General features: G+C 47.4%; 1 pseudogene; it reads right to left on the minus strand.

Moving 5' to 3' along the window:
* Positions 1–12,103: 12,103 nt before the first annotated feature.
* Positions 12,104–47,877, minus strand: LOC123067445 (cytochrome P450 709B2-like; annotated as a pseudogene).
* Positions 47,878–72,089: the final 24,212 nt, after the last annotated feature.

Raw genomic sequence — 72,089 nt, forward strand, 5'->3', positions numbered from 1 at the left:
TGTCAGGTCTGGTTCATCTGGGTGATGGGCTAGAGTGAAATGATTATGTCGGTAATAAGAGTGGTGTGGTGAACACGATTTGGTAAAGGTATCGATGAGAGGCCATGTAGGAGTACATGGTGGGTTGTTTCATTGAAGCCGACCTTAAGCACTGAGATCTGTATATGTGATTTAAGATACAGCTACTACCATGCATTGGGCCCTGAAATATGACCCCGCTCGACTTCTTATTCACCCTAGCTCTCTGTCCAGGAGTTGCAAGTAGTTTCTGGTGTTTGTAGCCTACTGGAGGCCGTGGACAGCGCTGACCGTAGGGGTGGGCTGTGATGCGGTAGGTACGTGGCACGGTGTACCGAATACCCGTTAGGTATCTCGGGAACCCTGTTCACATCGTTCGGGGCCGTATGGGAAACCTCGGCCGGACTCCCTGCGGATGGAACCTGGATAGGCGATAAACCTGGACTAGAGGCTTAAGTGTTTAGGTAGGTCGTGGTCTACACCCACGTCGGCTTTCACTTGAAGTCTGCCGAGCACATGTCGTGTGCAGACGCTAAGTGGTGGAAACATGTATGAAGAAGTACACCCCTGCAGGGTTAACATGATCTATTCGAATAGCCGCGTCCGTGGTAAAGGACTACTTGGTTGCCTATACAGTTCATAGACAAGTAAATGGAAAACTACTAAAAGCCTCAAGATAAGTGTGAGTGCCGAGGATGGCTCTTCCATAGGAAGACGGAGGTGGATCCTCGGTAGTGTATTGAAGTGGTGAGTAGTGGACTCGTGTGCGCAAAACCATTTCAAGTTGGAGTATCGTAGGATAGCCTAGCCAAGAGTCAAAGCTGGCTTGCTGCAATAACTCCACCAACCCTTCTTGATACTATGCATGTATGTAGGATCTGATGTAAGTCTTGTTGAGTACCTTTGTACTCATGTTGCTATAATCTACATTTTTACAGAAGACGCTGCAACCCCTTCTGATGGGTTCTATGTAGACGTTGACATCAACGAGTAGGCTAAAGACCCAGGTGGTGACCCTGAGCTTGTGAAGGACCACGTAGTATAGCTAGGCTTTCCAAGCCTCTTTTATTTTACTAGTTGTCTGTACTCAGACAAGTTACTTCCGCTGCTGGTTTGTATGACTGTATGACTTGTATGTGGGGTCGTGAGACCCGTACCTTTGTGTATGTTATGTATGGCTCACTGAGCCTTAAATAAAGTACTTGTGTCGTAGAGTCATGTTGTGATGCTTCGTTGTATTTGCACATATCGAGCATATTGTGTGTATGATTGAAATGCTTGGTATGTGTGGGATCTGACTATCTAGTTGTTTATCTTTAGTAGCCTCTCTTACCGGGAAATGTCTCCTAGTGTTACCGCTGAGCCATGGTAGCTTGCTACTGCTCTGGAACACTTAGGCTGGCCGGCATGTGTCCTTCTTCGTTCCTGTGTCTGTCCCTTCGGGGAAATGTCACGCTTTGAGTACCGGAGTCCTGTTAGCCCGCTACAGCCCGGTTTACCGGAGTCCTGCTAGCCCAGTGCTACAGCCCGGACCCACTTGCTGATGACCGACACGTTCGAAGCTGGGTCATGGATGCCTGTCCCTGTAAGTCTGTGCCACTTTGGGTTTACGACTAGTCATGTCAGCCCGGGCTCCTTATCATATGGATGCTAGCGACACTATCATATACGTGAGCCAAAAGGCGCAAACGGTCCCGGGAAAAGGTAAGACGACACCCGTGGGGATACCGTGCGTGAGGCCGCAAAGTGATATGAGGTGTTACCGGCTAGATCGATGTGACATTGAGTCGGGGTCCTGACAGCGTTGGCATCAGAGCCGGACTGCCTGTAGGTTCTCCAAGCCAAACTGGTCGATGTTGAGTCTAGAAATTCTTTAGTTATATGTAGGGGAATTGTTTGTGGGTTGGAACGTAAGGCTCTTTTTACTCCTTATACCTTATGACATTCTGATCTGAGTCAGTCCATTCTTCCACCGGGGGTTAAGGAATTAGGATCTATTCTCTCTATCAGGATCACGTGTTACTAATCAGTAGTACCTTATAAGTTTGATGGTTACAAGCCTAGTTCAGTTCTACTACCACATTATGTTGCCAGAATGGTTTCAGAACTTTGATATGGTGATGTTGAGTGTGTACGAAATCCTTTGTCAAATGTCTCAAAATCCTTTTTGAGCATTTACAGCTGTTATGCTGCCGAAATTTTGCTAGAAATTCTAATGCTCTTGCATTATGATTGTGCTTTCAGATGGCCACTCGCGACCTCAATCAAGTGGTTCGCCTGACTCGATGCCTAGATGTACCCGGCCATACTACTAAGTTGGTCAGGGTAATGACTGAGGCTGGATATCGCTGGTATCCCGAGTACACGGTCGAAGAGCAATTCCGAGATTTTAATAAAAGCCAGTATCTCTGCACTGTCAGGATATTTCCATCTTATCCTGGATCCACCGAGCCTCTTCACTGTTCCTATGGACTCGGGGTTACTATTGAGATGGCTGTGCAGGACGCCGCCTACTCTATGATGACCATTATGCGAGTCAGATCTGGTTTATTTCGGGACTCTGATTTCCGGTATATGCCAGGATCACTTCCGGGAGCACAAGGGTATCTCCAGGCTATGGAGGTGACTTCTACGAGGACTACTACGGATCGGTCTGAGTTAGTGGTAGTATCACTAGTTCGCACTAGCTGTGTCGTCTATCGTCCCGCGTGACTCGTGGGATATGACTTAGTTTGTACTCTTCCGGAGGTGTAGAAAAATAATGTATTGGAGCTTGGAATGCCTCCGATGAGATGTAATCCTTTTTCACCGTAATAGTACTTTGTTTGGTCTTGTACTAAACCCTGTATGGTGTGTATGACGATGGAATAAAAGAAGCAGTTTCTGTATCTACCATGTCATACGGATGATCATCTTGCATTCCGACTTATTCCTTACATTATGTATCCTATGTCGGAATTTTACCATCCTGACTAAATCATTGTCTTGGTTACCTAGGATGGTCAACACGCGCGCTAACCCTGCTTCCCAAGAGCAGGCCGAAGGCAGTGAAGCCAGGGATGCAAATCTGCCTCATCCCCCTTCACTAGCCGAGGTTATGATGGAAGCTGAGAGAAACAAGCGGGAGACAAACCGTTTGTTGGAGCGTATTGAACAGAATACAGCACACCATCAGAGGGCTAACGTGGTGTCACTCAGTGATTTTATCAAATTGCATCCATGCACGTTCCACCACTCCGTCGAGCCTCTCGACGCTGATGACTGGCTTTGCAGTATCTCTCACAAACTGCGTTCCGCGCTGGTAGCGGAGGCTGACAAGGTCACCTTTGCTGCATATCATCTTGAAGGCCCCGCCAGTCTATGGTGGGAGAATTATGGAGCTATGTGCCCAGCGGGCCATGTCACTACTTGGGCTGAGTTCAGCGAGGCTTTCCGTGAACATCACATTCTGGAGGGTCTCATGGACCGTAAACGTGAAGAATTTTGCAGTTTCACCCAAGGCCGACTTTCTGTGGATGTCTATAGCAGGGAGTTTGGTAATCTCGCCCGATATGCAACTGAGGAAGTTTCTACTGACGCCAAGAAGCAAGCAAGGTTCCGTAAGGGCCTTAGTCCTGAGCTTCGCCGCGACCTCCGTCTGCATGAGTGCACATCTTTTCAGAAACTTGTCAACAAAGCCATCAGTGCTGAAACTGGTCAGACTGACTATGACGCAACACGCAAGCATGGCCGTGACATGGGTTCCTCATCCGGTGCTGGTCCTCAGAAGCGCCGCATGTGGGTGCCCAACACCGCCCTGCCACCCAGGTTCACACCGAGGCCATCTTTCCAGGTGCCTCGCCCTGTTCAACAGTCTGCACCGGCCAAGCCCTATGGGGGTCCAACCAACAATGCTCCTCCACGTACCAGTTCCGTGACTTGTTTCAAATGTGGGGAATCTGGTCACTATATGCGTGAGTGTCCCCAGACCAACCCCAACCAGTCTGCTAAAGCTGTTGGCCGTGGCAAGCCGATAGGAAAAATATCCCACGCCAAGCCGGTCACCGCTTCACGTGGCCATGTCAACTGTATCTCTGCCGAAGAAGCTCAAGAGGATCCCAACGTCGTTCTCGGTACGCTTCTTGTTAATTGCCACCCGGCATCTGTTCTTTTCGATACAGGAGCCTCTCATTCTTTTATATCTGAAAACTATGCTCGCTTGCATAACGTCGCATTCGGTGATATGCCAACCTCTATGGTAATTCAAACTCCGGGATCCAAATGGAAAACCTCTAGAGTAAGCCATGGAAATGAAATCCAAGTCGACAGACTTGTTTTTCTCGCATCTTTGATAGCCCTTAAATCTTCAGATATTAATATCATTTTGGGTATGGACTGGATGTCAGCTCATCAAGCCAAAATTGATTGCTTCTCTAGGACTGTTCAACTCACCCATCCTTCGGGGAAGATAGTCAATGTCTTGACCCGAATAGCCAAGCGACAATTATATTCTCTTAATGCCAGCCCCTTGCCAGACCTTGAGGACGTGCCGGTAGTCTGTGACTTCCCGGATGTCTTTCCAGAGGAATTGCCAGGTGTTCCACCTGACAGGGATGTTGAGTTCGTAATAGACCTCATTCCAGGAACCGTTCCGATTGCTAGAAGACCCTATAAGATGGCACCACTAGAACTAGCCGAGCTTAAGAAACAACTCGATGAATCCTTGAAAAAGGGTTTCATCCGCCCTAGTTCATCTCCGTGGGCTTGCCCCATCCTATTCGTCAAGAAGAAGGATGGTACGGACCGGATGGTTGTAGATTACCGACCTGTCAATTTGGTCACAATCAAGAACAAATATCCACTTCCCAGGATCAACGATCTGTATGATCAGCTCGCTGGATCCTCAGTCTTCTCCAAGATGGATTTGAGGTTGGGCTACCATCAAATCAAAATCAGAAACGGGGACATTCCGAAAACGGCCTTTGTTACTCGTTATGGCCAATACGAGTACACCGTCATGTCCTTCGGTTTAACCAACGCTCCAGCCACCTTTTCTCGGTTAATGAACTCAATCTTCATGGAGTATTTGGATAAATTCGTCGTAGTTTATCTCGATGATATACTCATCTACTCCAAGAACGAGGAAGAACATGCCGAACATTTAAGGCTAGTGTTGAAGAAACTTCGAGAGCATCGCCTTTATGCCAAATTTTCAAAATGTGAATTCTGGTTGTCAGAAGTGACCTATCTGGGTCATGTAATATCTGGTAAAGGTATTGCTGTTAACCCTGAGCGAGTTCAAGCCGTCCTTAATTGGACTCCGCCTGAATCGGTCAAGCAAGTTCAGAGTTTTCTAGGCTTAGCGAGCTATTGTCGTCGCTTTGTCGAGAAACTTCTCCAAGGTTGCTAAACCTCTAACCAAACTTCTCAAGAAAGATAAGAAGTTCGAATGGACTCCACAATGTGAGCACAGCTTTCAGGAACTGAAAAGACGCCTGACCTCTGCTCCCGTGCTGGTACCGCCAGACTTCTCCAAGGACTTTGTTATCTACTGCGACGCCTCGCGACAAGGACTAGGTTGCATTCTTATGCAAGATCGACACGTAATTTCTTACGCTTCACGGCAATTGCACCCACATGAGGAGAATTATCCTACTCATGTTCTAGAGCTTGCAGCCGTAGTCTATGCACTTAAGACCTGGCGACATTACCTCCTCGGTAATCGTTGCGAAATATTCACTGATCACCAAAGCCTGAAGTACATTTTCACCCAACCGGATTTGAATCTCAGGCAGAGACGTTGGGTTGAATTGATCACAGACTTCGACTTAGGAATAACCTACACCCCAGGGAAAGCCAACGTCATGGCTGATGCGCTAAGTCGTAAATCTTATTGTAACAACCTGATGTTACAACAAAGTCAACCGCTTCTCCATGAGGAATTTCGGAAGCTTAACCTTCACATTGTTCCTCAAGGTTTTCTTTCCACCTTGGTAGCAAAACCTACTCTCACAGATCAAATCATCGCTGCCCAAAAGCGAGATAAGGGAATATCTAAAATCAAAGAGAACATTGCTAGCGGAGGTGCTAGTTGTTTCTCCACTAATGATCATGGTGTTGTGTACTTTGAGAACCGTCTAGTGGTTCCCAAGAACCAGCATCTACGGCAGTTGATCCTTAAGGAGGCTCATGAATCTCCTCTCACCATTCATCCCGGTAGCACTAAAATGTATCAGGACCTACGCCAGAGGTTCTGGTGGACTAGGATGAAAAGAGAAATTGCTCAGTATATTGCTAATTGCGACGTCTGTCGTCATGTAAAAGCAGAGCACCAACGGCCTGCTGGCACCCTTCAACCCTTAGCTATTCCTGAATGGAAATGGGATAAAATTGGTATGGATTTCATTACCGGTTTTCCCAGGACCAAGAGAGGGAATAATGCTATTTTCGTCGTGGTCGATCGTCTTTCCAAAGTAGCCCATTTCTTACCTGTTCGTGAGAGTATAACCACTAGTCAGCTGGCAGATTTGTACATCTCCCGAATAGTGTCTCTCCATGGTGTTCCTTTGGAAATTAACTCGGATCGAGGAAGTCTTTTCACCTCTCGATTTTGGGAAAGTTTCCAAAATGCTATGGGAACCCGTCTCTCCTTTAGCACCGCTTTCCACCCTCAGTCAAGTGGTCAAGTGGAATGCGTCAACCAGATTCTAGAAGACATGCTTCGAGCCTCTGTTATCTCTTTCGGAATGGACTGGGAGAAGTGTCTTCCATTTGCCGAATTCGCTTACAACAACAGCTATCAATCTAGCTTGGGTAAAGCCCCTTTTGAAGTTCTCTATGGACGACGATGTCGAACACCCCTTAACTGGTCAGAGACCGGGGAAAGACAATTCTTTGGCCCGGATATGATTCAGGAAGCAGAAGAACAAGTTCGTATCGTTCGTGAAAAGTTGAAAACAGCCCAATCTCGTCAAAAGAGTCAATATGACCGAAAACATAGGGCTATGACTTTCGAAGTTGACGAGAAGGCTTATCTTCGGGTCACCCCTCTGAAGGGAACCCATCGTTTCGGTATCAAAGGCAAATTGGCTCCTCGTTACATTGGACCTTTTCGCATTCTCGCCAAACGAGGAGAAGTTGCCTACCAGTTGGAACTACCTCCGCACCTCTCCAGAGTTCACGATGTCTTCCATGTTTCTCAACTCAGGCGTTGCTTCTCGGATCCTATCCGTGGAGTGGACCACGAAACGCTTGATCTCCAAGATGATCTTACATATCGAGAGTACCCCATTCGTATCCTCGATCAGGCCGAACGTACCACGCGACGTCATAATATCAAGTTTCTCAAGGTTCAATGGTCGCACCATTCTGAGGATGAAGCAACTTGGGAAAGGGAGGATCGTCTTCGACTTGAATATCCCGCCTTCTTCCTGGAGGAACCCAAATCTCGGGACGAGATTCTTTTGAGTGGGGGTGAGTTGTCACACCCTAGCTAGTCATGCATTAGAGTGTTGCATCATGTTTACTCTTTCATCAGAAACTTGAAATGGGGATGACAGAACCCCCAGTCCCCTCTGAAACCAACTAGGGTTACTAAAATAATTTTCAATGAACCTGAAATGCCCTTCTAAAATGCCCATCATTTTGCCTTGGTTCAGAACCTCTGCCAAAAGTGGTGCACATTTTTCTAGGCCATCCTAGGGTTTTTGAATTAAATCATAGATATTTGAATTTGGGCATTTAAAATAATATAAAATATTTAAATGCTCAAATATCTCCAAACTAAAATGTTTCATGTTGGAAATAATCCAACTATGGGCCAGGAATAGTTTGGTGATTTTTGAAGTTGCCTAGGTATTTTATTAAATTCAACAAAGTTGCAGATATATTAAATAAAACAGAAACAGAAAAAAAGGGGAAAACTTACCTGTCGCCCACCAGCCAGCCCACCTGGCCGGCCCAGCCCGGCCACCGCTCCAGCGAGCTGCTTGGCTTGCCAGGCAGGCAGCCAAGGTGCTCGGCGGCGGCACCGCAGCTCGCCACGCAGCTGCTCGCCGCCTCGCCGCCTCCCTCGCCCGGCTAACGCCGTGAACCGGCCTCCCTCTCTCCCCCGAACCCCCCAGACACCCCCTCTCCTCTCCAGCTCCTCCCCCTCGCACGCCCCAGCCATGGCCGACGCCATCGCCGCCACCCCCTCGCCGTAGCCACGCCCTCCGTCCACCCCACGCCGTGCCACCGTGTCCAGGAGCTTCGCCGCCGTCCACTTCATCGAGCTAGCCGAGCCCCGTGTGCTCGAGCGGCCCGAGACCACCGCACCGACCTCGCCCGAGCTCGCCGTCGCCGGAGATCCCTTTCAACGCCGTCGCTGCCTCAGCTCGTCCCCGACCCCGCCGGTGGCCTCTACGGGAGCGCTGTGAGCCTAGCTACTCCTCCGACCTTCTCTCTCTCATTCCCGAGCCGTGTAGCCACCGCACGAGGATCACACGCCCGCACCGTCGCGGACCTCGTCGCCGACGTGCTTCCGGCCACACTCCGGCCACAAGATGGTGTCCATCTTGCTCACCGAGTCCCACAGCACCTAGCTAGCCACTCCACGAGCCTCACCGACCCCTCTAGCGCCAAGTTCATCCTCGACCGAACCCCGGTGGCCGCCAAAGTCGTCGCCGGCGCCAACTCCGGCCACCCCGACCCCAACGGACTCCGCCAAGAGCTGCGGGTTGTCCTCAGCTCCACTCCGGTGGTCTCCGCGGTCCATTTGGTGGCCGAAATGGCCAAAACCACTCCCGCCGCCGCGTCGGGCTCGCCGGCGGCTAAACGCCGGCAGCCGACTTTGACTTTGACCACGGGTGGGCCCTGGTTGACTTCCCTGAGTCAATGACAGGTGGGGCCCAGCCCTGCTAATTATACAGGATTAGTTTTAATTAAATCTTAATTAAAATAATCACCCTGACATGCGGGACCCACTGTCAGGTTTGACCCAGACCTGTTCCGTTGACCTGCTGACGTCACACTGACGTCAGGCTGACGCAGTAATTGATTTTCTGGATTTAAATTTAATCAGGAAATTCCAGAATATTATTTAAACTTCAAAAATTCATAACTTTTATTCTGTAACTCCAAATTGGACAAATTATATATGAAAAATGATCAGAAAAATCCAATCTATCCATCTGTACTATTTTCATGCATGATCAAACAAGTTAAATTGATGTTTTAAGCAGAACAAGGAAAAGCACTTTAAAAGGCCATGTTTGAGTTTGAAATTTGAATCTTTGATTCAAATTTGTTCAAACCCTTCTGGTTTTAGTTGCATTAGCCCAACACACTCATATTGCCATGTTCCATGCATGCATCATATTGTCGCATATTGTTTGGTGATGTTTGTGCATCGCTGTCCTTTACGACAGGTTCTGCCTCCGAGGAGTACCGTGATTACCCTAACGAAGAACCGTATCAGTGCATCGAACCATCAGGCAAGCAACCAACCATTTGATCATATCGATACAATCCCATGTTCTTGCTCCTGCTCTCTTTTACTGCATTAAGACAACGCGTTTCAAACTGCTGTGTGCTACGGTAGTTGAACCCTTTTCCTCTGCATGACCTGTCATTGCCACAGTAACTAGATGAAACCCACTAGCATGTGTAGGAGTTGATTGAGCCATATGTATGTGTTGTTCCTACCTTGCTATGCCTGCTATGCTTAGAGTCGTGTCAGGTCTGGTTCATCTGGGTGATGGGCTAGAGTGAAATGCTTATGTCGGTAATGAGAGTGGTGTGGTGAACACGATTTGGTAAAGGTATCGATGAGAGGCCATGTAGGAGTACATGGTGGGTTGTTTCATTGAAGCCGACCTTAAGCACTGAGATCTGTATGTGTGATTTAAGAATCAGCTACTACCATGCATTGGGCCCGAAACCAATGGACCCTCTCGGCTTCTTATTCACCCTAGTTCTCCGTCCAGGAGTTGCAAGTAGTTTCTGGTGTTTGTAGCCTACTGGAGGCCGTGGACAGCGCTGACCGTAGGGGTGGGCTGTGATGCAGTAGGTACGTGGCCGGGTGTACCGAATACCCGTTAGGTATCTCGGGAACCCTGTTCACATCGTTCGGGGCCGTATGGGAAACCTCGGCCGGACTCCCTGCGGATGGAACCTGAATAGGCGATAAACCTGGACTAGAGGCTTAAGTGTTTAGGTAGGTCGTGGTCTACACCCACGTCGGCTTTCGCTTGAAGTCTGCCGAGCACATGTCGTGTGCAGACGCTAAGTGGTGAAAACATGTATGAAGAAGTACACCCCTGCAGGGTTAACATGATCTATTCGAATAGCCGCGTCCGCGGTAAAGGACTACTTGGTTGCCTATACAGTTCATAGACAAGTAAATGGAAAACTACTAAAAGCCTCAAGATAAGTGTGAGTGCCGAGGATGGCTCTTCCGTAGGAAGACGGAGGTGGATCCTCGGTAGTGTATTGAAGTGGTGAGTAGTGGACTCGTGTGCGCAAAACCATTTCAAGTTGGAGTATCGTAGGATAGCCTAGCCAAGAGTCAAAGCTGGCTTGCTGCAATAACTCCACCAACCCTTCTTGATACTATGCATGTATGTAGGATCTGATGTAAGTCTTGCTGAGTACCTTTGTACTCATGTTGCTATAATCTACATTTTTACAGAAGACGCTGCAACCCCTTCTGATGGGTTCTATGTAAACGTTGACATCAACGAGTAGGCTAAAGACCCAGGTGGTGACCCTGAGCTTGTGAAGGACCACGTAGTATAGCTAGGCTTTCCAAGCCTCTTTTATTTTACTAGTTGTCTGTACTCAGACAAGTTACTTCCGCTGCTGGTTTGTATGACTGTATGACTTGTATGTGGGGTCGTGAGACCCGTACCTTTGTGTATGTTATGTATGGCTCACTGAGCCTTAAATAAAGTACTTGTGTCGTAGAGTCATGTTGTGATGCTTCGTTGTATTTGCACATATCGAGCATATTGTGTGTATGATTGAAATGCTTGGTATGTGTGGGATCTGACTATCTAGTTGTTTATCTTTAGTAGCCTCTCTTACCGGGAAATGTCTCCTAGTGTTACCGCTGAGCCATGGTAGCTTGCTACTGCTCTGGAACACTTAGGCTGGCCGGCATGTGTCCTTCTTCGTTCCTGTGTCTGTCCCTTCGGGGAAATGTCACGCTTTGAGTACCGGAGTCCTGTTAGCCCGCTACAGCCCGGTTTACCAGAGTCCTGCTAGCCCAGTGCTACAGCCCGGACTCACTTGCTGATGACCGACACGTTCGAAGCTGGGTCATGGATGCCTGTCCCTGTAAGTCTGTGCCACTTTGGGTTTACGACTAGTCATGTCAGCCCGGGCTCCTTATCATATGGATGCTAGCGACACTATCATATACGTGAGCCAAAAGGCGCAAACGGTCCCGGGAAAAGGTAAGACGACACCCGTGGGGATACCGTGCGTGAGGCCGCAAAGTGATATGAGGTGTTACCGGCTAGATCGATGTGACATCGAGTCGGGGTCCTGAAAAAAACAATGTACCGAGTCTAATTGATGTGGCCATGCAATCAGACTGATTTTGCAACCAGAATAGCAGAATAACTGAATAGGCATCCAGAATAGAAGAATTATTGGGGACAATGTAATACAACCATACTCCCTCCGTCCGAAATATGTCTAGATACATCCTCTTTTATCCACTTTGATGACAAGTATTTCCGGACGGAGGGCTTCTTAATTAATTGACGAGGCAACTCCAATTCGGAAAAAAGGCAGACATAAACATAACCGTACAACGACACAAATATACAACAAATTTGGAAGACGACGTTTGGATATACACCACGTGATACGAGAACATATGTACTACTCCCTCCGTCCGAAAATATTTGTCGCGAAAATGGATATAAATGGATGCATCTAAAACTAAAATACATCTAGATACATCCATTCCTCGGACAAGTATTCCCGGGCGGAGGGAGTACTATCTTGGAGCAACAACACCGGCGAATGAATCGGGACATGAGTCACATAACCTTTACATTTATACGGAGTAGGACTCAAACATGCACAAACCAAATTGGCGGGCTTGGTTCATCGAGCTCTAGTACGTTCCTAGATCACGCACGCATCCGGCTAGTTTCCTGACGATGAGAGGGAGGCCGTACCTGGGCCGCAGCGTGAGAAAGCTGCTGGGCTTGTGCACGTACCGAGGAGAGAGTGAGAAGGAAAACCTCTTGACTTCGGCGCCTCACGTGACTGACCTATCGCTAGCACTGCGAAACCTACCCTAGCCGCCAATGGCGACTAGGGTTTACCTACTCTGCCGGCGTCCAGCCGGCGCTGAGTCTTCCCTACCGTCCTCTTCTTCTACCCATCACCTCTGATCGCTCTGGACCCTCGGGCTGACCAGGGGGATAGCTTGCCTATCTTCCCGGCCTTGGGGTTGGGGGCTCGACGAGGAGGGTAGATTGGTTCTACCAGCAGTGGTGGCTGATGCTTTTTCGGCCATGGACATGTTGATGGGCAATGAGCAGGTTGTCCCTGCCGCTCACAAGGATCTGCACGATGGTGTATATCTACAGCTAGTTCTGTTGCTGCACCCCCACCCCTGGCTATCTTTGTCACACCACGAGAGAGGAAGAAGCTCAAGAAAGGAGCAAGTGCAGGAATAGAAGATGGTTCTGATGGGCATAGTGAGAGTACAATCCAGAGTTTGGTGGCCTCCCAGGTGGAGAGCCGCCGTGCCTAATGTATACCTTGTGTTGGAACTGTCGGGGGCTTGGCGACCCCGTGACAGTTCGAGAATTGTGCAACCTCGCGCGGGAATGTGCGCCGACGATCCTTTGTTTTGTGGAAACGCAAATTGCAAAGTATCGGGTGGCACTACAAGAAATATGCTATCTTGTGACCTCCACTATTGGTCACTGAAAGGTCACTGTTTTCAATTTGTGACCTTTTTGTGACCAAAATCAGAAGGTCAAAAGTTGAGGGTCGTAAACTGACTATAACGACCTTTCTTCTGGAATGGTCGTAGACGTTTATGACCAAAAAAAAGGTCGTAGATTTTACGACCAATTATTTTGGTCACTAGCAATCCGACCACAACACGTCAGATCTACCGTGGCAAGCTGACGTGGCATAATTACGACCAAATGAAAAGGTCGTAAAATAGAATCAGCCCGGTCCATTTCAGCCGTCTACATGGGCCAAGCCCAATAATTCGGCCTAATTTTATTTCTATCTTTATTTTGCTTATGTGTATGGGCCTGGCCCAATAATTTGGCCTTTTATTTTCTGGGAATGGAGCCTTTTTCTGATGAATTTTTTTTATAGTCCACTATTTTTTTGGGCCACAACCTTTTTGGTCTAGTTCGAATTTGGGCCTTGGCCTTTTTATTTTCTGCTATGCAGCCTTTTATAAAAAAAATTCTTACATTCATTTCCTTTTTTAGGCCCAAGCCTTTTTGGTCTAATTCTTGTTTGGGCCTTGGCCTTTTTAGAGCCCAAGTTCTCATTTTGCATAACTTCACATAAAATAAACAATAAACAGAAAGGCCCAGGTGCACAAGTGATCCACAAGCCCAGGTGCACAAGTGATCCACATAACTTCACAGAAAATAAACAATAACTCCACAACTTCACAAGTGATCCATAACTTCACAGGTTCACAAGATCACATAACTTCACAGGTAGCAATGCAACAAAATGCTCAAAGACAAACTTCACAGGTTCAAACTAGGTTCACAGCCATCAAACTAGATAGCAATGCTCAAGTTCAAAATGCTCAAACTACCATCAAAGCAGCACAGCCATCAAACTGCCTTAGCTCCAAAGAGAGCCATCAAGTGGGCTAACTTCTCTTCCTGTTCTTGAGACTTCTTGCGCAGCTGCTCAAGTTCCTTGTCACATGCAGCTTCAGATTCTTCTGCCTTCATATTGATTGCCGCCAATTCTTCTTGCACCAGGTCAGCTTGAAGCTCGGACCTCTGCAGCTTCTGCTCAAGGTCACGAACATGAGCAAATACTTCAGCAGTTGCTTTGCGGGAGTTGTTCCTAGATGGCTGGAGCCCAACATTCGTGAGGAATGTGCTTTGCTTGACAGATTTCAACAGCACTTCTTCGACAATTTGAACAGTAGACTTTGGCTCTTCACCTTCTGGTACCGGCGCGTCCTTCATTTCTTCCATCTCAAGCTAGCATATGGAGGAAAATGATAGGCATTAGTGGAGAAACCAAACCAGCACACAAATGGATTATTTGAAGTAACCAAACCAGCAAACAAAATCTATACAAGAAGATGATGACTAGTGACCTGGAGACATGCAATTGGAACAATATGATCGCTTCATTAAGCCTAGAATGGTGGTTCTATATAAGATGGCTTCCTGACTAACATTCAGATCAAATTTCATCATGTCATAAAAAATGCAAAAAATAGCATCAAAGTTGTTCTAATATGTTCATTAAGCCTAGCATGGAACTATAAGCATGGAACTATCAAACAACATCAAAGCATGTGAACTGGCTCCGAATCAAACAACATCAAATCATCAAAGCATCAAAGTTGGCATGGACAAAGCTGGCATCAAAGCTGGCATGAATCAAACAGGGCATGGACAAAGCATGGAGTGACTTACTATAGCAGTCTTGACTGGCTCCGAAAACCCGTGCTTCTTGCTGTTGTGGGTGGCCTTAAACAAGTCAATCGCAGACAGCTGCTCACCCTTACGCTCTTCTTTCTGAAATGTTTTTCAACAAAAATCAAAATGTTATTCAGCAAGAATCAGAAATGTTATCCAATGAGGATCAAACAGTAAGGTCTCTAGAGAAAAGTTCTCACAGTGGCAAAAATGTGTGCTGTGCCTCGAACCAGTTCTGTGATTGTACACGACTTTTTCTCGATTCATCTTGTTCGACACACAGGTTTCCTACAAAAAAGCATACTGTCAACATGATCTAGCACTAGCATATCATGTGTAGAACATAAAGCATCAATCAAAGCAGAGACAAACCTTGTGTCTTGGGGTAGATCAGGTACCGGAGACTTGATGCTGACTTTATTTGCGGCTACGGTATCAAAATACTTCTTCTTGATCTGATGGCGTTTGTTCTTTGAATTTTTCTGCAGAATATCTTTGCACGCGGTCTTGATGGTTTCCGAGTCCGTGTTCATCTCAAAATTTGCCTACCAAGACAACAAACAAGGTAGGAACAATATTAGTGATCATGCATAGGTGTAACAGAAAATAGATAGCACATTAACTATGAAACAAGTAGCTTACAACAACTTTCCCAATGTAGTTCTCCAATGGACTAGCATTTTTTGTATAGCTTGAAGTGAGGAAGAACCGGAAGATGGTTTCTTGCAACGAGTCCACACTCAGAAGCAAGCTTTGCTGATTGCAGAGGCTTCTCTGGACGCTTCAGCCCTTCGGCAATTTGGATAGGCACCTTGCTACCAAGCGACTTGGTGATCCTCTCTAGCCCTTTGCCCTTTCTAGGTCTAGTCTTGGTAGTCATTGCATCTGAAAATGAAATTGGACTCATAAATTAGAATAGAAATCGACAAATGTAGGAATTGACAAAAGCATACATGATCATTCCATTTGGAAAATGCACTAGTAAAAGATAGCATTGCAAAGGTCAACTTGCCTGATTGAAGCACAAGATGTTGTTCTTCTTCATTGATGACACCATTCCTGTCAATAGAAGGTGCAATAGGGCTGAGGTCTGTGTGGACAGTGCCTGCTTCATCAATGCAGATGGTTCCTCCTTCATCTAGGCAGACAGTGCCACTTCCATTCATGCTGAGAGTGGTTCCTTCATCCATGGGAGGCAACTCATCACCCATTTGCATCGAGGTCTCAGAGTCCATGTGCAGCAGACTTTCCTGATGGTCCATCGCAGTCGCCATCTTTACTTTCTGCCTTGTGACTCTATCAAGGGCAGGTTCATCAGGTTCTAGGATCCTCTTTTTTTGTCCTGGAGCTGGGGCCATCACCCTTCCTGGAGGCATTGCAGCAGATGTTTCTGAGCTCTTCTTCTTCTTGCTGACTGTCTTCTTAACATCAGGCCTCTTCGTCCTCGATTCCTTCAGTGCCTCGTATAAACAGCACGGAAAAAAGCATTAGATCACAAGAGAAATATGTGATCACAAGGAATAACATAGCATAAGAGAACCCCAGCCCTCCAAGCAAGACAGAGTTTGCACCTTAACAGTCTTGCTCACTACAACATCATCCACTTCCTCTCCATCAATAACTTCATCCTCCTTAGGATTGTACTCTGGGTCATCATTGATAACTCCACTACCTTCTTGAACCTCATCACTTCTACCTTCTCGTACATCATTTGTTTTCCTAAGCATCGACGCTATTGCACCGATGCCAAGGGACTGGAACAGCCGATTGTTCCTCATGATATTTCTAGCCCTAACCTTCTCGTACTCGGTGAGAGACTCTTCTTTGCATGATAAAGGAAACGTAACTATTAGGTGAATGTTTGGAATGCATGGATAGACAGCCAAACATATCTTATGAAATTTTATTATCATTTAATCCTAGTTATTCAGGTAAGGAAGACTAACAGCACACAGGCACAATTAAGCCAGCTTATTTAGATTGCAGCAATGCATTTCACTTAGCATATTAAGACACAGATTTTATGAAACTGACAGTATAACCACAAGGAGCAAGTTGCATACCAACGGTTGGCCTCACGTTTGACCTTGTCATCCTTGCCATGGATGATCTTGAGGTGGTTCTTGCAAAATAGAATAAACAACAATCAGATACAACAGGGATAAAGTAAAATGATGCACTTGTATCAATAAAGGAAAGCATTTGGACCAACATGCACATACACTGATGTACTGTTATTAATTAAGCAAACATGTAAGTGCACTAAACAAGCATGCATGTACAGTGGAAATATATGTACACTAAACAAGCAAGCAAGCAAAGTGCTACTGATAGAAACAAGCAAGCAATGATGGAAATTGAAAAGAAGCAAGCAAATACTATTGATACAAACCCTAATTAATAAGCAAGCAAGTAGCTTCTTCTCCATGTGCTACTGATACAAGCAAGTACTGCTGATGGAAACCCTAATTAAGCATGTATGCTTGCAAGCAACATGTATGTTAGCAAGCAAGCAACATGAACTAGTGAATTGGTGTCATGTACACATGCTTAGATAGTCTGACAGCAAGCAAGCAACATGAACTAGTGAATTAGTAAAGCATGAAACAACAGTACTTGCAGAAGTACAAAAGCAGATGAAAAAATTATTCTCAACTACTCAATAAAGTTCCAGGTCTTTGCAACAACAACAAAAAAAGGCGAGAGGGCCACACGGGACGGCCTCTATGCTGATAAAGAAATGCTCATCTGAATCATGCAATTCCACTATAGCTTGGTGACTGAACACAGCACCATCTACTTACTGTATGCGGCTTACATCATGACAACATTCACTTGGCCATACATCTCATCAGAGAGATACGGCATGAACATCAGGTTCAGAAACATCAGTGACACAGCGCCCCACTCACAAGAGAACATCCGTATTGCAAGTTTAGTATTTTTGCTAGTTGGTAGGCCACATTTGATGATGTGACACGGAGGTCTCCCATTTTTTTGATTTTTTTTTGAATTTTTTATGGTGTTTTCAAAAACCGGCCAATTTCGTCGTGGCGGCCGTCCATGGCTAGGGTTTGAGGCGTGCCAATCTGTTGTCAATTCTATGATGAAATGCCTACCTTGTAGCCGCTTCACGAAAAAACACATGTCTTTAGCATTCAAAAAATGAAAAATAGTTTTTGAATTTTTTACAATGTTTTCAAAAACCGTCAGATTTCGTCACGGCGGTGGCGGTCATCCGTGGCTAGGGTTTGAGTCATGTTTTTAGCATTCAAAAAATGAAACTTATATTGTTTCATACATGAGCATGCACAAAACCCCATAATTTTATCTTTCATCCATGAGCATGCATAAAAAATTCCAATTCCCATCAATTACCAAACTAAATATTCATTTTTAAGAAATTGACATGTTTAGATGACACTGTCATACAACATCCATGAGCATGCACAAAATTAAACCTGACATACTTAACATTGACATGTTCAGATTACACTAACAAGCTTAAACCCAACATGCTTAACATTGCCACTTCATTTTCTTAACATCTTCACTCCTCCTTCTTCTCCTTCATCAACCTGATGCGCTCAGAGTGGCGAATCCCAACGCGGATGTACTCCTCTACCACAATTGGCATGGTCCTGTCACCCAGCTGTGGAATCGTCGGTGCCACTACCATCACGAGGTCATCGCCAGGCACCACCATCATGAGGTCAGCGTCAGGCACCACAATCGCGAGGTCGTCGTCAGCCACCACCATAGCAAGGTCGTCGTCAGCCACCACCATAGCAGGGTCGTCGTCAGCCACCACCATAGCAAGGTCGTCGTCAGCCACCACCATAGCAAGGTCGTCATCCCCGCTCTGCTCCTCTTCTTGCCCACTCTGCTCCTCGTCATCCCCGCTCTGCTCCTCGTCATCCCCGCTGCTGCTCCCATTGCCTGGCCAAATGCAACAAAGTGTGAACATGGTGTTGTCGTCGTGCTGGTAGAGGAAGCCAAAAGGATAGGAAGAAGAGAGGCAGAGAGCTTACTGGCATCATCGTCGTGCTGGTAGTACATGCGGCACATGGTGTTGTCGAACATCTTCACAGTGAACATGGCGTCGCTGTCGTAGCGGAAGACAAGGAAGTACCCGAGCTGTAGCTCATGGGCGCGGGCGAAATGCTCCCAGCCGGGCCCTAGGTACATGTGGCCTTCACCATCGAACACCACCGACACGTCCCACAGCCTGTGAAGCCCGCTGTCGGCCTCCCGCAGCTACACTTTGTGGGGCTCACGGCCAGCGAGCATCTTCGCAAACTTGTGAGGCAGCCTCTACAGCGAGGGTCAAGCAGTGGTTAATTGTGGCAATCAAGCACTAGACAGCAGAGTGATGATAAAGAAATGAGTGATGATAAACATACCTGCCTACTGCAAGATTTCTCAATTACGATCACGAAGAACTCGAAACCTTCCAAGCCAGCCATCTCACTTCTCTGAAAAGCAACATCAATAGCATAGTAAACTAACACTGCAACAACAACATCATCAGGTGACCACCAACATCAACAACACTAAAATCTACTATAAATTGACCAAAACACAGCAATATAAATTGACCAGAACCATATCTATTATAAATGGACCAATAGTGTATAGCTACATAGCAGGAAATACTTCATGCAAGAAAATTATAGCAGGAAATACTTCATGCATCATCAAGAGATTATGATCATTTCTGACATTGGCCTTTCTCAACCTTTTGAGCTACCATAATCACATTACATGATGCACACATATGCAAACTTGACAGCATAATGCTCATACAAGTGTCTCATACAAGTGTCTCATACTTGCTGCCTTATCTAATTCTCATACAAGTGTCTCATAATTACATTTCTGACACTGCCTGATAATGCTCATACAAGTGTCTCATACTTGCTGCCTTATCTAATTCCTTAACTGAATCCTTAACTGAATACTTGACAGCATAATCCTTAACTAAATCAATTCCCACAAATCAAACCCTAATCTAATCCAACCCTAATATAATCTAATGCAGTCCCAATCAAACCCTAACCAAATCAAACCCTAATCCAATCCTTATCTAATCTAATCCAATCTAGGCGACGGCAGGAACCCTAATCTAACCAGCAGCAGAAAACTAATCCAACCAGGAAGGAGAGAGAGCGGAAGCATTCATACCTTGGGAGAGAGAGGAAGGAGTCGGCGGTGGTGGGAGAGGAAGGAGTAGGTAGCGGTGGGAGAGGAAGGAGCCGGTGGCGGTGGGGAGGCCGGCGGTGGGAGAGGAAGGAGCCGGCGGCGGTGGGCAGCGCCGTCGATGGAGAGGAGGAGCAGGTCGAGTGGTTAGGAGAAGTGGGGAAAAGAGAGGGAGCGGGTCCACTTATCAGAGAAGTGGGGAAAAGAGAGGGAGCGGGTCGACTGGGTTGATATATTAAAAAGGGTGGGCAAAACATGTGAAATAACAGCCTCTTCCTAGCCCAGTGGTCGAAACACAGTGAAATAAGCGCCAGGTCGTGGGTTCGAGCCCCCGCACGTGCAATTTTTTTGGCCGCGCGCATATTTTGGGTAGCTTGGGTACAATGGCAAAATGGCCCACTTGTCAGCGAGTGGGTCAAGTGGCCCACTTGTCAGTGAGGTGCGTGCTTGATACTTGACTAGTTTGATATATTTAAAAGGGTTGGCATAGAGTGGAAGACCAGTAATCTCTTCCTAGCCCAGTGGTAGTAACATAGTGAAATAAGCGCACGGTCGTGGGTTCGAGTCCCCGCAGGTGCATATTTTTTGCTCACTGAAGCAAAATTCAGTTAAACATTCAGTTCTGACCAAAATTCAGTTAAAAAATAGCATCTTCAGCTCCATGCCATCAGAACACAACATCTCAATTCAGTTCAAAAAAACTTCATGAAACATAACATCTCAATTCAGTTCAAAATAGCAAGCATAGCAGCTACAAAAACTACATTTTGCTCCATATTACAAAAACTACATTTTGCTGCTGGAATCTTAAAACATCATTTTGCTCCATATTGCTACAGCCATCAGGATCACCATTTTTCTACAACCATCAGGATAACATCATTTTTCTCCTAGAATCTTCAAGCATTTTTCTACCTGGAGAGAAGATTGATCACATCAGGTCACATAGATACCAAAACAAAGAACATGAAGTAATAGTATTTACCTTTGCCAGTCCATTCGCTACTCATCATCGTCGATACGAAAACAAGGAACTCTATGCACACTCCTGTTTTCCTCATCATCACTACAATATTGCAGCATAGTATGATCAGTCCGGTTTTCCTCATCCTCGCTCTCATGTTCATCCGCTACCACCTTTCTTCTTTTCTTGATGCCTTCAACTGTTGCAGCACCAACGATCACACGTTCCCGGTCCCTTCGCACTCTGCTTTGCACCGGAACTTCCATAGAGTCATCATCAGCTTGCAACGGAACTTTCGTAGAGTGATCATCTTGGTATGTTAGTCCACCATCACCGGGGCCCTTTTCCACTTCTGTTTCAGTCACACTCCACAAGTGTCTGTGCTCAAAGTTTTGCACAACTCGCCATTTTCCGTGCAAAAGAGTGTCTGTCAAATAAAACACCATTGTTGCTTGTGTTGTTAGAATAAAGGGATCACTCTTATACCAGCACCTTGCAGTGTTGATGCTTTTGAAGTGGCCATCATATTTGACAAAAGAGTCTCTCTTCTTCTTGCTACCAAGCTCAAACCAGTCATAGCGAAATAAGACAACCGAGCGATGGATGCCACCACTAGAGTTGTACTGCAACTCTACGATGCTTCTCAACTGACCATAGAAGTCAATGATCTCACGATCATGTGACCCCTCAGTGACGATTCCACTATTCTGTGTCTTCCTTTTTTCCTCGCGGTCAACAGTGTGGTACCAGACACCGTCAGCAATGCATGCTGAATACACTCTCACTCGCTTATCCGGTAAGCATGCCAAAGCAAATAGATCATCACTGACCTTCTTCTCCTCATGCAACTTTCCAATCTGCACAAATAAACCATTTAGCAAACAATGGTATTTAACAATTGGTGAATAACACAGAGAACATAAAACATGTGGCTAAAGATCTCACATGATTCTTAAACCACTTAGCAAACCCCTTGGCAACCCTTTTATCAACATGGATATTGCTTTGTTCCTGATTTAACTCTTCCTTGCGTTTCCTGCAATGCCAACAAAACATGTGAATTAAAACATTAGGCTGGTGCCAACCCAAGCAAAAAAATATATATAATGAGTGCACAAGATATAACGTACTCATTATATGGTAGATCCTCGGCGCAATTGCTGAGCACAAACCAAACCATCTTGTCATACTCATCACCAGCCTCCAAGTATTGTGAGTCTCCAAGAAAGTTCACACCATGGTTGAAAACAGAGACATCACCACTTTGCGAATCAGACCGCTCTCTATTTCTGCCCGGCCGGTTCCATCTTGTTTCCACATCGCCAAAGTATCTAGAGCAAAACATCAAGCACTCGTCAACGACATAAGCTTCAGCAATCGAACCTTCAGGTCTTGCCGTGTTTCGCACATAACGCTTACAAGTAAGCAGCCTTCTTTCGATTGGGTACATTCAACCGTATTGCACAGGGCCTCTAAGCATTGCCTCTTTTGGTAAGTGCACCACCAAATGGACCATCACGGTGAAGAAAGCTGGAGGGAAAATCTTCTAGAGCTTGTAAAGAATAATTGGGATTTCTTTTTCAAGTCTTTCCAGGACAGTTAACTTGAGTGTTTTGCAGCACAGTTCTCTAAAGAAATTTCCCAGCTCAGCAACCGCTTATATATATCCTTGTCCATGATTCCTCGGAGGCCCGCCGGTAAAATCCTTTGGAGGAGGATGTGACAATCATGAGTTTTCAGTACGGAAAGCTTGAATCCATCAGAAGTAACACACTTTGCTAGGTTAGCAGCATAACCATCTGGAAATTTCACCGCTCTTAGGAATTCACAGAATGCAAGCTTTTGTTCTTTACTCATTGTATAACATGCTCATGGCATTTCAAATGAATCTTCATCTTCATTGTGTTGTAGATGCAAATCTTCTCTTATGCCCATGTCCTCCAAATCAAGCCTAGAACTAACCATGTCCTTTGTCTTCCCTTCAATGTTCAGAAACGTCCCTAGCAGATTCTCGCATATGTTTTTCTCAATGTGCATTACATCGAGATTATGCCTTAATTTCAGATCAGCCCAGTATGGCAGGTCCCACAAACAAGACCTCCGGTCCCAACATTGACCTTCCTCACGCTTTCTTTTCTTTGCCAGCTTTCCTGGTCTCACATCTTTCACCTTTTCAAGTTGCTGCTCCAGCTCTTCTTTAGTGAATTCAGCTGGCTTGTCACGGGTTTCATTCTCACCATTAAAATCTTTGCTTCTTCGCCAGCGATGGTTTCGGGGAAGAAAGCGGCGGTGCCCAATATAGCAGATCTTGCTCCTTATTCTCTTTGAGCAAGGGTCTTTGTCACAATGGACACAAGCCTGATAACCCGCTGTGATCCTCCCAGACAGAGTGTGCAGAGCCGGAAAATCATGGATGGACCATATGATTGCAGCATGTAGATTGAAATTTTCTTCCGGACTCAAAGCATCATATGTAGGTACACCAGTCCAGAGCTGGAGCAGTTCTTCTACGAGGGGCTCCATAAAGAGATCAAAATCCTTTCCTGGAGACTCTGGACCCGGGATAAGCAATGACATCATGAAGTTGGACTGATCCATGCATGCCCATGGTGGCAGGTTGTACGGCACCACAAAAACTGGCCACATGCTATAAGACGTGCTCATGTTCCCAAACGGATTAAACCCATCTGTGGCAATGCCAAGTTTTATGTTCCTTGGATCTGCAGCAAAATCTATATGTATACGGTCAAACTCTTTCCATGCCTCTCCGTCCGCTGGATGGCTCAGCTCATTGTCCACAGGTTGCCGCTTCAGCTTGTGCCACTATACCTCACGCGATGATTACTTCGAGATGAACATCCGCTGCAGCCTTGGTATCAAGGGAAAGTGCCTCAGTACCTTCTCCGGTATTGACTTCTTCCCATCAGCATCTTTCCACCTAGATGCATTGCATTTTGGAAAGTTGTCATGCTTTGCTAAATCCTTCCGAAACAAGACACAGTTATTTGGGCACACATGTATTGACACATAACCTAACCCCAGCCTGCGGATTATGCTCAATGCTTCATCATAAGATCTAGGAACACAACTATCAGGGAATTGCAAGCTCAAAAGACGGAGTATTGCGTTGAATGAGGCATTGCTAATCCGGTAGAAAGACTTGATGTGGAGTAACTTCACGGTGAAGGTAAATCTTGAAAATTTACCCCCTTCATGAGCTGCGCGCTTCGCCTCCTCTAACACCTCAGCAAACAACGACTTCTGTCCATCAGCATGATCTTCAGCATCGTACAAATCCTTCAATAGGTCAGGAATCCTATCATCTTCATGCCCATCCTATTCCTCCAAAATAGCATTATCTCGCAAAACCTTTTCCATGAAATCAGTGCCAGCATCACCACCACCCATCATATGAGGGGCCTCTGTATCAGCTTCAAAATGTTTAGGTTGACTGTCCAAAGGTTCTCCATGATATATCCATCTATCATATGTGCTGGACATCCCATTAAGAAGCAGATGATCTTCCACTCTTCCTTGAGCCATTCTTGGACGGTTGAGGCATTCGCAGCATGGGTAAAGAATGTGAGCATCTTTGGCAAAATTTGCCCAAACAAAGGCCATGAAATCATCAACTCCTTTCATATGTTCTTTCGAGAACTTTCTAACTCCTTTTCTAATCCAGCTTCTGTCCATCTGCCAAAGACAACAAATTGTTGCAACTTAGCAAATCAATCTAAGTGCATCAACTTTATATGCTAACTGCCTAAGCACAACATTCAGATATTTTCAATAAGAATATATGCTGCCACTAAGAACTATTTTGGTTAAACCACCAACAATAACAGCACTGTAAATTTACGTGAATGCCATTTCCAAGATTGCATCAAATCTACATCAATGAGATTTTTCCTAGTTTACATCTAATCTACATCAATATTCAGGTCCTTTAACAGTTTTGAGGCTGAAATTTCAGAGGTGTAACATCAAATCTACATCAACCCTAGGATCCTGTTTCAGGGAAAGACCAACTTGAGCTCTGTTCTATTGATTGCTGACAACGTAATTTACCAGTAATAATTGACTGAATTCCAAAAGAATTCTTAACAATGTCATCAACAACAATTCTCCTAATAACTTCATCAACAGAAATTCTCTTCACAATTTCTACCAAATTCATCAATGACATTTCCAACAGATTTTTCCAAGCTTACAACAAACCTACATCAAATCAGAGGCGCAACACAGGCAAATCTGAGGCAAATCAGAGGCAAGGAGGGGAGAGGGGTGCATACCGGGAGGTGTGCTTGCGGCGGAGAGGGGGGAGAGGAGTCCCCCATGCTCGGCAAGCTGCTCCTGTCGTGGACAAGGCGAGCGGCGAGGCCGTGGGCGAGGTCACCGGCGGCGAGGTCGCCGTTCTTGTCAGTCGCCCACACCCCTGCTTCGCCTCCACGTCCCTGCCTCGCCTCCGCCCCCTGCTGGTTACCTCCACTGCCGGCCCCGCCCCCGCCTCCGCCCCTGCTGGTTGCTTCCGCCGCGAGGCCGTGGGCGAGGTCACCTGCAGCGAGGTCATGGGCAAGGCGAGCGGCCCCTACTGGTTGCTTCGGCCGCCAGCCCCGGCCGCCGGCTGCCGCCTGCCCGCCACCCACCGGCCCCGCCCTCGTCCGTTGCTTGTTTCCGCTGCCGCCCGCCGCCACCTAGTCGGAAGACCTAGAAAAACGCTAAGTGTTGCTCTGTTCGATGCCACCCACCTGGTCGGAAGGCCCCACTTGTCACTGATATGAGAGAGTTGTGGTTTTATATAATGTATAGATAAGTTCCCACACATGAGCAACTGTCCCTCTCTAGCCCAGCGGTAGCAAGCGAGCGAAGCAAGCGCGAGGTCGTGGGTTTGAGTCCCCGCTAGCGCACATTTTTTGGGCGAATTAAGCACTCGGCCCCTCCTGTCTAATGGGTCCTGCATGTCAGTGTGTGCCCCATCTATTGTTGAATATTAATATTTAACAAAAAATGACACCTAGACAGTGACACATAAGCGAGGTTGCTGAGGTGGCTGCCTAATCATCCTAATTCATTCAAAATCAAGTGTAGTGACCATGTTATATTGGTCGTTATCACCTAGGCGTGAGGCAGTGGACAGTGCTTCCCGCTTTTATGACCATTTCCTGTAATGGCATTATGACCTTTCTGACCAGAATGGTCGATGGTTTGGAGCCCCCCAACAGCTTTTGACCTATTGGTCTAAAATGGTCATAAATTTATGACCAATTCTTCCAGGGTCACTAGCAAAAGGTCACTAGTTGACATATTTCTTGTAGTGTGGAAGGTTTGGCGAGTACACTTGGCTTTGATAGTGCCTATGGAGTTGGTAGTTCTGGACGGAGTGGGGGGCTGTGCATCTACTGGAAGAACACGGTAGACCTCACACTAAGGAATTACTCCAAGTATCATATTGATATGGTGGTTCAGGAAGTTGGAAAGGACCCTTGGCGCCTGACTTGTTGGTATGGAGAGGCGGATAGAAGCTTAAGATATAGAACATGGGATATGATGAGGTTCCCGCGAGCGGATGAGCGAGACCTTCCATGGATGTGCATCGGTGACTTTAATGAAGTGCTCCGCAGGGAAGAACACTTGGGTCCGAGTGATCGAGCATGGACGCAGATTCAACAGTTTAGAGAGGTGGTGGATGCCTGCGGGTTAGCTGATATTGGCTACGTGGGCATGGACTAGACATTTGACAAGAAGGTTACAGGTGGCCAATATTGTTGTGTCCGTCTCGACCGGGCACTTGCATCCAATGAGTGGTGTAACATGTTTCCTTTTACTACTCTGAGTTATCTTACTGCTGTAAAATCTGATCACTTCCCAATACTGTTGATGAATGATCTTGAAGCTAATAATAGGAGAGTTGCAATCGCTCGTCCGTTCCGATACGAAGTGATGTGGGAGCGTCACGAAGAATTCTCTAGGATACTGCAACAGGCGTGGTCGAGTAGGCCGAAGAGCTCTTCGGTCACGGAGCTACGGCAGAAATTGGACGTGGTTGCGGCTGCGTTTACGTCCTGGAGTGCGTAGTCCTTCGGTTCAGTGCGTGAGGAGCTGCGGGAACTCAAGGGCCACCTTGAGGCAATGCGTGCTGACCCATGCAGGACGGGACCAATGCATGCAGAGTTAAAAATTCAAGAACGCATTGTTGAATTGAATTATAGAGAAGAGATCCTTTGGCGTCAACAATCTCGCATCCAGTGGTTAATGGAGGGTGATAATAATACAGCGTTCTTTCACAGGAAGGCCTCGGTGATGGGGTTATGTACCTAGGGTAGGGTCATGGACCTGATCCAAGTAACTTACCCTAGGACATCCTTAGAAGAGGTCGCCTTCCAGTCGACCAACGAGGATTCACTCGACTGGCCTAAAGGACTCGACCACGAAGACTCACTCGACCACCAGGAGGTCAAGAGGCACTCTGCACTGCAACGGCCTGTAATCAAGTAGACTTTATGATAGTAAAGGCACTTTATGTGGGGCGTTACCAGTAACGCCCCAGACTTAACTCACCTTAAACCCTCTCCTGCGTGGGCTGGCTAGGGTCCTGGCGCACTCTATATAAGCCACCCTCCTCCACAGGCAGAGGGGTTCGGCACCTTGTAATTCATACATTCATAATCCACTCGACCGCCTCCGGGCTCCGAGACGTAGGGCTGTTACTTCTTCCGAGAAGGGCCTGAACTCGTACATCCTTTGTGCTTACAACCTCTCCATAGCTAGGACCTTGCCTCTCCATACCTACCCCCCACTCTACTGTCAGGCTTAGAACCACGACAGTTGGCGCCCACCATGGGGCCGGTGTTTTAGCGATTTTGTGGAGAAGTTGCGATTCTTCCGAGTACTCTCATCATGGTGTCTGCTGGAGTTTTGGTCAAGGGTCAAGAGATCCATCTCGGCACTCTCACCTTCATCGCCGACGACTCCGCATGGCTCCAGGAGGCTCCACTCGACGTAGACGCGCTCCCCGTCCGCGGTGCGACGCATTTTCGCGCATGTGTCCGCGGCGTTCTGCTGCGGCAACCGTCGACCCAGTATCGGTCGGCTCCTCCATCGTCCACCCTCCCGGTCTCCCGCCAGCGCAAGCGCTCAGGCCGGTCGAGGCTTCAGCGATGGGTGAGTCACGCGGTGGCTCGCCAATCGGCCATTACACAAGTTGCGGCAATCGAGCCCAACGAATCTCTCTACGGCTTGTTCGATCAGTCGACTGGCTCCGGAGAGACTGCATCCGAGTGCGGAAGCAGTGATCCAGCGGCGGAAATCTTGATGGTCGACGGGCCCCACAGCCCTCCTGGCTTCGCCCGTGGTGGTGGAGCAGGTGACGGCGGCGACCCTGCACGAGACTACGAAGAGTACCAGCCCGAGCCACTCGACTCTCTGCAAAGAGAAGAGCTTCGCCGCAGGAACGAGGATCCCCTGCGTATTCCCATCGCAGGAGAAACCCCCGAGGCTCGTGCCTTGGAGGAGGCGCGTCTGGCCAATTTGGCCGAGCGCACTCGACTGGAGAACCTTCAGCGAGCACTCGACGAGCGCGCGCGGCAACGAGTTCCCAACACCAGTCGACGTCAACTCTTCCCGCCGACTCAGGTATATCGAACCCCAATTCAGAATTTAGCAGCTGCGACCCGTATAGCAGAGTCCATTCAGCCTTCGCAGTCGGAAGCTGGCAGAGGTTTGCTGCAGATCAGGGATCTGCTCCGGGCAGCAGGAGATCAGAATTCAGCCGTGTCTCAGTCGCGCAACAGAATTCACAGTCGATCTGTCACTGTGAATACGGTTCAGTCGGCTCACAGCCCCAGATCGCCTCCGCGGCGCGAAGGGCGTGAGAATCGGCGAGATCAATATGGCGACAGACTCGACCGAGACGATAGGCGTCGAGTGCCCTATTCCCCTCCGAGGGGTGGGTCTTACGCTCCTCGGCAGCCAGATGATAGGCGTCAGTACAGTACAGGGCGTAGGGTTCCAGTTGACCCCAGAGAGCCAGGCTTCGACGCGCGATCCATTATCGTGCAAGGATTGGTCGACCGGAACAGAGCCCATCGAGGTGCACTCGACAGAGATGTGCCCACGAGCAGTCGAGTACATGTTTCTGGTCCTGAATGTTTCAGCAGAGCTATCAGAGCCGCTGTTATTCCCCCCAATTTCAGGCTGGCAACAGGAGTCAGCAAGTTCACTGGTGAGTCTAAGCCTGAAACTTGGCTTGAAGACTACCGAGTGGCAGTTCAGATCGGTGGTGGGAACGACGAGGTGGCCATGAAGCATTTGCCCCTCATGTTGGAAGGTTCTGCCAGGGCATGGTTGACTCAATTGCCTCCTAGCAACATTTACACTTGGGAAGATCTGTCCCGAGTGTTCGTCAGAACGTTCGAAGGGACTTGCAAGCGACCAGCGGGATTGACAGAGTTGCAAGTCTGCGTGCAGAAAACCAATGAGACTCTCAGAGAGTATATTCAGAGGTGGATCACTTTGCACCACACTGTGGAAAATGTCTCTGACCATCAGGCAGTATGCGCCTTCAAAGATGGTGTCAAGAACAGAGAACTGAGTTTGAAATTTGGTCGAACCAGTGACATGACCTTGAGTCGGATGATGGAGATTGCTACCAAGTACGCCAACGGCGAAGAAGAAGACCGACTCCGAAGCGGCAAGCACAAGCCGAGTCAGTCGGAAAAAGGAAACACCAGTCGGAAACAGAAGCGGAAGGCTGAACCGGCAGCTCCTGGAGAGGCTCTGGCCGTGACTCAAGGAAAGTTTAAGGGGAAACCAAAAGGATCCTGGAACCCCAAGAAGGTAAAGGATAAAGAAGGGAACGACGTGATGGATATGCCGTGTCACATTCACACGAAGAAAGATGAAGAGGGGAATATCATTTACCCAAAGCACACCACTCGCCAATGTCGACTCCTGATCTAGCAGTTTCAGGGAAAACAGTCTAAGGACAAGGAGAAGGAGTCGGACAAGGCCGAAGACAAAGAGGACAGTGAGGGAGGATACCCGCATATCAACTCCACTCTGATGATCTTTGCAGATGTGGAAAGCAGAAGTCGACTGAAAGTGATTAACCGAGAGGTGAACATGGTTGCCCCAGCAAAGGCAAATTATCTGAAGTGGTCTCAAACACCCATCACATTCGACCAATCTGATCACCCGACTCATATTGCCACCCCCGGGAGGCAAGCTTTGGTGGTCGATCCAGTTGTCGAAGGCACTCGACTAACAAAGGTGCTGATGGATGGTGGAAGTGGGCTGAACTTATTGTATGCGGACACATTGAAAGGTATGGGCATTCCGATGTCCCGACTGAGCACTAGTAACATGAGCTTCCATGGAGTTATACCAGGGAAGAAGGCCGAGTCACTCGGCCAGATAGCTTTGGACGTAGTGTTTGGTGATTCGAAGCATTTTCGCAAAGAAAAGTTGACGTTTGAGGTCGTGGATTTTCAAAGTGCATATCATGCCATTTTGGGGAGACCAGCCTATGCACGGTTCATGGCTCGACCATGTTATGTGTACCTCAAATTGAAGATGCCCGGTCCCAAAGGTGTGATCACTGTCACCGGTGATAGGAAAAAGGCAGAGGAGTGCTTTCAGAAGGGCTCCAAGATTGCCGATTCCCAAGTGACAGCGGTCGAGTTCGAAGAATACAAGCAAAACGCAGATCCGAGTGACTTGCTGCGATCCAAGAAGCCCGCCACAGAGTCTGCATTCCAGTCGTCCGGTGAGACGAAGCCTGTTCACATTCACCCGACCGACCCCGAAGCAGCTCCGACCCGCATCTCCACAACACTCGACCCAAAATAGGAAGAAGCGCTCATCCAGTTCCTCCGTGAGAACTGGGACATTTTTGCATGGAAGCCCGCTGACATGCCAGGTGTTCCCAGGGGACTGGCTGAGCATCGCCTAAGAGTCGACTCGTCTGCAAAACCAATCAAAGAGCATCTTCGGCAGTCCGCCGTCCAGAAGAGAAAGGCCATCGGTGAAGAAGTGGCTCGACTGTTGGCGGCAGGATTTATCCGAGAGATATACCACTCCGAGTGGCTCGCTAATGTCGTCATGGTTCCTAAGAAGGACAAGTCGCTCCGAATGTGCATTGATTTCAAGCACATCAACCGGGCCTGCCCGAAAGATCACTTTCCTCTCCCTCGCATAGATCAAATTGTTGACTCGACCGCGGGATGCGAGAGGTTGTCTTTTTTAGATGCTTACTCCGGGTACCACCAGATCCGTCTGTACGGGCCCGATGAGGTAAAAACAGCTTTCATCACTCCATTCGGGTGCTTCTGCTATATCACCATGCCATTCGGCCTCAAGAATGCCGGAGCCACATTTATGCGAATGATTCAGAAGTGTCTACTCACCCAAATCAGTCGGAATGTGGAAGCTTATATGGATGATATTGTTGTCAAGTCACGAAAAGGTTCCGACCTGCTCGCTGACCTTGCCGAAACATTTGCCAACCTCAGAAGGTATGATATCAAGCTCAATCCATCAAAGTGCACATTTGGAGTTCCTGGTGGCAAGTTACTTGGTTTTCTCGTTTCCGAACGGGGAATCGACGCTAACCCAGAGAAGATTGGCACTATTCTCCGAATGAAACGCCCTGTGCGAGTGCACGATGTCCAGAAGCTTACTGGATGCTTGGCCGCATTAAGTCGATTCATCTCACGACTCGGTGAAAAGGCACTGCCTCTTTATCGACTGATGAAGAAGGCTGACAAGTTCGAGTGGACTCCAGAAGCTGATGCAGCGTTTGCCGAGCTAAAAGCTCTGCTCTCCACCCAGCCGGTGCTTGCTGCTCCAATCAGCAAAGAGCCTCTGTTGCTCTACATCGCAGCCACAGGACAAGTCGTCAGTACTGTGCTAACGGTCGAGCGGGAAGAAGAAGGAAAAGCTCTCAAAGTTCAGCGCCCAGTGTACTATTTGTCTGAAGTCTTGACTCCATCCAAGCAGAGATATCCTCATTATCAGAAGCTTGTGTATGGAATATACATGACCACAAAGAAGGTTGCTCATTATTTCTCTGACCATTCCATCACAGTCGTCAGCGATGCAACTGGTCGAGTGGCCAAATGGGCGATTGAACTTCTTCCCCTTGATATCAAGTTTGAGGCAAAGAAAGCCATTAAGTCCCAGGCGATAGCAGATTTCCTCGCCGAGTGGATTGAACAACAGCAGCCGACTGAAGTTCACTCGGAGCATTGGACCATGTTTTTCGATGGCTCTAAGATGTTGAATGGTTCCGGTGCTGGGGTTGTCCTGGTTTCCCCCAGAGGAGATAAGCTCAGATATGTGCTCCAGATTCACTTTGATTCCTCCAACAATGAGGCAGAATATGAGGCCCTCCTATATGGGTTGCGCATGGCCATTTCACTCGGCGTCCGTCGCCTAATGGTCTATGGCGACTCGGATTTAGTGGTCAATCAGGTGATGAAAGAGTGGGACGTGAGAAGCCCAGCCATGACTGGATACTGCAGTGCAGTGAGGAAGCTGGAGAAGAAGTTCGAGGGGTTGGAGCTCCATCATATACCCCGACTGAAAAATCAAGCAGCTGATGATCTAGCAAAGATAGGTTCCAAGAGAGAAGCCATTCCGAGTGGTGTGTTCTTGGAACATATACACACTCCGTCAGTCAAAGAAGATCCTTTCACCGAAGAAACTCCGCAGCCCAAGAGCGCCACAGATCCGACTGAAGTTGAAGTCCCAGCGGTGGTCGACTTGATCATGGAGGTTTTGGTGGTCATTCCCGACTGGACGATTCCGTATGTCGCATATATCTTGAGGAAAGAGCTTCCGGAGGATGAGGAAGAGGCTCGACAGATCGTCCGTCGATCTAAGGCCTTTACCATAATCAAAGGACAATTATACAGAGAAAGCGCGACTGGAGTCGGTCAGAAGTGCATAACACCAGAAGAAGGTCGACTCATCCTCAATGATATTCACTCGGGGACCTGTGGTCATCATGCGTCCTCTCGGACCATCGTGGCCAAAGCATACCGAGCCGGATTTTACTGGCCCAAGGCGAATGAGATGGCTAAAGAGATAGTAGATAAGTGCGAGGGATGTCAGTTCTACTCGAATATGTCGCACAAGCCTGCGTCAGCTTTGAAGACCATCCCACTCGTCTGGCCTTTTGCAGTTTGGGGGCTGGACATGATCGGTCCTTTGAGAACAGGACGAAGTGGCTTCACGCATGTACTGGTGGCAGTCGACAAGTTCACCAAGTGGATCGAGGCTAAACCAATCAAGAGCCTTGACACCGGTACTGCTGTTAGCTTCATCAGGGAACTAATATTCAGATATGGAGTCCCGCACAGCATCATTACGGATAATGGGTCGAACTTTGACTCAGAGGAATTCAGAGCTTTCTGCGACTCCCAGGGCACACGGGTCGACTACGCATCAGTCGCCCATCCGCAGTCGAATGGACAAGCAGAGCAAGCTAATGGACTGATTCTCAAGGGACTGAAGCCTCGACTGATGCGTGATCTCAAACACGCGGCTGGAGCTTGGGTCGACGAACTTCCATCTGTACTCTGGGGACTGCGGACCACGCCTAATCGGTCGACCGGAAGAACTCCATTCTTCTTGGTCTATGGAGCTGAAGCAGTCTTGCCGAGTGATCTTCTCCACAATGCTCCTCGAGTTGAAATCTACAACGAAGCAGAAGCTGAACAAGCGCGGCAGGACGCAGTCGACCTTTTAGAGGAAGAAAGGGAGATGGCTCTGATCCGTTCGACCATCTACCAACAAGATTTGCGCCGTTTCCACGCTAGAAATGTGAGAGGTCGAGCCTTCCAGGAAGGGGATTTGGTTCTCCGAGTGGATCAGCACAAACCACACAAGCTTGCTCCTTCTTGGGAAGGCCCCTTCATCGTCACCAAGGTTCTCCACAACGGGGCGTACCGTCTTTACAACGTCGAGCATAATATCGACGAGCCCCGAGCTTGGAACGCGGAGCTACTCCGCCCATTTTACACTTAAGTTTTATCACTCGGATGAGTGGCAATAAAGTACTTCTGTAGTTCATGGACCTCAAAATAATAGTGTCATAGTTCCTCCATAATTTCTGTCACTTTTTATTTTTGTCCACAATAAAATTCCCCCTCAGTGGGTGACTTAGCTGCGAATCCGTTTCGCCTAAGTTTGTAAAAATCCTACCGAGTGGTAAGCCAGCCTTCCACTCGGAGGCTTAGCTGTGAATCCGTTTCGCCTAAGTTATCAAAATCCTACCGAGTGAAGAGCAGCCCTCTCACTCGGGGGCTTAGCTGCAGTCCAAGCACTCGCCTAAGTTGTGAAAATCCTACCGAGTGAAGAGCAATCCTCTCACTCGGAGGCTTAGCTGCAGCCTCGTGCTCGCCTAAGTTATCAAAATCCTACCGAGTGGTAAGCCAGCCTTCCACTCGGAGGCTTAGCTGCAGCCTCGTGCTCGCCTAAGTTATAAAAATCCTACCGAGTGAAGAGCAACCCTCTCACTCGGGGGCTTAGCTGCAGTCCAAGCACTCGCCTAAGTTGTGAAAATCCTACCGAGTGAAGAGCAACCCTCTCACTCGGGGGCTTAGCTGCAGTCCAAGCACTCGCCTAAGTTGTGAAAATCCTACCGAGTGAAGAGCAACCCTCTCACTCGGGGGCTTAGCTGCAGCCCTGTGCTCGCCTAAGTTACAAAAATCCTACCGAGTGAAGAGCAACCCTCTCACTCGGGAGCTTAGCTGCAGTCCAAGCGCTCGCCTAAGGTATAAAAACCCTGCCAAGTGGAGAGCAACCCTCTCATTCGGAGGGCTTAGCTGCAGCCCAGTGCTCGTCTAAGTGGACTAAAGAATAAGTCGATTGCAGCACTGGCACCTTGCTTTGAACCTGCAAAAGACATTCCGAGCCGAAGGCAATCGTATTCAAGCACCAAATCCAAGTTTGAATCGACATCTAAAGGAACCGAAAGTGCTCAGGCGTCAAGCCTGTTAAGGTTTGTCGGTTACAATTTCACTCGGCATACCGAGGCAAATTTAAAGCGTCGAGCCAGAAGAAGTTTTTTACCCCTCCCGTGGAGGGCTGGAAGGTGCAACAAATTCATCAAGGTCAATCCCGTCGGCGATCCGAGTGGCAGCTGCAAGGAAAGTTTCCATAAAGGATCTGAAGTCGTGCTTCTTGGTATTGGCCACCCGAAGGGCCGCCAGCTTCTCTTCTCGCGCATCTTTGCAGTGGACTCGGGCCAGACACAGAGCGACATCTGCACCACACCGAGCCGAGGACTTCTTCCACTCCTGCACTCGACCAGGGATCGTGTTCAAGCGGGCCATCAGCGACTCAAGGTCATTCTAAAGTGTCTCCTCAGGCCAGAGCGTCGAATCGATGCGAGATGTGGCGGCCTTCAGCCTTGCGAGATAGTCCACGACAGCTGCAACACGAGACTCCAGTCGGAAAACATCCATGGCAACTTCGTCGTTCACCGGAGAATTGATGGGGTCAAGGTTTGGCTCCAGTCGGCTGGTTTCTTCTTCAAAGTTTTGACAAAATTCTGCAAGGGTGGTCACTAAGTCAAGAGGATGGTCGAATGGAAAAATCACAATTGGAAATGTTTGCCAAGCATAGAGGTTTACCTTCAAGCATAAGAAACAGCTTCTTGGCAAGTCCACTCAGGAAGGCCTCTAGATCAGTTTTCTTCCCAGTCAGTTTGCTGACTTGGTCGGTCAGTGCAGCTTTATCAGTTTTCAGTCGACTGACCTCCTTGTTGGCAATCCCAAGAGCAGCTTTCAGATTGGTATTGTCTTGTTCAAGCTTGGTGACTGAAGCTAACTTCTCGTCGGCAAGCTTGATCTTCTCAGCTAGCTCAAGGTCTTTCTTCTGCTGGGCCTCCCTTACCTTACCTACAAGTTACAGCAAGATCAGATTTTGAAACAAGCAAGGGGAAAAGCAGTCGTCAGGGTCTCACCAAACATACCTTCGGTCTCCTCCTTTGCCTTTGTCAGCTTCTCCTGAACTAGCTTCAAGCTCAGCTCGACTTGAGTATGCTTGTGTTCCAGCTCTGAGTAGCGAGCCACAAGATCACAAGAGTTCTGCGAAGAACCAATCGACTAAGTGTCAAATATAATTCACTTCCGAGTGAAAAAGGGAAAAACACACGTTTCTAAGACTACAGCCGAATACAAGCATTCGACCGTAGTCTCGGGGACTACACCCAGTGGGTGCACTCAGCGTGCCCCCACTAATCCTGTTGAAGACAAAGTCGACCAGTCGACCTCAAAAAAAAAAGTGTGCGAGATGCATTCTCTAAGACTGTGATCAACTGCAAGCAGTCGACCACAGTCTCGGGGACTACACCCAGTGGGTGCACTCAGCGTGCCCCCACCGGTTTGTGAAATCCAGTCGACCAGTCAACTGACAGAAAGATTGACATTATAAAGCCTAAGGCCGACTGCCAGCAGTCGACCTTAGCCTTGGGGACGACACCCAGTGGGTGCACTCAGCGTGCCCCCACCGGTTTGTGAAATCCAGTCGACCAGTCAACTGACAGAAAGATTGACATCATAAAGCCTAAGGCCGACTGCCAGCAGTCGACCTTAGCCTTGGGGACTACACCCAGCGGGTGCACTCAGCGTGCCCCCGCTAACACGGAGTTTATTCGACACACCCAGTGGGTGATTACTATAAATTCCGGAAAAGAAAAGTTTTTGGTAGCATATCCAACAGAACAAACAGCGGTCGACTGACCTGGACATTGCTTTGGAGGGCAGAGCTGGCGTCATAAGCTGCCTGGCTCGCGTCCCGGATGGTCTTCAGCTGCTCCATCATGAGTCCCGCCTGGCGTATTGCCTCCTTCGCTGCGCCAGCCTGGTCCTCTGGGACGTGGTGCGTCGTGAAGAGGGAGGGCTGCTGAGCACTCGTCAGTGGATTTGCGAAGGACACCGTGTGTCGAGTGGTGTTCTCTTCTTCCACAGTCAGAATCTCAGGCGCCGTCACATCCTGAGGCACCTTACTGGCGGACGCTTTCCGACTCCTTTTGCGTGCCAGTGGTTCTTCATCCTCGTCGTCATCAGGGAGATTGATAACAGTATTGGGTGGAGCTGCGGAGAAGAATCAGGATCAGAGATCGCGAGTCAGTCGACTAAGAACGATGTTAAGAATACAGTACCTGGGTTCGAAGTTGCTGCATCCTCCATCTCGTGGTCATCAGCCCGGGCCGAGGTTTCAGAAGTAGCAGCACTGCAACTCCAAAGGATCAGTCGACTAACTTCAGCGTCGACCAGAGATAAAGTTCACACAGAATAAGAAAATATGAGCAGCACGGTTACCCTGATATGGTAGGGATGGACACCTTCATCTTCGGCAAGAGCTTGATCGGCTTCGACGGGGCCGCCCTGGGCTGCTTCGGCGCCTTTTCAGTCGGCACCGGAGAGGTGGTCCGAGGGCGCTTGGTCGACTGAGTGGCGGTCGCAACCCCCTTACCACGTTCGGTCGAAGGGTCGTGGACAAGCTTCGACCGCCTTTCTGAGCGCGGTGGTATGACCTCCTCCTCCTCTTCTTCCTCGTCCTCGACGTCGTCTTCATCGCCGTCATCATCATCATCGTCGTCATCATCCTCTGCAACATCCGAGTCCCATTCCTCCTCTTCCTGGCTCTCGCCCCCGCTCGCCTCGCCTTCCTCAGTCGAAGCTTGTGCCCCATTGGGCATCGAGTACAGCTCGGTGAGGGCCTAGCAGATGCCCAAACAAGGATCAGTCGACCAGTCGGCAGGGTTAACAGAAATGAATACGACAAGGGCGCAGTGGAGAGCAGAGCAAGTGTACCTTGTTTGGGTCGCTGTTGTGGTCGAGTGGAGGAATCCTTCTGGCTCCGCGCGGGTTGTCCTTGTTTCCGGTAACGGCTACCATCCATCTTTCCAGAGTGACGTCGTCGACTGCTTCTGGATGGACTCTAGTCTCGTCTTCGGTCCCACAGTACAACCACATGCAGTGGCTCCGGAATTGAAGGGGTTGGATGCGACGCCTGAGGAAGACCTCCAGAAGATCCATGCCCGTCACCCCCTCCCGAACCAACTGCACCACGCGCTCCATCAACATCTTCACGTCGGCTTTCTCCTCCGGAATCAGCTTCAGAGGGGAGGGCTTGTTCACTCGGTCCATGGTAAACGAAGGGAGTCCACTCGACTGCCCTGGCGTCGACTGGACCTGGCAGTAGAACCAAGTCGACTGCCAGCCTCTGACGGACTCGGGAAAGGTCATGGGCGGGAAGGTGCTCTTATTCCTTACCTGGATCCCCAGGCCCCCACACATTTGGACGACTCGGGTTCTCTCATCACCTGGGCTCGCCTTCTTCACGGTCTGAGAGCGACACGTGAATATATGTTTGAACAAACCCCAGTGCGGTCGACAGCCCAAGAAACCCTCACACATGGACACGAATGCAGCAAGATAGGCAATGGAGTTTGGGGTAAAGTGGTGAAGCTGCGCTCCAAAGAAATTCAAGAAGCCACGGAAGAAAATACTTGGCGGCAAGGAAAACCCACGATCAACATGAGTGGCCAAAAGCACACACTCACCCTCTTCTGGCTGTGGCTGCCACTCCTTCCCCGGCAACCTCGCAGCTCCGTGAGGGATCAAGCCCTCGTTGGCCATGTCGAGGAGGTCCTTCTCTGTGATGGTCGACTGGATCCAGTCTCCTTGGACCCAGCCCTTCGGCAGGCGGGATCTGGACGAGGACCCTCCGCGGCTGGTGGATCTCCCCTTCACCTTCTCCGACGCCGACGCCTTCTTGGCGCGCTCCAGCGCCGCCGTCTTCTCCTTGGCCATGGTCGCCGGAGAGATGCGCGAAGGGAAGTGGTGCGGGGGCGAGAGCGAGCACGCTAAGCTGGGAAGAAGGAAGCAGAGAGAGAGGGAGAATGCTGGGGCGCAGCACAGAAATCCTCGCCGGGCGCATTTATAAGGTCCCTTCCGAGTGGCTGACATGTGGGCCCGGTCGATCTAATCATATCTGAGAGCAGTTATGCAGGCTGGATACGTGGCGAAAAAGGCGGCGCAGAGATCGAGGCATCTATGCCCCGTCCCATCCGAACGCCGCGGTCCGCCCCGCTTCGCGCGCGCCCCCAAATTTCGCATCCCGCGGAATCCGCGAGCAACAAATCAGTCTGTCAGACGCGGTGTTTCCGGCGATCCGTCGCTCGGAGATCGTCGAAGCCCGAAAGATCACTCGATGCAAAAACAGAATGGATCGAGTCGACTGAAGGCAAATTGCTCCCTGTCAACGAAGAGATTCTTTGGTCCAGAACAGCGCACAACTAGAGCGCAAAGGTCAATCGGAAATGACATCGACTCCTTCTTCACTCGAAGCCTCAATCCATTCGGGGGCTAATGATGGGGTTATGTACCTAGGGTAGGGTCATGGACCTGATCCAAGTAACTTACCCTAGGACATCCTTAGAAGAGGTCGCCTTCCAGTCGACCAACGAGGATTCACTCGACTGGCCTAAAGGACTCGACCACGAAGACTCACTCGACCACCAGGAGGTCAAGAGGCACTCTGCACTGCAACGGCCTGTAATCAAGTAGACTTTATGATAGTAAAGGCACTTTATGTGGGGCGTTACCAGTAACGCCCCAGACTTAACTCACCTTAAACCCTCTCCTGCGTGGGCTGGCTAGGGTCCTGGCGCACTCTATATAAGCCACCCTCCTCCACAGGCAGAGGGGTTCGGCACCTTGTAATTCATACATTCATAATCCACTCGACCGCCTCCGGGCTCCGAGACGTAGGGCTGTTACTTCTTCCGAGAAGGGCCTGAACTCGTACATCCTTTGTGCTTACAACCTCTCCATAGCTAGGACCTTGCCTCTCCATACCTACCCCCCACTCTACTGTCAGGCTTAGAACCACGACACTCGGTGCGCCGAAGGAAGAACCGAGTTGACAAGCTCACCCGTGCTAATGGCACTGTTTGTGAAGACCAGGATGAGCTTGGCCAGATGACATCAGATTTCTATAAAAACTTGTATGCGTCTGAAGGAACAGTGGGTATGGAAGAGGTTCTATCGCATATCCCTTGTAGAGTTTCGGCGGAGATGAATCAACAACTTAATGCCCCGTTTTGTGAACAAGAAGTTAAGGAGGCATTCTTTCAAATGTTCCCAACCAAAGCCCCAGGCCCGGATGGCCTCCCGGCACACTTTTTTCAGAAAAATTGGGATATTTGTCGTGAAGAGGTGACTAGCATAGTATTACGGATTCTCAATGGTGAGGATTCTCCGGAAGAGATAAACAAAACCTTCATTGTTATCATCCCTAAGGTATCAAAACCGACACTTTTGTCTCAGTTTCGACCTATTAGCTTGTGCAACGTGATATATAAAATTGTCTCAAAAGTACTGGCTAATCGTCTGAAGCTCATCCTTCCGGAAATTATTTCTATGGAGCAATCTGCCTTCGTGCCAGGTAGACTCATTACTAACAACGTGATCACTGCCTATGAATGTTTACACTATATGAAAGTCAAGAGGGGGAAGAAAAATACTTTTTGTGCTCTCAAGCTCGACATGATGAAGGCCTATGACCACGTAGAGTGGGCATACTTGAAGAAAGTTATGGTCAAGCTGGGTTTCAATGCTATTTGGGTTGAACTGATTATGAGTTGCGTATCTTCGGTGTCTTTCTCAGTGTTGTTTAATGGAGGCAAGTTGGAAGAATTTAAGCCATCTAGGGGACTCCGGCAGGGTGACCCTATTTCACCGTATCTATTCTTGCTAGCGGCTGAAGGATTATCATGTATTTTGAAGGGCCGAAATATCACTGATGATGTTGCTGGGATCAAAGTGGCCCCCACTGCACCATGTATTAATCACTTGCCTTTTGCAGATGATAGCATTTTATTCGTCAAAGCCAATGAAGTGGGAGCCCAGCAAATTAAGGATTCTCTGGACATCTATTGTCAGGCGTCAGGACAAAGGATAAACATGGACAAATCTTCAATTTTCTTTGGAAAAGGTTGTTCTGACGCAACCCGTGGGCAGATTAAGGGACTCCTTGGGGTCCAAAATGAATCACTAGCGGAGAAATACTTGGGATTGCCCTCGTCCGTGGGTAGATCTAAGAATGGAGTTTTCAAATATCTCAAGGATAGAGTTTGGGCTCGTGTAAGAGGGTGGATGGAGAAGGCTTTATCTTGTGGAGGGAAAGAAATCTTGATCAAGTCGGTGGCTCAGGCGATACCCACCTATTCGATGGCGTGCTTCAAATTACCTCGAGGTCTTTGCGAGCATATAAATTCTTTGCTTAGAAAATTTTGGTGGGGCTGCAAGGACGGTGAGCGCAAAACAGCATGGGTTTCGTGGGACGAGATGACTAGGATGAAACGAGATGGTGGTCTAGGCTTCCGGGACATTGAGCTCTTCAATCTCGCGTTATTGGCTCGACAAGCATGGCGAATGTTAACTAACCCAGATTCCATCAGTGCCCAAGTTTTAAAGGATGTCTATTTTCCTGAAGGAAATATCCTAATTGCTGTTATTGGCTCACGCCCTTCGACCGTCTGAAGGTCCATCTGCGAAGGTAGGGATGTGTTGAAGCTGGCCGTAATCCGGAGAATTGGTGATGGAAAAGAGACACAGTTTTTTGATAACTGGCTCCCATGCGACCATAAGCTACAGCTGATTTGTGCAAGGAGTGCAACACCGCCAGAGTTTGTTAGTGAATTAATTAACCAAACCGTGCATGCATGGAACATAGAGGCTGTACGAGAGCATATGATCCCACCTGATGCGGACGTGGTGCTAAACATCCCGCTAAGTTCAATGAACTTGCCGGATACCTGGGCATGGCACTATGAGCACTCTGGACGATTTTTTGTCCGCTCAGCCTACCGGCTACTAGTGGAGACGAAGTGACAAAGAGAGGACTGGCTCGAGCACCGACCGGGCCGTCCGACCTTGAAAGAAATCGCCGGCAATGGTTTGATTTATGGGGCATCAAGGTTCCTTCTAAAGTTAAAAATTTTGCTTGGCGACTTGCTCATGTGTCCCTCCCGACGGGTGATGTAAGGCTATCTCAAAACATGGCGCAGGAGGCGACTTGTTCTATTTGCAATGCAGCTGAAGATTCGTGGCACCATTCGCTCATAGACTATAACATGGCGAAAGCAGTATGGTCACTGATGGATGATGATGTTGTGAATCTCGTTCAGTCATGTGATCAGGAAGATCCTAAGTTGTGGTTGTTCAATATAATCGAAGTAGCATCACATGCGGAAGTTGTGAAGGTCCTGATAACACTATGGTCCATTTGGTGGGCTCGCCGGAAAGTGATTCACGAGCAACAATTTCAGAGTCCGCTATCGACGTTCTCCTTTATCCAGCGTTTTCTGTCAGAGCTTGAAGGGCTACCAGTCAAGAAGTCTAACCAGCCCAGCCAACCCCGTAGGCCTGCCCGGGGCGGCTAGCAAGCTCCTGCTGTGGGAAGTGCCAAAATATATGTTGACGGAGGTATAGACAGACGAGAACGGAAGGGAGCTGTAAGTGCAATTTGCCGTAATGTGACAGGTACCTTCCTGGGCGCATCCTCAATTGTTTTTGAAGGTCTTACACATCCATCGACACTTGAAGCCATTGCATGCAGTGAGGCAATGTCGCTAGCTCTTGATCTAAACCTCTCATAGTTACAAATTGCTACGGATTGTCTACAAGTGGTTCACAACATCAAGGAGGATAACCCATGCAGTTATGCCGTAATCATCAAGGAGATTCTCGCGAAAAAGGTGTTGTTCCAGGAGGTGTCCATTAGTCATGAAAATCGAGCATGCAATATTGAAGCACATAGTCTAGTGAAAGCTGCTACTTCTCTCGAGAGTGGGCGCCATGTTTGGCTCACCTCACCCCCACCTATAGCTTGTATCCCTACAAACATTGTTTAAATAAAGTTATAATGGTGTTCTCAAAAAAAAGGAAAACCTCTTGACAATCATGGCTATCACGGTCTACACCTCGACCATGGCGAAATTCTGCCCGGCACAGATTCTCGGCCCATATGAGAATGCCAGGAGCGCATTGGAATGCTTAGCGGCACTCGAGACGCCGTTTTCGAACCTCATGGGGTTGAACTCATCGGCGTCGGCGCCCCAGACCTCTTTGTCCCGGTGCAGCATCATCAGCGGGATCGTTATCATTGTTCCTTTGGGCACCATGATGTTTGCGAGCACGGTGTCGGAGGCGGTCTTCCTCTGCAGATAGCCTAGGGGGCGTACAGCCTCAGCGTCTCCAAGAGCAGCATGTTAGGGCATCTCCAGTCGCGCCCCCAGGAAGGCCTCCCCAGGCATTTTTTTCACCCGGCGCCGAAAAAACGGTCCAGTCGCGTCCCCAGGAGCCCGATTTTTGCCGGCTTGGGCCGAAAATAGCGCCGGCGGACCCAGCCCGAACCCGGCGTGCTGGGGGGCGCCCGGGGGCGCCGGGCGAACTGTTTTGGCGCGAAAAAGCCGCGGTCCCGCCGCGTCAGCGACACGGCTCTCTTCTCGGCCCTTCGTCGTCCTCATCGCCTCGTTTCCCGCGGCGAATCAATGCCAAAGCTGTCGCGCGTTGCCGCGCCGGTCAGCCTACACCATTGATGCCTCACGGGCGGCGCAGTGAAGACCGGACGACGCGCGTCCCTCGCCCTCCCTCGCCCGCCACGCGTACACACGGTGGCACGCGCGCCTCGGCCTATATATGACGCGCCCCGGCGCACTCGGCGACTCACACTCTCCCGCCATCGTCGTTCCTCCCTCTCCTCTCCTCTCTTTCACCGTCTCCAGTTCACACCCATGGCCGAGCGCTTCCCAGGCGACGGCGCGGCGGCGAACGGCTTCGGCCGCCGCCATCTTCATGAAGACGAGGCTCACCTCCTTTACGAGGCCGAGTACCCGGTCCCGCCGGACATGCGGGTGCCCGGGGCGTGGAGGATCAGCGCGGGCGGCGTGCCGGTGCCCCCGGTACCTACCGGCGCGACGCGGCGTGCGGAGATCGCACGCATCCGCTCGAACCTGCCGCGTGCGGCGAGGGAGGGGCCACGGTACGTCCCCGACAGCCCGCTCTGGGACCCTTACTTCCGCCGCCGTCACGCCCAGCAGCTCGAGGCTACCAACGCCGTCGTGCCCTCCGGCAGGCTCAACGCCGCCGGCCGGCGTCGGTGGTGGGGCGTGCCTGGGCGCACGTTGGAGGCCGTCCTCGAGTACATCGAGGGCGGCAACACGCCGCGCCTCGAGTACCCCGCTCCCCCTTCCTTCTCACGCCGCTGGGGAAGCTCCTGGACCCCGAGGCGCATGGATACCGGGGGGTCCTCCTCCTCGTCCGGTGGCTCGCCCTGCCTCCGCCCCGTCAAGCCGGAGCCCCAGGGCACGCCGGTCAGCGCGCGCACCCGCAGCTCCGGCGTCTGCATCGGCGCCAACGCCTCTCCACCCACCGGCCGCTTCGTCCTCGTCGAGCCCAAGCCGGAGCCCGGCCTCCCCGCAGAGTACGAGGAGATAGCCCGACGCGGCTTCTCCGACGAGGACACCATGCGGTGGGCGCGGGACGACTACCTCCGCGACGAGATGGTCCGGCAGCGCCGGGCCCTAGAGGAGATCGCCGCCCGCAAACGTGGGCGCGAGGACGAGTACGACGTCGTGGTCCTCGACAGCGACGACGACGACGACGACGACGCCCCCGGACCGTCCAACCCGCCGCGCCAACCGGTGGAGGGATGCAGCAGGGACGGCGGAGGCGTAGGCGGGGGCGGCGACGACGACGACGACGATGACGACGACGGCGGTGACTACACGCGGTTCTACAGCCTCCTCGGCATGTAGAACTGCGTGGGCGGGCGGCGAGGCGAGCGGCGAGGGAGACGGCGGTGGTTGCCCGCGGTAGTTTTTTTTTTCTTTTTTTGTAAAATATGTTTAAGTTTGAACGAACTCGCCGATGTTTGCGTTAAATTTGAGTCGTTTTTGTGCCGTATTTGACTTTTTTGACTAACCGTGGGCGCCGCGACTGGGGGCATCACGCCCCCAGTGCGCGGTTTAGCGTCGGTGTGCCCCCAGGGGGCGATTTTTTGCCCCTCCTGGGGGGCCAATGGCTGGAGATGCCCTTAAGCTGCATATATAGCTATATGTGTCAGTACTTCCTTTAATTTGATTCTACCAAAAAAATTGTTGATACTGTCAAAGAACCACGACAAAAAATATGCAACAGACGGAGTACATTTTAGAGTACGTCCTTTTTTCTGAAGCTGTCGGAGCTAGTGATTAGCTAGACATAGATGGAGAAATTCATTGATGTACGGTACCTACCAGCTTGAGTTTGCCAAGGGACTCGATGCTGGCGCCGTCAGGACATTCTCGGCCCACCTCCTCCCTGACCATCTCCTGCCAGCGTGGGTATCTGGCGAGCAGGAACATGGCCCAGGCGATGAGGTTGGCGCTTGTGTCGTGCCCTGCCGCGAAGAAAGTCTTGCACTCGCCTATCATCTCTGCGGTGCTCAGTCTCGCAGCACCGGCGGTTGGCTGGCTGCATGCTTGCAGCATCAGCCCAAGCAGGTCGTCTCCGTAGATGCCGGTCGCCAGCCGCCGCGATGATCTGCGAGATCTTGCATGTCACAAGCTTGTCGAGCTTCCGCGTTCGGAGGTTGCGGCGTGTCGGAAGGTACCTTATACATACAGAAGCAAACCAATTTCAGTCGGATGACACTACGTACGGTTATGATGGGCAAGCAAGTTACCACCTGAATCCAGGTATTGGAGGATCCGCCAACGCGTATGCCGCGAGCTCCAGCAGCTCTTCGCTGGCGACGAACACCTCCCAGGCATCCTTGTAGTTGTCCCCCAACATCACTCGTGCGATCACGCTCATGGCTATCTCGCCTGAGTCGTGCCTCATGTCTATCTCGGCTTGCTGGCTGTTCCCCGCTTGCATTTTGGCGCACCACAGGTCCATCGTCTGCTGTGTGCACTCCCATGCCATTGCTGACATGGACTGATGAACAGCCAAAAGTAAAAGCATCTCCTTCAGATCATGTTAGTACAGACTAGCTAACGTAGGCCCAACAAATAAATTTAACTAAGTTACTACCTCCGTTTCAAAGTAATTCAAGTTTTAGATTTGCCTTAAGTCAAACTTCATTTCCCGCAAAAAAATCATCAAACTTCATTAAGTTTGGCCAAATTTATATGAAAATCTAGCAACATCTACGGCATTAAATTTGCTCCATTAGATTCATTATGAAATATATTTCGATATTGTATGTATTGATATTGTAGATTTTAGTACAAAGTTGCTATAAATTGGGTCAAATTTTAACAGGTTTGACTCAGGACAATCATAGAACTTCAATGATTTTGAAACGGAGGAAGTAGTTTACCTTGATCTTCTCTTGGTTGAAAGCTGGGTGGACGAATTTGCGGCGCCGTTTCCAATCATCTCCATTTGCCAATATGACCCCATTGCCTAGGACTGCGTCCAAGCTAGGATTCATGTAGTCCTTTTGGAACAAGTCCGTCCTTTCTGTCAACAGTTGCTTCACTAGGTCCATGTCAGTAGAACAAAGGGCTGATATCGGTCCTAACCAGTAGAGAAATGTCTTTCCTGTTGGAGTAAAGCTGGTTATGCATGTATGCATACATACAGAAATGCTCCATCTGTACCATAATATATGACATTTTAGCAGTATATTTTACGTCCTCAAACTCTTTTTGAAAGTTGAGAAATTGTCCCTCAACTCCAAAACCATCACAAGTTAGTCCCTCAACTATTTAAACCGGATACTTTTTGTCCCGTCCTAATAAGGTTTAAGGTGGTTTTACAGTGGCGTGGACCCTGTTTTAACCTAAACAGACCACGTGGCCTGGTTTTGACTAAACAACACCTGCCAACTCTCTCTCGCTCTCTCATTCTTTCGATCCCCTTTCCCTGAGCGGCGGCGCCGGAGGCGGGCAGTGAGGCGTGGCTACGGCAGCGGTGGCGGCGTGGCCTGTCAGTGATTGCTGGCTGAGCACAGCTGTTGTGGTGGTGGCTGCCAGGGCACGGCGGCGGCGACCTTGAGCACGCCAGTCTTGGGCAACGGCGGCGACGCCGATTCCCTCATGGTCGGCGGTGATTGAGGCATGCAGTTGCGGGTTGAGCACGGTTGCGTTGTGACTGCTGGCTGGGCACATACTTATTTGTTGTTGTCTGTTCTTATGAATGGCTTATTTGCTGCTGCCTATTCTTATGTGAGACCTCGTTGATTGTAAGCTATATTCAGGACTATTTCCCTTTCACATTTAGTACTTTGTCAGACTATGTTCACTAAATTAGGTCCAGACTATGTTTAGACAATTTTCCAATAAATTGGGTTCAGACTATGTTCAACTAAATTCAGTACAATACTCTGTAATGTTCAAAGTATGTTCAGTTATATTCAGATTTTGTTAAGCTATATTCAGTACAGCTGCCTTTCTCTTGTTCACACACAAGTAGTAGAAGTGCAAACACTTTCCTTGTATCTTGTTCTCACTTGTACACACGCACACACACATACTTATGCATAAACACTTAATTGACGTGGCAGTCAAGCCAGTTAACGTGGCCCATTTCAATCAAAACGGGGTTCAAGTCACAGTAAAACCATCTTAAGTGTTATGAGGGACGAAAAGTATCCAATTTAAATAGTTAAAGAACAAAAAGTATTCGGTTTAAATAGTTTAGGGATTGACTTTTGGTGGTTTTGGAGTTGAGGGATGATTTCTCAAATTTGAGAAGAGCTTGAGGATGAAAAATATACTTATCTCAAAAAATTACCGTAGTCGGACTCCCATTTTCGGAAGAAGAGTATCACGGTGGCGACGCAGTCGTGGGATACTACGTCAAGACCCTTGGCTCTCCCGGTGGCCAGCATCCTCTTTAGCTCCGGCAGGGAGCCAACCAGGAACCTGTAAGGCGGCCCTCGGATCCCCTGCCGCCGGAACCACGAGGTCATCGTGTACGGCCTCCAAACTAGATACCATACTGCCCTCGAGGCCAGCAGTAGCGTGAGGACAGTGCCCAGGGATTGCCATAGATTAGCCTCCATGAACCTACACACTCTTCTTGCTTGTGACTATTCTGGTGTAGGGAGGAGGGATATATTTATACAAACTAGACGTTCCACACTAGACCTAACGCATCCAAGATCTATCCTTCTTTTAGGGTACCAACCAAAGAATTACACTCCGGGTAGAATAGGCCCTCAAGGGGAACGCTTGGATACTCAAGATCAACCAAGTCGCGGTTGTAACCGCCGCCCACATTAGGAACTTTTCACCTTTTGGATGTTTCTGAATGATGTCCACCTTCATGAGCAAACCGAAGATACCATCGTCTAGAAGCACGCGAACGACGGGATATACACGGCGGCCACTGCATGCAAGGCTCAATTTCTAGGCTTGACTCTTTCCCCCTTGGACTGTATGGTTTGTAAGGCATGGGCACCTTCAAAGGTTAAATTCTTTGCATGATTGGCAATGCAAGATATGATTTGGACTGCTGATCGTTTACAGCGACGAGGTTGGCCAAATTGTGGCCTATGCAAACTTTGCAATAGGGAGCAAGAAACGGGTGCCCACATTTTCTTAAGTGACGCTTTACAATTCAGATATGGAAGTCTCTTATTGAGAGGCTTGGTCTTGCGTACATAGATACATCCGAGTGGCACATGGATGAATCCGTCTACGAGTGGTTGGACAAGAGAACCGACAATCGCAACCCCAACCGACAAGTTTTGGCCTCTCTCACCATGCTGGTCTCATGGATCATTTGAAATGAAAGAAATGCGCGGGTGTTCCGCCATAAGAGTGCGCCAACGACCATCCTTCTCATCGCCATCGTCGACGAGGCCAAGCTTTGGGTGACCGCGGACACAAAGAAATTAGGAGATATTCTTGTGGACGAGTAATTGCCATGCCATACTTGTGGGTGTTGTAAAACTCTAACCTCTATTCCCTTCTTATTTAATTGATGAGGCAAATCTTATGCCTTTGTTTTGAAAAAAAAAACCTAAAATCTAAAAAGTGCATATGCACTATTTAGAGACAACGAGCGGCTGGCTCCTGGCCGCTCGATCCCGCCCCCCAGTCGCTACACGAGTCGGCCAGGTGCTACCTGGTCGGGCGCTCTCAACCGTGGAACGGCTGGCAATTTATCGCTACTAGAAGAACACCCGTGCGTTGCAACGGGGCCACATTAACTTTAAAAGTTCAATATTAATATTCTCATATATATCAAGTGACATTGGCGATCTTTTTTATCATCAATTCCTCACACACACTCTCTGCCTCCCTCTTCCTCACTCTCTCCCCCTCTCCCTCTCTCTCTCTCTCTAACACACACATATCCATTTTATTGGGTATGGGACCATAATCCATCTATTTCACACACACAAGCTAGTACATAACAATATGGATTATGTGTATTATATTTGCCACCACAACTGAGGGAATTAATTTCATGTAAATCGGCCAGCCACAGCTCCAAGAATACGCGGAGGAGGTGGCCCGGGTCGGCGTCGGCGCCATCCGTCACGGGCCACGGGCCCGCTTCCAAGCGCGTCTGCGCGTCGGCCACCCACGCCGTGTCCTTCAAGTGCCACTTCCACCGCACCAACTCACAGGGTCACGGCCATGGCCAGGGCCAGGGAAGCCGCCCTTCTTTGCCCCCTTCACCGGCCGCGGCCAACGCGGTGCCGCGGCACCCGGCCTCGCCGTCCTCGTCCTCCAGCACCGTCGCGACCCAGTGACGCAGCCCAAGCATCGGCCTCGAGAATCAAGAACGCTCGACAACGTAGAGGGAAGGAAAGATCATATACATGTCATAAGAAAGGGAGTTTATTTACTGCTCCCTCGATGTATTGTTTCCTTTGTTTGGAGATTGATTACCATCCGTGAGTTAAGGTAAGGTTTACGTGATTGAGCGATTTTTTGAAAATCAATTATTTGTTTTCTAATTAATGTAACTGAGTGATTTAAGGTAAGGTTAATTAATTTAGATTTGATCTTTAGAGATTGTTCGTGATTGATTCTACATTACTAAATAACTTGCGCCAGTATGAAAAGTTCTGATCTGTTTAGATTTCTTTCGTTGTGTGAGAGGGTGACGCGAAAATAAACCGATGAAGTGAGGGGAGGGAACGAAAAAAATCTACGAAAAAAAACCAGCGAAGGTGGGAGGAGGTACCAAAAAAAACCATGGAAGGTGGGAGGAGACTACCAACTGTTTCATTAGGAGTAGAAATTATTAGAGATTAGAGATTATTTGTTTCCTGAAAATCTATTATTTGTTTCCTAAAGCAAATTGCATTAATGAGAGAGATTTCGTAGATTTGGTTAAGGTAGGAAAGAATCTATTATTTGTTTGCTAAAGCAAATTGCATTAATGGGAGGGATCCGTTGATTTGGCTAAGGTAGGAAAGAATCTATTATTTGTTTGCTAAAGCAAATTGCATTAATAGAAAAGATCCGTTGATTTGGCTAAGGTAGGAAAGAATCCATTATTTGTTTCCTAAAGAAAATTGCATTAATGAGAGAGATTTGTTGATTTGGCTAAGGTAGGCGGTTTTTGCGGTTCGTGGCGGCTTAGTGTGAGGTGGGACGAGGTACCAAAAAAACCATGGGAGGTGGGACGAAAAAACCTGGGAGGTGGGAGTTGTCCCTGGTTAACCTACGAAATTTCGTAGATTTTTTTAGGACGAAAAAAAACCGTGGAAGGTGGGACTAAAAAAACCTGGAAGCGAGACTACCAACTGCTCCCTTAGGAATAGAGATTTTTCTTATGTGTAGGAAGAAAAATAGAGCAATGTTGGATACACCATTGATAGGTAATTGAATTGCAGGTAGAAAGTATACCAATAATTTTACATATACATTTTGACCGAAGAAAATTATGCTTCCAAAAGGGTGGAAATTTGTTTCCAACAACAATCACTTGTACTTCCAATGTGAACAAAATCTGAATCACGTGTGGCTACTACACATATGGTATCCTTCAACCCGGCCAAATGCAAGACCGCTGGAGCACAGCCGACGTAGCACGCATGAGAGCATCGCTACCACGCAGCCACATTGAAAAGGGACCTCATGAGTCTATAGCATGCAGCCCCAATTACAGGCTTCAACGAGCAGAGCACGACCATACCACTTCAAGCAGCAACTACAAAATGTCTGACGAGGAGTAGCAGAGGAAACGAAGGTCTGCACACCGGCGAAATTACAGTGCCACACCGGCCAGATTGGGGATGCAGCGCGACGAACGGATCACAAGGAGCGTTGTGGGGGCATGAAGCACACATGCACATGCTTAGCCATCAAGGCGACATGGTGTGTGCGTTCTTGCCGGAGGACTTGCTGGTCGAACGTAGATGCGGTGGTGCGATAAGAGCGAGGTTGAAGCGAGGAGGATCCAGATGGCAGGTGTGGCAGAGAGGGTGGCGAGGTAGTTGATTAGGGTTTGATGGTGGATGTGAGGATGATTCGGAGGGGTTATATAGTACAGCCAGGCGTTGTTGGATGCATGGCTCCAAAACGATTGGTGAGATGCTGGTCTGACGAAAGCCATGTATTAGACGTCTCACAGGAATAGTTTTCCTTTATATTTATAGCCTTACCATACCTGGATTGATTTATTGCCATATAATTACCATATTCGAAATTTCCTGAGTTATGACCTTACCATACCTGGATGGATTTATTACTATAATAATCATATTTGAGATTTCTGAGTTTATAGCCTTACCATACGTGGATTAATTGTGATTGATTACCATAAATACATTGGGTGTTGCCGGTTAGACGAGAAAAGAGGAAAACCGGTGAGAGGGTGGTGGTGGGAGGTGGGACGAAGAAAAACCAGACGAAAAAAAGCCAGACGAAAATAAATCGTGGAGACTATTCACCAACTCAGATTTCCTTCTCTTTCGCTGAACTCGGGAAATCCTTCCTGCATGTGACGCACGGCCTTAACTGCCCTGCAATCTCCACGATTATCTTCCCTACATACACGTGATTGTTTCCTTCTCATTTGTTAACAGATTGGCTAGCACCATTATATATCGGGAGCAAGAAAATCGCCCGAGATATCGCTCCGTTTTATTGAATTGATTGTGTCTGGTTACCTTAAGTTAATTGATTGCGTTTGGAAAGAATTGATTGTCATGCATGATTGCGTTTGGAAAGAATTGATTGTCATGCATGAATCAGGGACATAAGGGGGGAAACGGAACCTGACTGCGTGCGATGAATGGGGTGAGGTAGGGGTGGGGATGGTGTGATGAAAAAAACCGGATGAAAAAAAACCATGGTAGGTGGGACGAAAAAAACCATGATAGGTGGGACGAAAAAAAACCTGGAAGCGAGACTACCAACTGCTCCATTAGGAGTAGAGATCTACTCTTCCACACCCTTCGTCCCCATCCCGTCGCGCCGCCGCCTCCGCCCCTCTCCCGCAGGCCGCCGCTTCCGCCCCTCTCCCGCCGGCCGCCGCCTCCACCCCTCTCACGCCGGCCGCCGCAAGTTGGGAACGGGCGCCCACGCCACTCAGCTGGATCCAGACGCCGCCGCTCGCATACATATCAAATCCGGTGGCCTGTGTACCTACCCGTGTCCGATCTGTTGAGGCTGGATCGAGGACGAAGCCAGCTCTGGATGGAGTACGCGCTCGATCAGCTCTTCCAGTACGATGAGGTGTCCCCGGCGCTCCCCTGCATCTGCTCCGCCCGGCCGCTCCCTTCTCCATTTTTTTTTCTCTGGCGACCAAATCGGCGATGGGCGGAGGAGGCGAAGGCAAGCGTCGCCAGTTCGAGTGCAAGCAGATTAGCCACTCCGTCCACTCCAAGCATCTAAGGTCAACCCCATCCTCCGAGCTGTCCTGCTTACTAGTACTTGGGTACTACGTATTTCTGTATCTGCTGTGCATAATAGACTGGATGCACATAGCATTAGATTTCTTCAGACATGGGCTACACGGCACTGGTGAACTTTAGATGCTAGTTATTTCTAGTAGTGTTCTTTTTCTACTTATGTATTTTGTCGACTCATTCTACTTGCAAATGAGATTGAGCCCTCGTGATAGATGGATATCCATGTGCTGCATGATTGCTTGGAGTAGTTTTCACTTTGATGCTTAATTAGCCTAGTGGTGATACATGGGTTAGTTACATTTCATCCTCTATTTTGGCACCGTTTTTACTATTCGGACGATTGATTTGACAGCACTAGCATTCACTGGGTTACATAAGAAAAAAATTAAGAAACTATTGGACTGAAAATGTTCTTTAGATGAACAGATCCAAGGTTGTTTTGGTAGTGATGTATGGCTGTAAAAAAATTGATCCAAGTTCTAAAGTGTTTTTGTCACTGTTGGTATGATTTACAATCCTACTTTTCAAACTCTACCATGCTTTCGAAGTTGCACATTGATTATCAGATAGTTAGTCGGGGCAGCCGCCGAAGTTGCACATCCTACTGATAGGGAGAGTTGTAGGCAGGGGTATCCAAGGCCCGCCCGTAGCAATGGTCGGGGTCCGACTACTAGATCCATTGTGGCTGGGGTTAGTAGGTCGCTGGGGAGACCCCAGCCGTGGAGCCAGAGCAGCAGCACCACCGCCTCCTCCGGTCTCTTTTTGCACACACATATATGCTTAGTTGGCCTACAATGTAGTCTAGTTGCACACACTTTGATGTTTAGTTGGCAGGATTAGTGCACACACACATATACTTAATTGGCCTATTATGTAGTCTAGTTGCACACACTTTGATGTTTAGTTGGCAGGATTAGTGCACACACACATATGCTTAGTTGGCCTTCAATGTAGCCTAGTTGCACACACTTTGATGTTTAGTTGGCAGGATTAGTGCACACACACATATGCATAGTTGGCCTGCAATGTAGTCTAATTGCACACACTTTGATGTTTAGTTGGCAGGACTAGTGCACACACATATATGCTTAGTTGGTCTGCAATGTAGTCTATTTGCACACACTTTGATGTTTAGTTGGCGGGACTAGTTGCACACGCACATATGCTTAGTTGGCCTGCAATGTAGTCTTGTTGCACACACTTTGATGTTTAGTTGGCGGGACTAGTTGCACACGCACATATGCTTAGTTGGCCTGCAATGTAGTCTTGTTGCACACACTTTGATGTCTAGTTGGCGGGACTAGTTGCACACACACATATGCTTAGTTGGTCTGCAATGTAGTCTAGTTGTACACACTTTGATGTTTAGTTGGCAGGACTAGTTGCACACACACACACATTTTCTCAGTTGGCGTGGCGTAGGGATGCATAGTTTTTTGTTGCGCGTTACAATAGGATGTAGAGGGGCGGAGGGATGATGTTGAGTTGTTGCCGCGCATGGCGACAACTGAGAGGAACCGCGTGCGGCAATAATGGTTGCTCCGGGTTGCGGCAAGAGTGGGTCATAGGGGTGTTGGAAATATGCCCTAGAGGCAATAATAGGGGTGTTGGACTTTTTTGGCACACATGTATGCTCAGTTGGCGCGGCAATCTAGTCTAGTTGCACACACATTGATGTTTAGTTGGCAGGAAGACTAGTTCGTCGAAACATCCCCATGCGGGATATAGTTTTGAAGAACACGTCGCGAGGATTCCAGCGGTGAAAACGGATCTTAATTCCGACGCGCGGTTTGGAAGATATAGCTTTTTGAAAATTTGAAAACCGAAACAAATGCATATGTGATCTGTTTTTTCCAAATGATTGTGACCGGTGTGAATGTATTAAATGCTAAAAGATACATGCGCTAGCGGACAAAAATTACACACATGCATGTCTATTTTAGGCCAGCCGCTCGCGCATGTATGGCCCCATCGCGCTAGTGGGCAGCCGGCCGCCCACTAGACGCTCCCAAAAAAAAACATCACCTCCCGTAGGTTGGCTGGAACATCACCAATCAGAAGTTGGCTGTTGCGGCTAGTTCATCGGCTAGCTTGTTCCTATCTCGTCCAATCCAAAAAATCTGATGAGAGGCAAAGGCACAAAGGCAGGCACACGAATATCATTTATAAAAGGGAAATAAAACAGAATGATTGGACGTTGAAGGACCAAGCTCCCTGGCAATCACATCCCAGTCTGTCTCTGCTACTATATAGTGTTATTTTTACTAAAGGACCCCTGAAGAAACTTATTTCGTTTACTGGCCTCTCAAAACTTATTTCGTCGTCTGACCCTTTATTCACGCCTGACCCTCGGACGCATAACTTACACGTGAAGCCGCAGTACATCATGCCGCCTTTGACCGGTCACGGTTCATAGTCATCGTTCGTGCCGCCAGCGAGGCGCACTCCTGACGTGCATGGTGAAGAGGTAGCAGTTTTGCATGTATAGTCACAGCGTAAGGCGTATTTATCCATGGACACGGCTTTTTAGTAGGCACGTACCTTTACGATGCTGAAGTGTCGGGCATTCTTTTTGGATGCCTCCGCTACTGATCCGCAGAAGTGCTTGACGCGTACGTTTTTACCAGGCGTCTTAACTATTTTTCTTTTCAGACATTCTGGTCAATTTTATCACGCCATCCAGTAGTCTAGCTGTTTGGGGCGTATGGTAAGTTGTCAGATCCTCCATCATATACTGTACTTTCATATCGCTGCCAAATTGATAGGCATGTATAGTAAGTTCAACCGTTTCTTTGAATATGTTTCCCCTGCATCAGAATCATTGACACATCTCCATTCTCCCGCTAAAGCCCTATTTCTGGCTGTCGGAGCTTCTTCCCCTCCCCATCCACTACCTAGGACGAGGTTGCCATTCCCCGTCACCATATGCATCTGTATGACAATCTTTTCTTTCCCTCAAGTCCTTGGTCTTCGTCTTCATCTTCTCTGTCGCCGTCGGTTTCTTGTCTTACAAGTGCCCGCAGATGAATCCCCAACTACTTTATAGGAATAATATCTTTCTGCTTATGTGCTACTCCCTCCGTTCCAAAATAGATGACTCAATTTTATACTAACTTTAGTACAAAGTTAATATAAAATTGGGTCATCTATTTTGAAACGGAGGGAGTACTTGTAAGACAAAGAGCCGAGTTTGGCCCCTCGGAAATGCTGGGGATTCATCTGCGGGCACACTAAGGGACCAAGCTCGGGCCCGCGCCTACGATCCCAGATTTATCTGCATGCGCCATGTTGGCGTGCGCCGCAGCCATTCTTCCCGTGTGTTATGCCTCGGCTCGCCATGACACACCTGCGCCGTACACGTCGTCAGAGTCGATGTCTGCAACGCGCGTATACACGAAGTCGATCACGTACGAGACCCGCCAGCGAACGTCACACGCCATCCCCTCCACGCCGAACCGCCTAATCGAACGTTTTCTTAAAAAAGAGATGTATGCATGCGCTGTCGAGTAGTATAATGCAAAATCAGTTTATTGTCGACGCGAGGATCACGCTCTCCCACTATGCGGAGTATATTAACAAGTATGTATAGAACGAGAATGTGACTCAAGCTCATTTTAATGCCTATGCAAAAATTCTCTTAGAGAAAATTAAGGATGCTTAATTGCGCTGTCCACGACCGATGGAGAACGTAACACGAGCTCATTTTTAATGTCAAACAAAGGTACGGATCGCATCCTATGAGAGATATCGCATTGCGCGTTCTCTTAAAAAAAAGAGAGATGTGGTACTGTCCTTGATCGAGAACTAACACAGACTTATTTCAATTAATGTGAGCGCCAGGATCATGCTGGCACTATATACTATTAGCAAGTTTATTTTTTAAAGCACTATATAATTAGCGAGTTTGTATATTATTACTAGCTACTCAAAACACGAGTAGCTTTGATCTCAAAAAAAAAACAAGAGTACCTTCTAAATTCTCTTTCCCTCATACTCCCTCCGTCTCAAAATTCTTGTCTTAGATTTGGCTAAATACGGATGTATCAAGTCACGTTTTAATATTAGATACATCCGTATCTAGGCAAATCTAAGACAAGAATTTTGGGACGGAGGAGTATATAATCCAGCAGTTGGGGTGTTGATTCTCTGAGTCTTGACCCCGAGGCACTAGCTAACAACCAGTTGATCAGAGCTCTGACTTCTCCGGGCTAGAGCATCCGCTGCTCCTTGACAATATTATCACGCTTATCATGCCTAGAGATCCTAGCTTCCCATGATGGTATATTACACCATTGAACCCATTATTAAGCTAGCTCACCTGATCAAACTCCTTTTCTTTTTTTTTGAAAACTTTCAATCTATTTATCTTTAATCATACCAATTAGGGCCGGCCCTGTGTTTCGTGAGGCCCTTGGCGAACTCGACGACATGGGCCCTCTAAATCCTAAGACCGTATATATATGTATGTGTTTGCATGGGCAATCCCTATTTGGCGCTGCAGGCGCCGGTTATTACTGTTTCCGCTAACCGGCGCCTGCAGCCGTGTTAGTTGGGCTCGGCCCGTTTTGCTTTTTTTTTTTCTTCTGCTTTTAGGCCGGTTATTACTGTTTCCGCTAACCGTCAATCTATTTATCTTTAATCATACTAATTAGGGCCGGCCCTGTGTTTCGTGAGGCCCTTGGCGAACTCGACGACATGGGCCCCGTAAATCCTAAGACCGTATATATATGTATGTGTTTGCGTGGGCAATCCCTATTTGGCGCTGCAGGCGCCGGTTATTACTGTTTCCGCTAACCGGCGCCTGCAGCCGTGTTAGCTGGGCTCGGCCCGTTTTGCTTTTTCTTTTTTCTGCTTTTAGGCCGGTTATTACTGTTTCCGCTAACCGTCAATCTATTTATCTTTAATCATACCAATTAGGGCCGGCCCTGTGTTTCGTGAGGCCCTTGGCGAACTCGACGACATGGGCCCCCTAAATCCTAAGACCGTATATATATGTATGTGTTTGCGTGGGCAATCCCTATTTGGGGCTGCAGGCGCCGGTTATTACTGTTTCCGCTAACCGGCGCCTGCAGCCGTGTTAGCTGGGCTCGGCCCGTTTTGCTTTTTTTTTTCTGCTTTTAGGCCGGTTATTACTGTTTCCGCTAACCGTCAATCTATTTATCTTTAATCATATCAATTAGGGCCGACCATGTGTTTCATGAGGCCCTTGACGAACTCGACGACATGGGCCCCCTAAATCCTAAGACCGTATATATATGTATGTGTTTGCGTGGGCAATCCCTATTTGGCGCTGCAGGCGCTGGTTATTACTGTTTCCGCTAACCGGCGCCTACAGCCGTGTTAGCTGGGCTCGGCCCGTTTTGCTTTTTTTTTCTGCTTTTAGGCCGGTTATTACTGTTTCCGCTAACCGTCAATTTATTTATCTTTAATCATACCAATTAGGGCCGGCCCTGTGTTTCGTGAGGCCCTTGGCGAACTCGACGACATGGGCCCCCTAAATCCTAAGACCGTATATATGTATGTGTTTGCGTGGGCAATCCCTATTTGGGGCTGCAGGCGCCGGTTATTACTGTTTCCGCTGACCGGCGCCTGCAGCCGTGTTAGCTGGGCTTGGCCCGTTTTGCTTTTTTTTTCTTCTGCTTTTAGGCCGGTTATTACTGTTTCCGCTAACCGGCGCCTGCAGCCGTGTTAGCTGGGCTCTGCCCGTTTTGCTTTTTTTTTTTCTTCTGCTTTTAGGGAAAAGTCAAAACATGCATGAACGAGGGTTCGAACCAGGAAAACTTCGCTGCGAGCGCTAGGGTCTAGCCACCCGGCCACGAACGGATTTGTGTAAACATACTTCAGTCTTTTCTTCTATTTGTCTACTCCACTTTGGTTTTCTTTTCTCAACCTTTTACAACTTCCGTGAACTTTTTTCAAAGTCAACGAATTCGTTTTCAATGTCGATGAACTTTTTTCAGATCCAATTAAATTTTCTTCAAATCCGATGAACTTTTTTCAAAATTGATGAACTTTTTTTAAAATTGATGAACTTTTTTTCAAATCCAATGAACTTTTTTAATTTTGATGAATTTTTTCAGATTCGATGTACTTTTTTTCAAATTTGATGAACTTTTTTTGGAAATTTTGATGAACTTTTTTAAAAATTGCATGAACTTTTCTTAAAATTACACGAATGTTTTGTAGAAAATGATGAACTGTTCTTCAAAGTCAGTGAACATTTTTGAATTCAATTTTTTTTCTTTTCTTTTTTGTGATTTGTTTTTCATAATATCAACGGTTGACTGTTTTCTTAAGTGTACGGACCTGTAAACGCGTTCGATGGAGCGAATACCCAGCGACGGAGAGAACCAGCAATCGGTCGATTTAGCGAACACCCAGCGACGGAGGGAACCAGGAGCGAACCCATCCCTATATGGGCCAGCCCACGTGGAGATGGTGCGTGGGCGCCAGCTAAGGGAACTGGCGCCCGCAGCGCCAATTAGGAGCTCCCGTTTGCGTGGTACATAAACAATATATATAACTTCTTTTGCATAATATTAAAAGTAAGCTTTCAACCACACATCTTTAGTTTGAAATTTGACTAGAATAATTGTTGGACAATGCAAAATAAAACTAACATGACATGATTACCTTAAATAGGAAACAAATTTATTTGCTCGTTGTACTCGCACCATCTTCATTGACCTTAACATCTGAATTTTGATGCTCGGGATTAATTCCTTGCCTATGTTCTTCACTAACATCGACAATATTTGAAGATGTAAAATACTTTGTCAAAGAACCCTTCAGTGGTTGAATTTTCAGATCTATTTCTTTCTTTCTTTTCTCTTTTTTCAGCACCCGACAAATGATTCTTAGGCAACATGGCATGCTAATGTTCTAATATTATGAAGCAAAGAGTAGACAACGAATTAGAAATTTATAGATCGGATGATCGCAACCCTAGACATGTACACAGAATGACAAAAAATTAGGATGGTTGAATACATACTATGAAAGATTGAATTAGAAAATTATACATAAAAAAATTGATACTTCATGGGATGAATGGTTTAATATACGTACTAAATAAACTACTTAAATTTGGGCATGGATGAATGGATCGGGAACATCCGAACATGAATATTGGGTATGTACCTGCGTTCGCATACATACATATTGACGTATTGCTGGAAGGCTGAGTTGCCGAACTGCTGCGTGCCGCAGTGGCAACGAGCCGCTAAGGCACCGAGCGAGGAACGACTGGCTGATGAGACGACGAAGACGAACCGACAAGCGAGGAATAGGAAAAACCAGATATTCCGATTGATTTGTTTCACACGTACACGTGTGTCGTACGGCCGTGACTTGCGTGCGCGACACTTTGCTACGCATTACCAGGCGATCTGATGGGCCGAGCCCATCTTGTTTTCTTCCTCTCATAATTTTTTCATTGTCTATTTTTTTTGCTGGGCTATACTATATGTGTGTACTACATCATGGGCCCCCCTCCGGCTTGGGCCATGGGTCGTCGCCCCTCTGGCCATACCCCAGGCCCGGCCCTGATACCAATACAATGGACATCAGAAATAATAAAAAGTATATCTAGATTCGTACACCAACTAGCGATGGTTACAAACACTGAAACGAGACGAAGTCATGGCCCCGTCATGGCCCCTCCCTCGTTGAACCCGGGCAAAACTTGTTGTACTAGTAGATAGTCTGGAAATTGTCTAGGACCGTCATTATTAAGCTAGCTCAGCGGATCCAACTTAGTTTTGAATTTTTTTATCATGTATTGCTTCCGTCCTAAATTACTTGTCCAAGAGAAGTAATTCAAGATGGAGGGAGAAGTTCACTTGGCCAGGAGATGGCGTGCGATACAATGTGGCGGGCCTGCTATGCCGCTAATTTGCGAGTGGCTAAAACCTTAACGTTCTTCGACAGTGTGCTGATCTTCCGACGTGACGCTTCCCGCCTAGTGCTCCTCAGCGAACGCTTGTTTCCTTCGCGAGCGCGAAGTAATAGAGATAGGAGGTTTGGTTCAGTTTCTATGTCATTTTGCTCGGATTCGGCTCCCCGTTGCGTCGATGACTTCGCCACCAGTGACTGTGGCAGATGATGAGTCAAAGGTGGACAAGGACTCAGTCCACGTCAATGTTGAGAGACGTTGCGTGAAAAACAAAAAAAATTCTACACACACGCAATGATCTATCTATGGAGATGCATAGCAATGAGAGGAAGAGTGTGTCTACATACCCTCGTAAACCGTAAGAGGAAGTGTTTCACAACGCGGTTGATGTAGTCAAAATTCTTCGCGCTTCAACCGAACAAGTACCAAACGCACGACACCTCTGCGTTCTGCACACGTTCATCTCGGTGACGTCCCTCGCCTTCTTGATCCAGCAACATGTTGAGGTAGTAGATGAGTTCCGTCAGCATGATGGCGTGATGACGATGATGAAGAAGTGATCTCCGCAGGGCTTCACCTAAGCACTACGAAAATATGACCGATGGTGTAAACGGTGGAGGGGGGGGGGGGGCGCCGCACACGGCTAACAATTGATCTGAGGTGTGCTAGGCCCTCCCTCCCACATATATATAGGTGGGAGGGGGAGGGGAGAGGCCAGGGCCTGGCCGTCGGCCCCGTAGGGGCCCTGCCTTGCCCTGCGCCCCCTACCATGTTCCCAAGGGGGGGAGGGGGGCGGAAGTGGGAATCCTAATCCACACTTCCCTTTCCCTTCTCCCCTTTCCTTCTCCTCCTTAGGCCGGCACATATGGGGGGCGCACCAGGCCCTTGTGGCTGGTGTGTTTCCCCTCTTGGCCCATAAGGCCCATATCTTTTGCTGGTGGTGCCCGGAACAACTTCCGGTAACCCGATAAGTATCCGGTACCCCACAAAACTCTTCCGGTGTCCGAATACCATCGTCCTATATATCAATATTTATCTCTTGACCATTTAGAGACTCCTCGTCATATGCTGATCTCATCCAGGACTACGAACAACATTCAGTCACTAAATCACATAACTCATATAATACTATATCGTCATCGAACGTTAAGCGTGCGGACCCTACGGGTGCGAGAACTATGTATACATGACTGAGACGCCTCTCCGGTCAATAACCAATAGCGGAACCTGGATTCCCATATTGGCTCCTACATATTCTATGAAAATCTTTATCGGTCGAACCGTTATGACAATATACGTAATTTTCTTTGTCCATCGGTATATTACTTGCTCGAGATTCGATCATCGTTATCTTCGTACCTAGTTCAATCTCCTTACTTGCTAGTCTCTTTACTCATTCTGTAATACATCACCTCGTGACTAACTCCTTAGTCGTTTGCTTGCAAGCCTATGATGTGTATTACCGAGAGGGCCCAATGATACCTCTCGGGTACTCGGAGTGACAAATGCTATTCTCGATGTATGCCAACCCAACGAACACCTTCAGAGATACCTATAGAGCATCTTTATGATCACCCAGTTACGTTGTGACATTTGATAGCACACAAGGTATTCCTCCGGTATCCGGGAGTTGCATAATCTCATAGTCGAAGGAATATGTATTTGACATGAAGAAATCAATAGCAATAAAACTGAATGATCATTATGCTAAGCTAATGGATGGGTCTTGTCCATCACATCATTCTCCTAATGATGTGATCCCGTTATCAAATGACAACACATGTCGATGGTTAGGAAACCTTAACCATCTTTGATCAACGAGCTATTCTAGTAGAGGCATACTAGGGACACAGTATTTGTTTATGTATTCACACATGTATTTAAGTTTCCGGTCAATACAATTCTAGTATGAATAATAAACCTTTGTCATGATTAAGGAAATATAATAATAACCATTTTATTATTGCCTCTAGGGCATATTTCCATAAGTCTCCCACTTGCACTAGAGTCAATAATCTAGTTCGCACCGTCATGTGAATAACCCATAGTTCACATCACCATGTCATTAACACCCATAGTTCAATCGCCATGTGACCAACATCCAAAGGGTTTACTTTTTTTAAAAAGGGGGGTTACCCCAGCCTCTGCATCAAAAAGATGCATACGGTTCATATTATTAAAAACGAAACCAGTATCAAAGTCTCCAGTGTCTCAAAGTACGAAAAGAAAATAGAACGCTCATACGAGCCTAATCAAAAAGCCACAATCGGCAGGCAAACAAAATAGGAGCACTACATGCCTATCCTATTACATGACCGCCATCCAAACCGGTTGAAAATAACCCGAGCTACCATCTCCCATCGGGTAGACGCAGTAGCCAAACGCCCCTGGCCTCCATCGGAGTGAGTAGCGACCACATACGAATCAATGTTGTGGCCCTGAAGATAACATGCAAAAAATGAAAGTTCGTTGCTCTGTTAAAAACCAAATCATTTCTGCAGTTCCATACTGCCCATAACAAGGCACAAACTCCAACACGAATGTGCCTTGCTATATCCGAGTTAACCCCATCAAACCATGTTCCAAATAACATGTTGATAGAGGTAGGTGGAGTAATATTAAAAGAAATATGAATCGAACACCAAAGAATCTTAGCCAGCGGACAATCTAGAAAGAGGTGACTGATAGTTTCGTTATGATCACAAAAACTACACCTAGCAGAACCCATCCAATTGCGTTTTGCCAGATTATCCTTTGTCAAAATGACTTGTTTATGCACAAACCACATAAACACTTTGATTCGCAAAGGTACCTTAACTTTCCAGACGTGCTTAGAGCAAGGAATGACACTAGTGTTTATGACATCCAGATACATGGATTTGACCGAGAACACGCCGTCCTTAGTCAGTTTCCAATACAATCTATCTGGCTGCTGAGACAATTGGACATCCATCAGCCTTCATACAAGATGAAGCCAGGCCTCACAAAGATCGCCTACCAGCGTCCTCCGAAAGCTAATATTGAGAGGTGTGGACTGTAAGACGGTTGCAATGTAAGCTTCTCGACGTTGAACAATGTTGTACAAAGTAGGATATTGAAGTGCCAGGGGCGTCTCCCCAAGCCACATATCCTCCCAGAACCTCGTATTAGCCCCATCACCGACTAAGATCTTTGCCCTGTTAAAGAAGAGGGGCTTGACTCTCATCAACCCTTTCCAAAACGGTGAGTCAGTCGGTCGCACAGTCACCTGAGCCAATGTTTTAGACAGAAGATACTTATTTTGCAAAATCTGAGCCCAAGTAGCCTCTGTCTTGGACGAAAGTTTAAATAGCCACTTGCTAAGGAGACATCTATTCTTGATCTCTAGATTTTCAATGCCTAGACCGCCTTGGTCCTTCGGCCTACAGATGATGTCCCATTTTGCAAGCCTATACTTTCGTTTCAACTCATCATTCTGCCAAAAGAATCTAGATCGATAAAAGTCTAACCTCTTCCTGACCCCCACCGGGACCTCAAAAAAGGATAAAAGAAACATAGGCATACTGGTGAGGACCGAATTAATCAGAATTAATCGCCCTCCATATGACATGAGCTTCCCTTTCCAACAGCTCAGTTTCTTTCCAAAACGATCCTCGATGCACTTCCACTCCTTGTTCGTCAGCTTACGATGATGAATGGGTATACCTAAGTACGTGAAAGGTAACGAACCCAACTCACATCCGAACAATTGCTTATACGCCTCCTGGTCATCATTAGCTCTTCCAAAGCAAAACAATTCGCTCTTATGGAAGTTAATCTTGAGCCCAGACAATTGTTCAAATAAGCACAACACAAGCTTCATGTTTCTCGCTTTCGCCAAGTCATGCTCCATAAAGATGATAGTATCATCAGCATACTGCAATATGGATATCCCACCATCAACTAGGTGCGGAACCAAGCCACCAACCTGCCCCGCATCCTTAGCCCGACCTATTAAAATAGATAGCATATCAACCACTATGTTGAATAGAATCGGTGACATGGGATCTCCTTGCCTTAGTCCTTTGTGTGTTTGGAAATAGTGAACTATATCATCATTCACTTTAATCCCTACACTCCCTTTTTGCGTAAAGGATTCAATCTGATCTCGCCAGGCCTTATCAAATCCTTTCATACGCAAAGATTGTTGAAGGAAAGGCCATTTAACTTTATCGTATGCTTTTTCAAAATCCACTTTAAAAACCACACCATCTAGTTTTTTTGAGTGGATCTCATGGAGCGTTTCATGCAAGACGACCACCCCTTCAAGGATATTTCTATCTAGCATGAAAGCAGTCTGGGACGGTTGCATAACTGAATGCGCAATCTGCGTGAGTCGGTTCGTCCCAACCTTGGTGAAGATTTTGAAACTAACATTAAGCAAACAGATAGGCCTGAACTGCTCAATGCGAATAGCCTCTGTCTTCTTAGGAAGAAGAGTTATCGTTCCAAAATTGAGCTTAAACAAATGAAGCTGACAAATGAACAACTCATGAAACATCGGCAACAGGTCACCCTTAATGAAGTGCCAACACTTTTTGTAAAACTCCGTCGGAAACCCATCCGGTCCTGGCGCTTTATTGTTTTTCATTTGTGCAATGGCCTCAAACACCTCCTTCTCCATAAAAGGAACATCCTCAACCCTTGACTCATCCAAGGACACAAAACTCTCTTCCGGAGGTCCAAACAACTGCTTATAATAGTTGGTAATGTAAACTTTCAGGTTTTCCTGACCAACTATCGTCCCTTCATCTTGTTCTAGTTGGAAAATTCTCTTCTTACGATGCTTTCCATTAGCAATCATTTGAAAGAATTGAGTGTTGTCCTCGCCTTGGACAATTTTACGAACCTTAGCTCTCAAAGCCCACTTCAATTCCTCCTCCCGGAGAAGCTCTTTCAGCCACAACTCGGCCTCCACTTTAGTCTCCAGCTCGCTGGTATCTAATATAGAGGTTTCAGCTTTTAACTCAAGGGAGTGAATAAGCATAAGGAGTCTTTCCTTCTCCGCCTTATATATCCCATACGTATGCTTGGCCCATCCACGAAGGAACCTTCGAAGATGACGAATCTTGCACTGCCACCGCTCAATGGGTGACCTTCCACCTGAGTCTTTAGCCCACTCTCTAGCTAACAACTCGAGGAACCCTTCTCTTTCAAACCAAGCAAGTTCGAAGGAGAAAATATTCTTTTTACCCACATGAGTTTGAGCCCCCAAGTCGACTAGTAATGGTGTGTGATCCGAGATACCTCATGTCAACGCCTGCACCGTTACCAGGGGAAACTTCTGTTCCCAATCGACGCTAGCCAAAACACGATCTAGCTTCTCAAAAGTCGGAACCGGTAACGAATTTGCCCAAGTGAATTTCCTACCCGAGAGCTCTATCTCTCTGAGATCCAAGCTTTCAATGATAGTATTGAACATAAACGACCATGTGCCATCAAAGTTGTCATTATTATTTTCCTCCTTTATTCGAATAATGTTAAAATCACCACCCACTAAGATGGGTAGCTGCTCGTTACCGCAAACACGGACCAAATCAGCCAAGAAATCTGGCTTGAGTTCGGGTTGCTCAGCTCCATAGACAGCCTCCAAAGCCCAATCGAATCCATCGGCTTTAGTTCTGACCTGAAACTTTACCGCAAACTCACCCAACACTACACTCCGAACCTCCAACATTTCGCACTTAACCCCAAGTAGAACCCCACCGGATCTTCCTCGAGGTGGGAGGCAGTGCCAATCAAAATCTACCCCCCCTAGATAAGGTGCTAAGAAATTGTGGAGTGAAATTACCTCGTCCAGTCTCGGACAAAGCAATAAAGTCTAAATGATGTTCAATATTCCACTACTAGGGAAATGCTTATACACATGAGCTCACCAGTAGTGCTTCTAAAAGGGAAGCGTTGCTGCTAAGTAGTAGTAGCACTTGGGCAGAACAAGCGCTGCTAATACGCGCATAGCAGTAGCGCTGGAGCTAGAAAACACGCTACTACTACAATTGCAAGACCATTGCAGGTAGGTCAGGTATACTAGTAGCACTGATATGCCATAAGCGCTACTGCTATTGAACTTAGCAATAGCGCTTTTCTCTAAGTAGCGCTACTGCTAAACTGAGTACCCTCCTAATAAGACCAAAGTTTAGTCCCACCTCGCTCCGCGAATAGAATGTTTACCACCTGGAATATGGTGCTTCTCAAACCATCACAACCAGTTGGTCTTCATTGAACTGTATGTGTAGGATCTGTGCCCGCAATAAACTAACGAAGATTCCTATTGACAATTTAGATTCTAGACAAAAAGATCAGTGATGACCATTGCTTTTTTGTATATGCTAATGATCATAGCATTAGTACTAACGCTGGTTCGGCAAAAATGATACTGCTAATGATCATAGCTGTAGCGCTTTTTGGCCCAAAGCACTGTTATTACATGGGCCGCAGGGCCCACAGAACGAAAGCCCACTTAGCAGTAGCACTAGCCCGTACCCGGCGCTACTATTATACAAAAAAGAAAACCACACACGCCCCCGCACCATACCTCACTTTGATCGATCCCCTCCGCCCGCGCCGCCGCCGCGGTTAGCGTTCCGCATGATCGACGCCGCCACCGCGCGCCATCTCCCACCGCCGCAAGTAATGCTCCTCCCACCTCCGCTGCTTCTCCCCCGCTTGCTGCCCTGATCTGTCGCCGCCCACCTACCCACCCCCCCACTGCCCCGAACTCGGCCGCCGCCCCACCTCCCCCTAACTCCGCCGCCGCCCCCACTCCGATGATGGGGCCGTGGAGAGGGATGCGCTGACCAAAGTGGGGCGAGCTTGAAGGTCCCTTGATGCCGACGAGGGAGGGGCAAGCTGCTCTTGCACGATGAAACCAACTTTTTCTTGTAGTTTTGCACCAAATGGTGATGGGTGTAATATATATGTTCTACTAGTGCATCACCTGGAGGGTAGGATGCTTGCTTGCTTCGTGCCATGCTATCGTTGTGTTGTTGTCAGAATCTAGTTCAAAATAAGTTGGAACATATTTATTCTAGTCCAAGTATGTACCAAAGTTTGATTGTTTGGTTCAGCTGCATGCGGTGCCACCATCTATGAAAGGAATAAAGAAACAAACTTGAGTTAATCCAATGAAACATATTAATCTATCCATGCATTAGGTTTCTACTCCATTACAAACACAAGTAAAATCAAGTCCATGCCCCGCTCGTCAAACCCATGACGATCTTGTTTAATTAGTACTGATGCCCCGCTCCTCATAGTAGTTGTTTTTTGATGCTATATTGAAGTTGGTGTACCACTGTTTTTTGATTGGGTTAATTCCAGCATCTCTAGATGGCATAACACATTTGTGTGGTCTGGTCTGGTTTAGTTTTCTTGTGGTTCAGTTTAGGTAAATCGCATAACCTCATATCATTTTATATGTTACTAGATCTTAGGATTGAAAACAGTAGCATGGCCATTCTTGTTATATGTTAATTTTAGTTACTAAGCCTGAATATTTTGTTTTCCTTGCTCATATTGCTTTAGGAAAATGGTGCCACCACCACCACCACCTTGCCGACTGTGCAAGTCAAGGTGCGCCAGGAGCCTTGCGACTGGCACGTTGTTCGACATCTATTTCCAGCCGAGTTTTCTTCATGCGGCGGCAATAAATTATATGAAACTTGTATCAACTATTCTGTTTTTAGTGTTATTGGCATTAATGCATTGTGTCATTTTGCTTTTACATAGATCGTCCCATGCAATGTGAGGTTGAAATTCAACAAGCTGACCGGAGACACTGTGACCTTTGAGGCTCCGAGGGGGCCCTACACTATGGAGGTCGAGAAAGGACACAATATGTCGCAGATTTGAGGAGATGGATGAGTCTGTTTCCTTGCCCGCATGGGTATCACTGGTAGTGAGTTGATCAGCTTCTCCTTTAGAGTAGAAAGACCCAAGCTGGCTTCATTTATGTCAACATGGAGGAAGATGATGAAGATGATGAAGACCCACTTGATTAAGATGATGAGGATGCACTTGATGAAGCCATCTATGCTCAAAGAATGAGGTTGAGCAAGGAGGAGGTGTGCAACCTATGGGACATAATGCTGCCACGTGTTGACTTTGTCGGGGTGCCATTCGTGACCCGCCTGACAAGTACCATGGTTGATAGGCTTGTCATGGTATGTTATACTTACTGTTGTAATTTGATGATATGCTTTATTGTTATACTTACAAATGCAAATTATCTGATGATATGCTTAGTGAATCCGATGATATGCTTAGTGTAGAGTCCGATGACATGCTTATTAGTGTAGAATCCAAGGAACTGTTAATAGTGTAGATAATCCATACTTACTAGTGGAATTCATGCTTAGTAGAAATGTAGTATTGTGATATAGTCCATGAAATTAATTTTTAAGTATGCTACGTTGTGTTTTAAGCAACACGATGAGATTCTCTAGTAGGTTTTCCGTCATCTGACTAAACTTTGCACTATAATTGTTATGGGTGCTTCATTTTCTAATGATAGTGGAGTCATGCTTGAGCTCCTTTGAAAATAAAAATGGCAGGTGAAAAAGACCATTGGCGTATAAATTTCTTGTTGTGTTTAACTATTCGAGTTATGCCAAAGTTATAGAAAACTAGCAATTTTTTGGAAAGTGAGATTTGCGCTTCCAACAAGATGAACAAGGGCATTGAAGCGAATATGTAGAAAATGTCCCATTTTTGGCTTTAAAGATGAGCTAAGAAACTCAAATGAAATCAAAAAAAGCCATTTTTCTAGTAAAGAAAAATAGTCAATAACCAAATACAACATGAAATATTTCTTGATGACATAGGAAAGAAATTCAATCCCAATCCTTCCTAGTTGCCTCTCAATTTTAGGTAACTGTTATAGGAAATTAAGTATGCCACACAAGAGACAAATGATGCAGACATGACTGTTGCTTCTTTATTTCTTTTAAGATCTTTTGTGTAGAAATCTATATTTAGTACAAATATATTTGCAAGAGTATGTGTGAGGCTCCTTATTAATTGATATGTTTTTCTTATTCAGAAATTGCCAATGAGCCTATCTGTGAGGTTTGGTATCAAGCCTGACGAAGAAGGCTCAACTGGAATATGCCTTACCGCAAGAGGCTCCGTCACCACCTGTGCGTACAGCATGGACACCGACGGCTGCACACACTTAATCTTTGTTGGGTGGAAGAGCTTCCTCGTTGGCAAAAATCTTCGTGTTGGACAAGCCATCCTAATTACTATCAGGAACATCCACTGCCAAGGCTTGAGGATGATGATTGTCGTCGATATCATCTAGAACTATATATGTGTGTGGATGTATGACTACCTAGTAGACTGCTATATATGTGTGGTTGTATGACTACCTAGTACTGCTTATCATTTATGCTACTGTATGAACCATATATGTGTGTGAGGATGGATGTTGACTATATATGAGTACCTATAATGCTTAATGATATTGTATGACTACTGTATGACTATATATGAATATCTGATATTGTGGTTAACGATATTGAAACGGGTACTATTCTACATCAATAGAAAGCACAAAAAAAATGTTGAAAGATACAGCAACAGCACGGGGACAGGAAAATCGCTACAGCTAATTACAATTATCAGTAGCGCTGGTTTCATTCGCGCGCTACTGCTAACTAGGCATATCAGTAGCGCTGGGAAATCAGTGCTACTGCTACCAGTTAGCTGTAGCGCCTTAGTGGTAGCGCTTGCACAATGCAACTGATAGCTCTAATTCCAGCGCTACTACTAGGGTTTTCCCTAGTAGTGTTCTAGTTCACATCACCATGTGATTAACACCCAAAGAGTAAAAAGGTATGATCATATTTTGCTTGTGTGAGAGGTTTAGTCAACGGGTCTACCAAATTCAGATCCATATGTATTTTGCAAATTTCTATGTCTACAGTACCCTGCATGGAGCTACTCTAGCTAATTGCTTCCACTTTCAATACAAATCCGGATTGAGACTCAGAGTCGTCCGGATCGGTGTCAAAGCTTGCATTGACGTAACCCTTTACGACGAAATCTTTATCACCTCCATAACCGAGAAACATTTCCTTAGTCCTCTTTAGGTACCTAAGGATTATTTTTGACCATTTTCCAGTGATCCACTCCTGGATCACTACTGTACCCCCTTGCCAAACTCATGGTAAGTTACACAAAAGATCTGGTACACAGCATGGCATACTTTATAGAACCTATGGTTGAGGCATACGGAATGACTTTCATTTTCTCTCTATCTTATGCCGTGGTCAGGTTTTGAGACTTACTCAACTTCACACCTTGCAACACAGGCAAGAACCCTTTCTTTGGCTGATCCATTTTGAACTTCTTCGAAATCTTTTCAGGGTATGTGCTTTGTGAAAGTCCTATTAAGCATATCGATCTATCCCTATAGATCTTGATGCCCAATATATAAGTAGCTTCACCGGGGTCTTTCATTGAAAAATTCTTATTCAAGTATCCTTTATGATGTTCAGAAATTCTATATCATTTCCAATCAATAACATGTCATCCACATATAATATCAATTCTACAGAGCTCGCACTCACATTTTTATAAATACAGGCTTCACCGTAAGTCTGTATAAAAACATATGCTTTGATCATCTCATCAAAGCGTATATTCCAACTCCGAGATGCTTGCACCAGTCCATAGATAGATCTCTGGAGCTTGCACACTTTGTTAGCACCTTTAGGATCGACAAAACCTTTCTGGTTGCATCATATACAACTCCTCTTTAAGATATCCATTAAGGAATGCAGTTTTGACATCCATTTGCCAGATTTCGTAATCATAAAATGTGGCAATTACTAACATGATTCAGACAGACTTAAGCATCACTACGAGTGAGAAAGTCTCATTGTAGTCAACCCCTTGAACTTGTCAAAAACCTTTTGCGACAAGTCGAGCTTTGTAGACAGTAACATTACCATCAGCATCAGTCTTCTTCTTGAAGATCCATTTATTTTCTATAGCTTGCCTATCATCGAACAAGTTCACCAAAGTCCATACTTTGTTCTCATATATGGATCCTATCTTAGATTTCATGGCATCAAGCCATCTGTCGGAATCTGGGCTCATCATAGCCTCTTCATAGTTCGTAGGTTCACCATGGTCTAATAACATGACTTCTAGGACAGGATTACCGTACCACTCTGGTGCGTAACATGATCTCTCCGACCTACGAAGTCCAGTAGTAACTTGATCCGAAGTTTCACGATCATCATCATTAGCTTCCTCTCTAGTTGGTGTAGGCATCACGGGAACAGATTTCTCTGATGTGCTACTCTCCAATTCGAGAGAAGGTACAATTACCTCATCAAGTTTCACTTTCCTCCCACTCACTTCTTTCGAGAGAAACTCCTTCTCTAGAAAGGTTCCATTCTTTGCAACAAAGATCTTGCTTGTTGGGGAACGTGGTAATTTCAAAAATTTCCTACAATCACGCAAGATCTATCTAGGA

Source organism: Triticum aestivum, chromosome 3B (genome assembly GCF_018294505.1).
Source record: "Triticum aestivum cultivar Chinese Spring chromosome 3B, IWGSC CS RefSeq v2.1, whole genome shotgun sequence".
In the NCBI taxonomy this organism is placed as follows: domain Eukaryota; kingdom Viridiplantae; phylum Streptophyta; class Magnoliopsida; order Poales; family Poaceae; genus Triticum; species Triticum aestivum.